The sequence below is a fragment of the Chelonoidis abingdonii genome, chromosome 26 (assembly GCF_003597395.2).
Source record: "Chelonoidis abingdonii isolate Lonesome George chromosome 26, CheloAbing_2.0, whole genome shotgun sequence".
NCBI classification, from domain to species: Eukaryota; Metazoa; Chordata; order Testudines; family Testudinidae; genus Chelonoidis; species Chelonoidis abingdonii.
In genome coordinates this window covers 18,629,332-18,695,739 of record NC_133794.1, presented here as the reverse complement: position 1 = coordinate 18,695,739, position 66,408 = coordinate 18,629,332, and the positions used below count along the sequence as shown (strand labels likewise).

The 66,408-nt window shown below is 59.0% G+C and overlaps 3 protein-coding genes across 4 annotated transcripts; 1 reads left to right on the top strand and 2 right to left on the bottom strand.

Moving 5' to 3' along the window:
• Positions 1-6,479: 6,479 nt before the first annotated feature.
• Positions 6,480-10,575, bottom strand: PET100 (PET100 cytochrome c oxidase chaperone). The gene is made up of 4 exons (XM_032776755.2): positions 10,468-10,575; positions 9,001-9,087; positions 8,528-8,560; positions 6,480-7,596 (listed from the first exon to the last, which is right to left on the bottom strand). The coding sequence occupies exons 1-4, from the start codon at positions 10,492-10,494 to the stop codon at positions 7,519-7,521; spliced, it is 225 nt and encodes a 74-aa protein (XP_032632646.1). The 5' UTR covers positions 10,495-10,575; the 3' UTR covers positions 6,480-7,518.
• Positions 10,576-10,723: 148 nt separating this feature from the next.
• On the top strand, positions 10,724-26,214 carry XAB2 (XPA binding protein 2). 2 transcript variants are annotated; one of them, XM_032776753.2, is made up of 19 exons: positions 10,724-10,934; positions 11,781-11,929; positions 12,394-12,517; positions 13,271-13,468; positions 14,462-14,596; positions 15,038-15,202; positions 17,199-17,343; positions 18,175-18,326; positions 20,411-20,530; positions 20,956-21,087; positions 21,675-21,806; positions 22,045-22,158; positions 22,494-22,656; positions 23,084-23,274; positions 23,756-23,878; positions 24,507-24,678; positions 24,770-24,896; positions 25,323-25,438; positions 25,605-26,214. In XM_032776753.2, the coding sequence occupies exons 1-19, from the start codon at positions 10,875-10,877 to the stop codon at positions 25,664-25,666; spliced, it is 2,580 nt and encodes an 859-aa protein (XP_032632644.1). In that variant the 5' UTR covers positions 10,724-10,874; the 3' UTR covers positions 25,667-26,214. The 2 variants fall into 2 exon arrangements, with proteins under 2 accessions (XP_032632644.1, XP_032632645.1); XM_032776754.2 differs by lacking the exon at positions 13,271-13,468 and having other exon boundaries at positions 10,811-10,934.
• Positions 26,215-26,965: 751 nt separating this feature from the next.
• CAMSAP3 (calmodulin regulated spectrin associated protein family member 3) lies at positions 26,966-53,812 on the bottom strand (the record flags this gene model as incomplete). Its single annotated transcript, XM_075061221.1, is given in 24 exon segments — positions 26,966-28,253; positions 28,417-28,535; positions 29,887-30,005; positions 30,369-30,465; positions 30,687-30,913; positions 31,223-31,359; positions 33,347-35,198; positions 35,618-35,693; positions 37,111-37,187; positions 38,549-38,577; positions 38,579-38,601; positions 39,165-39,224; positions 39,227-39,245; positions 39,976-40,030; positions 40,032-40,068; positions 40,071-40,098; positions 40,100-40,122; positions 40,447-40,585; positions 42,551-42,598; positions 44,062-44,094; positions 44,802-44,900; positions 45,169-45,303; positions 50,197-50,462; positions 53,608-53,812. Coding segments are annotated over 24 exon segments (4,206 nt in total), but the record flags the coding sequence as incomplete, so codon positions are not given.
• Between the last annotated feature and the right edge of the window lie 12,596 nt (positions 53,813-66,408).

The window sequence follows — 66,408 nt, the reverse complement described above, 5'->3', positions numbered from 1 at the left end:
AATAACGTCGATTTCCGTCCACACTAACCTTAATCCGAACTGTTAATATCGAATTTAGCGCTACTCCTCTCGTCGGGGTGGAGTACAGAAATCGATTTAAAGAGCCCTTTATATCGATATAAATGGCAACGTCGTGTGGACGGGTACAGCGTTAAATCGATTTAATGGCGATTAAACCGATTTAAACACGTAGTGTAGACCAGGCCTCCGTGTCACATTACAGGGTTGCTCCCGCCGATGTAAGTCACCCACTGCAGACCTAATAACTCCACCTCCACGAGAGGTGAAGCGCTTATGTCAGTGCAGTTAGGGGGAATGCAATGTCTGTGTAGAAACTGTGTTACTTACATCACCTGTCAGCTCCACACAGAGCACACAGCTGCTCGTTCCCCCTCCCTCCGCACACACACCTATATAAGTCGGTGCACACGCTCCAGGGAAGGACATACGCCACCAGCAGAAGGAAGGTAGCTTGGACATGAAAAACAACATGAAAAACACTGTGGTGGCTGTACATCGATTTAACATAGGTCCACTTAATTGTGTAGTGTGGACATGGCCTCAGCTTCCAAGCCCACAGGTAGCACTTCCCAGATAGGGCCATTAACTAATATTTTGTACTGCCATGATTCTTAATGGCCCATATGATTTTGATGTTTCTTCTGGATGGCAGAGAAAAGTGGTTTCCCTGCCTGAGTTCACAAGTTCCAGGTAAACACTTTTAATGTTATAAAGCAAAACATATTTTCTTACAGCCTGGAATGCCAACAGTGCACGTGAGATTAATGCAGCAGCAACTTCCAAGCATTTCACAGAGTCTGATCCCTAACCACGTTCTTATAAAACTAATCCCTATGTTGAGCAAAGCTAACATATGGGTGACCTGGTCTGGTCTCCACTGAGTTTGTGAGTTCCTAGCTAATGTCTGCAGCCTGGGCAAGGGCTGGCATCTGGCCTGCCAGTGTCACAGGAGATAGGCCTACAGGGCGGAGATTGGGGGGGTGTAGGCCAGCTGGGCAGGTCATCTAGTCCAACCCCCTGCTCAAACCAGGACCAGTCCCCAGACAGATTTTTGCCCCACATCCCTAAACGGACCCCTCAAGGATTGAACTCACAACTCTGGGTGTGGAGATGGGCATAGGCCGGCTAAGTGGGGATGGTGTGTGAGGGGGGTGGATGTAGACCTAAGGGGAGGGGATAGTGTGTGGAGGGGGTGTAGGCCTGCTGGGAGGGATGGGGTGGCAAAGGCCTACAGAGAATAGGCATAGGTCCAGATAGGTGGGGATGATTTGTGAGGGAGTGGGTGTAGGTCCAGATGGGTGGGGATTATGTGGGTGCGGGGAGGATGTAGGCCAGCAGGAATTGGAGGCACCGTTGACATCCCTGTTTGCCCCGGCAGGAGGGCGAGGAGCCGACCCTTCCGGAAGCCACCCCTGTCATGGTGTCCCCAGATGCGTCTATCGTCCCCACTGATGATTACTTCTCCCTGATCAATCACGTCCATGGGTGCCAGTTGGACAGCACCAGCACCAAGCCCAAGAGCCCCCCACCCAGTGCTAGCCAAACCTAGTTGTCAGGACCCCATCTCCCCCAGACCCAGTGCATGGGACCCCTCAATCTCTCCCAGACCCCACCTCCCCAGACCTAGTGTCCAGAACCGCCCCCCCAACCTTCACCGGTCCCAGTATCTGGGACTCCCCAACCTCTCCCAGACCTCACCTCCCCAGACCTAATGTCCAGGACCCCCTGACCTTCACCAGACCCAGTGTCTGGGAACCCCTAACATCTTCCAGACCCCACCTCCCCAGACCTAGTCCCCAGGACCCCCCAGCTCCTCCAGACCCAGCATCTGGGACCCCCCAAAACCATCCAAACCCCACATCCAAGCCACCCTAAACCTAGCCCCCCCTCCCACTAGACAAACACCCTAGACACAGCATTCCCAGCCCCCTGAACTCCTCCAACCCCACCAGATTTAGCACCCACTCCCAACTCTCCCCACACCCAGTGCTCTGACAACCTCCAACCCTACTCACACGAAGTCCCCATGACACCCTCACTAATCTCTGGACCTTGTGCTCAAGACCCTCCTGCCCCCATCCTACCAAGACCCAGCTCCCAGGACCCCTCAAACCAGCACCCCAACCACTCTCCTAAACATACTCAGACCCAGCACCCAGGATACCCTCCAAGGCCCCAACTCCTCACCATATCCAGCATCTCAACCACACCTAGTAAATCTCCTGAATCCAGCACCCCCACGCAACCCTATCCAGGCACCCTGACAGCTGCCTGCCCCCAATCCCACCCAGACTAAGCACCTGGGACACCTCCCCTCACCCTACTCACAATCAGCAGCCCAGGGGGAAGGGAGCACCCCTCCAACCCACCTACATCTAGCACCCTGGGTCACCCCTCCACATGAGAACTGAGCAGATCTAGTGCAGGTCTCCGCTCTCCTCAGGCCAAGTGCCCCAACACCCCCAAACTTTCCCAGATCTACTGTCCCAAAGCCCCTCACTCTGTCCCCAGCCAGGGCACACTTACACCCACAGCCCCTGGGACAGGATCTTCTGTGACCACTGGGTCACTGGAAGGGACAGGCAGCCAGGGCATGAATACAAGAGGCTACAAAGTAGGACTCCCCCCACCCACAATATTTGGAGCAGGGACTGTGGGAATGGGGCAGCTGCCATGGGGGGAGTGGGGCCAGCCTGTTCCATCCCTGCCCCACTGCCAGCAGGGACCAGGAAGGCACTTGGCTTCATCACTTGACCCCGCTCCCCAATCCACATTCCCTGCATCTGGAGGCAGAAGGGGCCCAGTGAGTGCAAGGGGTGCTGTCTTCCCCCCGGGGTCCCCAGCCCTTCTGAGTGCGGCTTGTCCCTCCCAGGCTCATGTGGGACTAGAGAACCCCCCCATTCCCAGCTCCCCTCCCCATTAAGTTGCACGTACGTCCTTCCCCTGCCCCACTCATATAGGGATAGGCCCAGGGGCTGAGTGATTTCAGGGGATCTTCCACACAGGGACCAAGGTTGCAGGTCCCCTGCACCTCCACCCCTTTGCTGTTTGTGCCCCTGTTCTTTGTGTGTGATCCCCCCTCCCAGCATGCAGCTGCAATAAAAGGAGCTTTTGTAAAAGCAGGCGTGTGCCGGGTGCTCACTGGGGGCATCGCAGTGTGTGGATGGGGGTGGCCAGAGCAGAGCTGGGGACTCCCATGAGTGGGAAGTGGGGCAGGGGACAGTGAGTGGGTGGGTTCTGCCCACAGCCCCAGTTCCCGGAGTCCTAGGATTATGGGCAAATCACAGCTGTCACTTTAAGCAAGACACTTTTTAGCTCTTGTGGGGGCACTGGGGGTGTCCCAGGTTCTAGGTCTGGGTAGGGTTGGGGGGAGGTTTGCAGGGGCTAAGCCTGGGTAGGTTTAGGGGGGAGAATGGCGGGTGCTAGGTATGGAGGGGGTTGGGGGGGGTTCCTGGGTGCTTGGTCAGGGTGGGGTTGGGACACCAAAGCTTGAAAAGGTTGTGCAAGCACAGCCTAAGGCAGAAAGCAAGTGAGAACCAACCTGGAGTCACTTATGGGGAAGGGGGTCTCCGGCTTCAGCCGCATGGGGGAGGGGGTCTCAGGGCTCTGGGGGCTCTAGCCACATGGGGGGGACATGCATCCGACGAAGTGGGTATTCACCCACGAAAGCTCATGCTCCAAAACATCTGTTAGTCTATAAGGTGCCACAGGATTCTCTGCTGCTTTTATATGGGCGGGGCGGGGGGGAAGGGGCTCCGGCTGCAGGAGAGAAGGGGCAGAGCGGCTGGCTAGCCTCCCTGAAGTGTGGCTCCACCAACTGCTCATGCTTATCGTGCAGAATTTTTAAGCCATGCTTTGAACTGGCGCCACCTCCAATGTGCAACTGGATGGAGGAAGGGGAGAGACAGCGCAACTGCCCCAATACAAAAGTGCTGCCTCCACAAACTAGACCCCAGCCGCCAATGCAGGCTGGCCATTGGATGCTGGTGGAGCACTGCATTCTGGGACCTGGAGCTTCCACAGGCCATAGCTCTGCAACCTACTCTGTTTCTTACACCACCTGACACCTTCCCCACTGGCCCCTCGTGTGGGGGAGGGATGGCATGGCAGAGTCATGGTTCTACCCTACCTCCACCCATAACCCCCAGGATAACCGGAAGGTTCTGCCAAGGTGATCAGCAGCCACTGAAATAGTTAACATTATTGACAGTTCTGGTGTCACTAGATTTCAGAGTTAACAATGCAGGGGTATGGACAGGGCAGTTCACACCTCTCAGAACTAATTATTATTACATACAAGAAAGCTGCTAACAAACATGATGTAGATTACAACGTCAAGCACACATTCATTAGGAAACAGCAGGGTGCCTGTGCAGCCTTAATTCTGTGCTTTTGCGGGTCCAGCCTGTGCCCTGAATAAGGCAGGGTCCTGTAGAAAATCCACTATATGATCATGAAATTAAAGACTGTACTAACATGCACACACCCAACAGGGCCAAATGACAGGAGCCCAGCAATTGTAAAACTGGCATCTCCTGACTTTCAACTGCTTCACTTTGCACCTTAATAAGGGTTATTCAACATCACGTTTTGGTGTGTAACTTCCTAGGGTTTTTTAAAAGGAAAATCAGGGTAATGGACAAATTATCTTCTGTGCAACCAGAACTGTCCCCCCTAGCCCCCTTCTGAGTCATCAGCAGGGTTTGAGAGCTGAACCTTCAGCACTGCAGCAGACTGCTGCTAGTGGAGTTACAGGTCTAACAGCATTAGCTGGCAGCAGCTGAAGGTTGTTAGCCCACAGGGGTGATAGGAACAGGCACCAGGGATTGGGACTGGGAGCTGAGCCCATCCCAGCTGTCTTCGCAAGGCCAGGGGGGGGGGGGCGGGGGAGGGAAGAAGAGGGTAGCTCTTTCTCCACCAAGTGCCCCAGTTAGGGGGAGGGGAGGTGAGCATCTGGTGCTACATGCTGGGTCATGGCTTTCCTAGCAGAATCCCTACCTCTTTCTGCCCCTACCCAAGAGTTGGGAGAGCTCCTGCTCTCTGTGGTGCCCCCTGAGATGGGATACTAGGGCCATGTGCCAAGTTTGGAAGGGGGTAGCCCCACTGTCCCCCTCACCCAGTGGCGTATTATTGCCTAGGCCAACAAGATCTAGGCCTAGGGTAGCAAATTTGCAGAGGCGACAAACTTGTTCACGCCTGCTCCCCAATTCCACCCCTTCCCCAAATCCCCGGCCTGCTTCCTCCCCCAGGTGTGCCGCACCGTGCTTACCTCCTTCCACCTCCCTCCCAGGCTTGCCGCGCGGAGGGAGAAGCGAGTAGCGGCACGCTTGGAGGAGGCAGAGCAGAGGCGAGCTGGGGCCCACGGGTGCAGTGAGTAACCCGGAGGGACTGGGAACCGCTCCCCACTCCAGCTCACCTCCGCTCCACCGCTGCCATTCCCCAAGTGCATCCCAATTCCCCTTCTCCCCCCTCCCTCCCAGGCTCGCTGTGCAAAAGCGCTGGGAGGGAGGGAGGGAGAAGAGCGTAGCGGCACGATCGGAGGAGGCGGAGCAAAGGTGAGCTGGGGCCGGCGGCATGGGGAGTGACTCGGGGGTAGGGGGGGACGGACAGGGAACCGCTCCCTGCCCCAGCTCACCTCCACTCCACCACTGCCATCTCCCGAGCACATCACAACTCTTCTCCCGCCCTCCCTCCAGGCTTACCACAGGGGAGCAGAGATGAGCGGGGGGGGGGGGGGGGGGCAGCATTTTTTTGAGGGCCTAGGGGCGCCAAATTAGTTAATCCGCCACTGCCCTCACTGCACACTGCTACAGCTGTGCCCAGGTGGTCCCACGGCAGTGCAGCATGACCCCGGCTCTTTGGAACATTCACATTCAGTGACTAATTTGGCAGGCTGCTAGGGAACATGAGCGAGAAAAGGGAAGTGACATTTATAGCATGGCCAGACCAGAATGGGGTTTCCTTGGATAAAGCAAAGACAGTTCCCTAACCTGGGGACCTTCTCCCACCCATGTTTCAAAGGTCTGTCACAAACAATGGAACTATGCAGTGCTGCGTGCAGGCTCAGGCAGATTGCCCTGCCTTGGATCTGCTCTGTTCCCATGGGGAGAGCAGCTGCTGTTCCTGGAGCCCAAAGTCAAGTGACTTGTCCACATCCAAACAGCTGGTCAGTCGCTAATTGCAGTGCAGAGCGGTGAGAGCACACACACAGGAAGGCTCCTGCAAGCCCCACCATTCAGCACATATACAACCACTCAGGCCAAAGCCATGGACCACATCGCATCGGAGATAACCCAGCCCAATGGGACCTTTGAGCATCTAATACTGGAGAAATTCTGCAAGAGTGAGAGGCTTCAGCCCCTAGAAGACAGGAAGGTGAGGGGGAAGATGCTGCACCAGGGGACTTGCCTCCAACCCAGAGAGCAGGCCAAAAGAGAACAGCCCAGAGGCAAAGGGGGTCAGCACATGACCTTATGGTAAAGGATTTTATTAGTCGGTTCAAGCAAGAGCTTGGCTAGGCCAGGACACAGACACGCAGAGGACGTGCCTCCAGGGGAGGGTGGGATACATTTACTGCAAGATTTTTCCACACATTCTGCCCCAACCAGACAAAGTCAAGGGAGCCGGTCAGACTTAGCAGTCTCAGTGGAGCATGGTTTCACCTCCTCACAAATGCTGTGTCTGAGCAGGATGTGTGACAACACACAGCAGAGACCAGAAAAGCCACATAGCCCAGCCTAGTCCTAGTGGAAGGGGACCGTGGAGTCAGACAGCACCGGGGTAATCCCAGGGGCTTGTTCCTGGAGCGGGAATGCACTGTGCTCTCCAGAGGGTCGGCCCATCTCTCTCTCCAGAGGCTCCATAATCCTGCTGGCCCAGGCCCCCACCATCCTCTCCTGGAGTGCTGCCAGGCGGTGCAAGGGCTCCATCTTCCTGCCTCCCTCGCTACCAATTCAAAACACCACAAGGTGAAACCCATCTTCTCGGTACCAAGCTTGTGTGCCTGACACTGGCCCCAAACCCCTGCACTGCTCACGCAACACTGCACCTTTCCCTGGCATCTCCTAGCCGAGCAGCTCAAAGCACTTTACTCTTAACTCAGCCTCATCGCCCTCTCTTACAGGAGGGGAAACTCAGGCATAGCAAAGGGAAGGGACTTGCTCAAGTTAGTTTCCCTTTGAGCCTCTTCCCCTCTCACCCAGAAAGGCTGAGGATTAATTAATGAGCAGTGCAAAGCCCACCACCACCCTGAGAGAGTAGACAGCGGGTTACTCTATTTGCTGTTAACCCCCCTGCATCATATCTGCAGCTCCCTTTGCCCCACATGCCTGGAGTTCTCCAAGGAGGGCAGGTGACTGAAGCCGTGCCAGTGCATCCCCGACAGCCCCTTGGTGGTGACTTGCAGGTCACTTGCATCCTCCCTCCCCTGGAGCTGTGTAAAGGTGTTAGGGGGGTGGGGGAGTGTCCTCAATCCAGCTCGGGGGGCATGAAGTGTTGTCACTGCTGAGCAGCACGCAGGAGCCGCTCTTCATGCTTCTTCCGCATCCTTTCCTTGAAATCTTCCAGCTCCTTCCTCTGAGGCACAGACAGATGAGAAGGGTCAGGGTCAGTAAGCATTACCGTTCACCTGCTTCATGCCCCCATACCACAGCCCCATGGGTACCATCTCCCTATCGGGTCTCCTTAGAGCCAGATGCACAGCTGGTGGAGGCGTGAGAGATCCTGCTACCCTCTAATGGTTAGAGGGTGACTCAGGAAATCAGCCCTGATGCTGCTGCAGCTAACGGAGCCTGTAACTCACCAGGTTAGCGTTTCTCTCTTACTGGTGGGGAAGGAAGGACACACAGACAGCAGCAGCTCCAGGCCCCAGCACACCAAGCGCGTGCTTGGGGCGGCAAGCCGCGGGGGACACTCTGCTGGTGCCACGGGGGTGGCAGGCAGGCTGTCTCCGGCGGTTTGCCTGCGGAGGGTCTGCTGGTCCCGCGGCTTTGGTGGACCTTCGCAGGCAAACCGCCGGAGGCAGCCTGCCTGGCGTGCTTGGGGCGGCAAAATCCCTAGAGCCGCCCCCCTGCACACAGAGCCTCTCATATTCATCCCAAACCTCCAGGGGCTGGACAAGCTGCTTCTTCAAACCCCAGCTGAGTCCTGGGATGGGTGCAGACTGGGACAGCTACAGAGCACCTGAAGACACCAGATAACTTCCTGGTTGCACACCACAGCTGGGGAAGGGCTGAAGCAGCTGGGGCTTTGCCAGATGATGCTCTGAAGGTAATGGGGAGGAGAGCTCTATTCTTCTGCTCTGCCAGAGACAATCTATCCCAGCAAGGCCTTGCAGGTGATGGCACATGGCTGCACATTACCTAGGGGTGTAGACCCCCCAATGGCTGTTAACCCCAATGACCTGCAGCGAGCAGGATAGCTGATGTCACGTGGGGGAGGGACTCAGCAGGGGCCTCCACAGCTGGGATATGTCCTCAGCAAGGTTCATGGGGGGCAGTACACTCACCTGGTGGTCATCATCAGGTGGGTAGATCTCCCTCTGTGGAAACAGAAATGCAGGCACCTGTAAGGATTACCAGCTAGGAGGGGTGCCAGGGCCAGTCTTACCTAGCAGGGGACCTAGTGCCATTACTGGCACAGATGAAAAGGAGAAATGGATTCAACAGACCCTGCTGGGATGTCTGTCATCTCCATCCCACTTAGCAACAGCTCCTAGGCAGGTCTCTCGCCTCTCAGAAGGGAAGGAGCAGGGCATGACAAATGTAGCCAGTGCAGCTGTTTGGTCAGCTCTAGGAAATGCCCTCTACAGACATCACCTCCAACTCCTCCCCATGAGCTCTGACTGTACTCTCCTGTTGTTTTAACTACTAGCCCACACTACCTTCCTAGAGCCGGAAACAACCTGCAAGTCCTCCTCCCACAGTACCTGCATGAATCACTAGCTTGCACTCCCCTCCCAGAGCAGAACACCATGCTCACCTTCCTTTTGATGACATATTCTTCAAAGTACTCTGCTTGGTTGGAGATCCAGAACATGGCAACAGGGAAGGACAAATACAGAACCATCTGCAGAGGAAGAAAGGAAAGGGGGAACATGTGGCCCAAATTAAGGGGAACACTGAATTGAGCTTAAACAAGGAAGGCCTTGCGTGAAATCCCAGGTACTACACAGCCCAATTAAGCAAAGCTCCTGCAAAGCACATGGCAGTGATGAACTCAGTGCAGCTTCACTTCAGCTATGTCCACACTACAGACTCTAGGGCAGCATAGCTCCAAGCGTAGACGGAACATAAAGCAACAGGACTTTTTCTGCTGGTATTGGAACACCAGCTCCCCAGACTACATTAGCTCTGCTGATAGAGGCGCTCTTCCATCAACAAAGCAGCCTCTACATTGGGGAGTTTGTTAGCATAGTTCTGTCACTAGGGGCTGTGGTTTTTTTTTCACATCCCTGACTGACATAGCTATGCCAGTGTAAGTTGTAAGTGCAGACCGCACCTTAGCTTTGATCAAGCCACATTAAAATCTCTTGGTCCAGGAACTGTGTGTGCATGAGTCTTTTCTTTTAAACTCTCTTCTTTTCCTCTGAGTCCATGCAATAACTAATGATAGCTTAGACATCTGCTCAGATGATCCTCAAACATGTCTGGACCAACAGCATTTTGCAAGGCTATTGCCAAAGCATTTTGTCCTTAGGAGGAAGGACCTGGCTATATGTTTTTTTTATGGAGACATTTTATACACTTGATGAACAGTGCCTTAAAATTTTATGAGCTGAAAATGTAGCAAATTGAGAGAGCATGGGGGAGCCCCCGTAAACCTGCTGCCACCAAGCTAACCCACTGCAATGCCACCCAATCCTCAGGGCCATGATGGTGGAGTCCCATTCCTCTCCTACCTCAAAGGTACGCCATCCCTAGGGAAAAGAAGTGGGGTGGGGAAGAATTCCTCCACCCTCCTGTTGAGCTACCCAGTGTCTCAGGCCATGCTGGATCCTGCCACTCTACTAATGGGCTGCCCCATCTTCAAGGCTGCCACTGAGCTGCCAGAGATTGAGGCTGGCAGCCTGGGGTATTTGCTCTGCCCCGCAGGCCTGTCTGCTGCTTCTCTGAGATGCCCCCTAGTGAGGATTTTCCATTTTAATTTTTTAACCTCCTCCGTACCCTGCCGCAGCAACAGGGGCAAGCAGCCAGCCCTAGGCTCGCCTTCCCTCCAGAGGCTCTCAGTGCTGGCCCCTCGGCTCCAGCTAATCAGGTCTTTCCATGACACCCTGGTACCAGGACACCCCAGCCAAGCACCAAAGAGCCCCGCCCCCAACCCTCGACCACCCCCACTCCCACTTGCCCCATCATGTTCCCTACAGGGCTTCTCTGCCTCTACTACCACTGGAGCAGCCCCCCTCCCTCAGCCTCTCCACACCTCCCAGGTTCCGTTTCTGCCACTGACCCGAAACACTTCCAACTTCACCCCCATCCTGTCTTCTACACCCCAGCCACTCTTCCGCCCTCCCTCTCGCAAGGCCTCAGCGGCCGCTAGCTTCCGCTCTCCGACACCGCAACAAACGCGGTGCTCATTGGCCAAGGAGCAGCATCAGCTTCGGTCATTGGTGAAGAGCTCGGTAAGGAGGGACCCGCTCCGAGTGCCGGAGTAAAGATGGCGTCTGCGAGGAACTAGCCCTTGAAGGTGGAGCTTCACCGGAAGTGCGGCCCTCTTAGCCAATAAGCGGTTTTCCCGCGAGATGGCAGCCCCCCCCCCCGACACAGAGAGAGCGCGCCGCGCAGTTTACGTCATCGCCGCGCGCCGCGGCCTGTCGGTGTGTGTGTGTGCGGGGCGCTGGGCCTGGCGTAGCCGCGATGCCGGAGCTGGAGGAGACGCCGGTGGCCGCCGGCGAGGGGAAGCCGGAGCTGTTCTTCGTGAGTGCCCGGCCGTGTCATGTCCTCTCAGGCCACCGTAGCCGACAGCGCCCCCCTCCCTCTCGGCCTGGGCTCGCCCGGCCCTTGGGTTCCCTCTGACTCAGCCCCTCGCTGCCCCCAGGGAGCCCCGCCCGTTTCCTGCCCACGGACCCAGAGCGCCCCTCCTCCCACAGACTCAGACCTGCCCCCTGCCAGCCTGGGGCCGCTTGTCCGCCTCCCGCTGTGCGAGGTGGGTTCGATCCGTCACATCCGGACAGAGCTCTGGGTTTGCAAAGTTGGGCCCTAGAAAACTAAGAGCCCCTCAGGTGTTCGTGCCTGTCATTGGCAGGTGCTGGAGCAACTCTTGTGCCATGGTTCCTCGGCCAGGTCTCAGCCATGGAGCTGTGGTGCAAGGGTCGGCCTTCCACAGCTCAGCTCAGCGTCTGGTATTGATTGTACCCGCTGATCCCAAGCTAGTGTGTGTGCAGTTCTCAGCAACTCTGCAGTAACAACCAGTGTACAGGTACAGCCCTAGCTTTCCTGTGCAACCCTGTAGTGACAAAACAACATTTGCAAAGTCCTGGCCCTTCTAGGCAACCCTACAATAATAAACCGGTATGTTGACATCCCCAGCCCCATGTTAACAAAACAGGCTACCAGCATGGAGGAAGTAAACACCGAATAAGGAAACAGGTTGTAATAAACAGAGGAAAATGAGTTTTAAAAGTTTGGATTCCCTTGATGGTTTCCCTACTAAATGGGCTCTGAGTTTTGGAAGTGGTGCTGCTAGTGCCTAGAGGTTTCTGGCCATAAAGGAGAGGCCTGGGCTCTGCCTCTAACCCCTTTTTCCCCCTACACCCCATGTAGGAGGAGGAGGATCTGCAGTATGAGGAAGAAATCCTGCGCAACCCCTTTTCTGTCAAGTGCTGGATCCGCTACATTGAGTTCAAGCAGAATGCCCCCCGGCATGTGCTGAACCTGATCTACGAGAGAGCCCTCAAGGAGCTGCCAGGCAGGTATGTAGCTGGGAGCGAAGACATAGAGAACTCTTTGGGCATGTCTGTGTTGCAGTAAGAGGTGTGACAGCAGCATGTGTTGACACGCCCGAGATAGCAAGCTCAGTAACAATGGTAATGAAGCTAGTCACTCAAGTACATACCCAGGCTTGCGGGCTCACTTGTACAGCCCGTGCTGCTGTGTCTGTGCTGCTTTTATTCAAGCTCACTAGATTGAAGGTAGCTTCTCTGTTGACGTATTCTACAGTCACACCTCTGATCACAGTTGTAGACATACCCTTTAGGAACGCACAACTGCTGTGATCTCATGTGGGAAGCACTGCAGAGAAGTGCAGATGCGCTGGATATGGGCAGCTCCCGGCTACCACATGCCTAGCCCCTCCCAGCAGGAGGCTATGTGAGGGCCAGGACAGGAGCACAGGCTACAGAAATCTCTGATAGTGACAACTCCATGGTGTTTGCAGTTACAAGTTGTGGTACAACTACCTTAAGCAGCGCCGGAAGCAGGTGAAGAACAGGTGTGTGACTGACCCTGGCTATGAGGAGGTGAACAACTGCCATGAACGTGCCCTCGTCTTCATGCACAAGGTATGGGGAGGCCCAGAATGGATGAGCGGCAAAGCCACTGGGCTTGATGATGGTAGATGAAGGCTTCCTGGTGAGGGCAGGGTTGTTGGATGCTTTCTGCATAGCCCTGACCCCAGTCATGGACAGTCCCTGCCCCAGGCTCTGGCCGCCCTTGTAGATCACCAACCATGGACCCCTTGTGTCCTGGACCTCATCACCAACCATGAACTCCTCCCACACTTTAAACCCCTGCCTGCCTGCTCTGAGTCCCATGTGTCTCCAGAATGGGCATAGCCTGGGCAGCTGCAGGGCCACCTCCCCCATGCCATCACTAGCCAGCGTGCGTCAGCACTGACCAGGTATCATTGGGCTCAGCTTGCTAATGAGCTGGGGGCTGGGGGCTAGCAGGAAGCTGCCTTGGACCCAGCAAGCTTATTTTATGTAACTCCACTGGTGGCTGTCAGTCACTTCTGGCCTCGGGCTGGGTTGGAACCAGCAATTTCAAGGCACAAGGCTCTGTAGGGTTCTCTTGAGGATTCACCCCCAGGGCCTTGTCTGCTCATTGCTCTGGCTAGAATGAAACAAACAGGAGGGGAAATCCAAATACCAGGTGAGATACCTAAGTGTTGGGGACCTGGCTTCTCTCCTTAGGGAGAAGGGGTTTTGTCTTTAGGGACAGCAGTACCATAGCATGGCAGTATAACCCTGATGGGAGGAGTTGGGCCCTCCCCGTGGTCCTGCTCTAGTAAGCAATCCTACCTCTTGAACTGGCAGATGCCTCGGATCTGGCTAGATTACTGCCAGTTCCTCATGGACCAGTGCCGGATCACCCGCACACGCAGGACCTTTGACCGGGCACTCCGGGCGCTGCCCATCACACAGCACCATCGCATCTGGCCCCTCTACCTGAAGTTTGTGCGCTTGTACCCCCTGCCCGAGACAGCTGTGCGAGTCTACCGCAGATACCTGAAGGTAAGGGCACCAGCCTCCCTGATCTTTGCTGAGCTGCTCCCCTTTGAACAGTCTTCTCTGGGTTTGCCTGTCTCTGCACAGTGGATCTGCAACATTGGAACAAAGGCCTTGGAGCTTCTGCTTCTCATAGGGTCAAAATCCAGCCCTAACCCCGCCCACAGCTGCAGGGTGCATTGCAGTGGAGGCAAACGGATTGGAGGGGATGGCTAAGTGACCCTGCCTAGGGTTATGCAGGGAGGCTGAGCCAGAGTAGGGAATTGAACCTGTCTCCTGATCCCAGGTTAGCACCCAAACTTCTGCACTGTTCTTCTGCTTATCCCTGCCCCACCTAGCTGTGGGACCTCAGGCAAATTACTTCACCTCTCTGTGCCTCAGTTTCCCTTCACAGAGAGGGGCTAGTGAACTGCAAAGTGCTTGGAGGTGGGGGGTGTGCAGAGGGGGGCAGTGTTAACCTGCAAAAGCATGGGGGGGAGGGTTCCCATTTAGCTGCCACATGGACATCACTGGAAATGCCGTTCTTATATCTGCGTAATGGTGACATTGGTGTCTGTGCCAGCTCTCCCTGCTCTAGGGCTAGGACCTTGTGAGGGGCAGGGGATGCTGGGTTGCCTTTAGTCATAAGGCTACTAGAGTGGCCAGGCCTAGCTACAACTAACCTAGTATCCCATCTCCGACAGTGGCCTGAGCTAGCGCGCGCTGGGGGAGTGTACAGAACAGGGCAATCATGGAGTGATCTACCATGGTCTACCACTCCCGGCTCCTGGTAGCTCATGGTTTAGGGTCATCACGAGCATGGGGTTGCGTCCCGGACCATCTTGGCTAATAGCCACCAATGAACCTGTCCTCCATGAACTTTTTGGGAACCCAGTTCCCTGACTGGGATGATTTAGTTGTGGATTGGTCCTGCTTTGAGCAGGGGGTTGGACTAGATGACTTCCTGACGTCCCTTGCAACCCTGATATTCTGTGCTCATCCCTATGGTGTGTGCTGCAGCTGAGCCCCGAGAATGCCGAGGAGTACATTGAATACCTGCGCTCTATTGACCGGCTGGATGAGGCTGCCCTCCGCCTTGCCACCGTGGTCAATGACGAGAGGTTCGTCTCAAAGGAGGGGAAATCCAACTACCAGGTGAGGTGCCCATGCTGCCAGGGCGAGGCTTCCTTCCTGAGGGGGCAGCTGTGCCAGTCACCCACCGCATTGCTCATAGCTCCTCTTGCCCCCTCCCTTTAAGGATGGCTTATGCCCCAGCCTCTTTGCTAGTCCACCAAAGCAGGGTCTGTCACATCCTGGAATGTGCCAGGTGGGGCAGCAGGAGTGAATAGGGGCTAGGCGCCAGACCTCAGCCTGGAGCCTGGGCCCAGGGTGTTAGGAAGTGGAGGGGATGGGCTAATTTTGTGCAAACCAAGCCCAGGGCAGGAACTGGAGTAGCCATCATGGTGTGTGCTCCCACATGGATATAGTAGTCCTGGGGGATGGGCTAGATGGGCCCCTGGGCCTGGGAGCCCCTGGTGGGTGCAGAGTGGCCTGTGTAGCCTTGCCCTGCTGCCTGATGTCTTGTCTCCCCTCCAGCTGTGGCATGAGCTATGTGACCTCATCTCCCAGAACCCTGACAAGGTGAAGTCCCTCAATGTTGGGGCCATCATTCGCGGAGGCCTGACCCGCTTCACCGACCAGCTGGGCAAGCTCTGGTGCTCCCTGGCCGACTACTACATCCGCAGCGGGCACTTTGAGAAGGTACCTTTGGGGGGTGGGCGAGGCCAGCACTGGGAGCTTATAGGGACGGGCTCTGTTCCATGCAGACTGCTCTGTGAGTGGTACTAGCTGCTGACAAAGGCTTTCCTATTGCGAGGGGCAGCTGGTGTTTAATCTGGTGGGCACAGGGGGTAAAGGTCTCGGGGAAGTAACAACCCAGGAGGTTGCATGACTGGGTGCAGCATGGGCCCCCAAAGGGTTAGTGAATCATGCAATGAGGGGACAGAGAAACCAGATGTGGTGGAGTGGGAGAGAGAGGAAGGAAGCCTCCACCTGAGGGTTGGATCTAGGAGCTGCATGGGAGAAGGCTGTCTCCCCAGCAGCAGCCATAAGGGCTGCACAGAAGCTGGTGCCGGATGTTTCATGTAGGAGAGGTTAAGGGAGCCAGGGATGGTTGAGCTGAATCTAAGAGGGGTTTTGAAGCAAAGTGGGTGGTGATTGAACTGGATCCTGAAATGGGGGGAGGGGGCATGAGGAACTGGGAGGGAGGTGCTGGGGGAAGGCTGGGAGGTTATTGCAAAGACCAGAGCAGTCTGAGGGAGGAGGAGGGAAAGGGAAGCAGTTTGGGGGAACTCCTCACAGCCCCTCTCTCCCGCCCCCCACGGAGCTTCCCTGGCTGCAGAGGGATGGTGGGGAATTGTCCAGCCAAGCAGGGATGCAGGGTGTCTGAGTTCACCACCCCAATGTGGAAAGCAGCTGGGCTTCCCTGCTCACTCAGGCATTGGGGTAGCTCCTGTTTGTCTAGCCAGTCTCATCCGGCAGGAGCCCAAAGCACATCTTTGGAGGAATCACTGCCCTGGTACTGGAGTGTGCCTGCCTCTGGGGTGGAATATGACGGGCTAAACAGCGCACAGAACACTACGTGGTCACTGATGAGTCTATGATGTGTTTCTCAGCAGTGAGGATATTAACCCCAGTAGTCCAGGTCCAATCCAGCATGGTCCAGCTGACTCTCTGCATTCCCCCAAAGTTAGTTAGTGTCTCCTCTGACTAGGCAGTATTTCTAAGTCTCCTAGCGCCAAAGCACTGAATCATCTCGCTTTGTGTGGTGTTGCCATGGGCCTATTAAACAGGGTGGAAGAGGGGAATGTTACTGCTAAGCTGTTACTCTTGCTCAGTGCTTTTGTTCTTGGAGCTCCAGTGTTACCAGTCCTAGCAGGCAGTGCAGCCTGCTGATTCAAAGGCGCTTGACCAGGTTTGTGCCTTAAGGGCAACAGCTCTAGCATCCCATAGGAGCTACAGGTAGACTAACCCATGAGTGCCCAGGGAAGGAGCAGCTCAGTCAGTAGCGGGAATTTCAGCTGTCCCGTTGGCCGCACCAAGGGTTACGGCGAGGTCCCCTGACATTTATAGACAAACAACTGGGATAAACAACTTCCACAGCACCTGACACATTTTATGACATCTGTTTATTACCACCTGTTGTTCCTGGTATTTTGGACAAAACATTCTTATTGATTGATTTTTGTCAAACCATCTGATTTGTATGCTACATTTCTGTGTATTTGCACTGGCCTTCTAAAATATATTTTGTGTCAATATCTAGGGCCTCCACTAGCAACGGCTTTGCCGACTTCATATACTGAACAGTCACCTTGTGAGCATTTACTTTAATACGTGGCCTGACTTTGGTTCACAGCCTCTGGTTCAGGCCTTACGTTTTGCACCAGGCCCAGTGCTCCATGCTCTTTCTCTGGTACAAACGGTTTCTTCACCCCACCCCAGAAGCAGCCACATCTCAGTACCAGGCAAGGACCAAACAGCCCTCACACCTCACCCCCAGGCGGGGGATCCCTGTATAAACTGCTCCCCATACTCCACCCCATAGATAGCACTGAGATGCAGGCGGGCAAGGGCCCTTTGGAGGGTTATCAGGGTGGAGGGGCCATAGGTCCCCTTTCTCTCCTGGGAGCTGGCTTGGGGGCCCCTTTGTGGGGCAGGGAGCCTGTGGCCCTGCTCACGGTGCCGTGTGTCTCAGGCCCGGGATGTGTACGAGGAGGCCATCCAGACGGTGATGACGGTGCGGGATTTCACCCAGGTGTTTGACAGCTATGCCCAGTTTGAGGAGAGCATGATTGCAGCCAAGATGGAGACCACCTCTGAGCTGGGGCAAGAGGAGGAGGGTGAGTGGGGGGCTGAGCCCTGCCTGTGGGTAACATGCAGTGCTCCCCAGCAGGGATTGGCCAGCCCAAGGAGGCAGAGCCCCAAGTGTGCCCTAGGGGGTAAGAGGGTAATACTGAGTTCTGCAGTTATACCACTTACACCAGGGCTGCATTTGGCCTCCAGACTCTGGCAGCTGATTGCTCTTTATGGGAAACACAAATGACCTCTTAGAGGGGTTGGAGGATAGTAAGACCCTGCTGGGCCCAGTGGGTAGAGCTGGGAGTCAGGACTCCTGGGTTCTAGTCTCAGCTCTGGGAGGGGAGTGGGGAGCGTTAAATGGTGGGGGGCGGAGTGCTGGGACTCAGGACTCGTAGAGTCACATCTCTGTGCTTCTGTTCCTCATGTGTAAGACAGGGATAACTAGTCCTTCACCTTGGCGTTTCCTGTGGTCTGAGGCTGGAGGCGCATGCGCCTTGCTTCCTGCCTGAGCGAGGGGATAGAAACGGGAGCTATTAAACACCTTCCCCTCCCCTCCGCCGTCTGCTCCCCCACCCCTGGCTTGGAGGGCTGCAGGGCCCCTGTACTCCGGGTCCGATCCAGGGCTGGTGGCCCATGGCATGCTGGGTCTGAGGCAGGTCACAGGCAGGGCAGGGTGCTGGGTGGTTGGTTCGTAGCCCACTGTGGGCTGGGAGGACCCTGCTGAGTTGTCCTTGGAGGCCGGGGGTTCTTGGTGAGGGGGAGAGCTGGGGTGTCTAGCATCTGGTGGTGTATCAGCTTGTCGCCCCCCTGCTGCAGGCCCGGCGGGGACACAGGGGCAGTGGCTAATCTGCCTATGCCTCTCCCTACTACAGATGATGTAGACCTGGAGCTGCGCCTGGCTCGCTTCGAGCAGCTGATCACACGGCGCCCCCTGCTGCTCAACAGTGTGCTGCTGCGCCAGAACCCCCACAATGTCCACGAGTGGCACAAGCGTGTGAAGCTCTACGAGGGCAAACCCCGAGAGGTAGGGCGGGCCAGCTCATCCCCCCGGGGAGCATGCAGGGGCCACACACTCATGCCTTGTCTCTGCCTTGTCATCCTGGTGACCTCCCCACCCCGGCTCCCATGGCATCCTGGGGGAATTGGAAGATGGGCAGAGGTGCAGCTGCCTCTAGGGTGTGGGGAACGTGGGGGCTTTTTATACAGGGACCCCTCATCTGGTGCTGAGATGCAGCTGCCTCTGGGGTAGAGGGAAGAGGCTGGCTTTACAGGGATCCTGTGCCTGGAGCTGAGATGTGGCCATCTCTGGGGTGGGACAGATTTCCCCTGCTAATCAGTGCTGCACGAGGCTGATGCACGCTGTAGTGTGATGGGCTTGGGGTGCAGGATTGTACAGCATGGCGTGGTATGAGTTCATGGCTCAGGGAGCGGCTGAGACACCAAGTATGTGGTCTGCTGAGCTCTGAAAAGCCCAGCCTGGTATGGCTGAGCCCTCTGGTGGGATTTGCTTGGGAAATAGCCCTAGGCAGAGGCTGGTAGGTGGTTTGGGTGAGTCAGGACACCCGAGTTCCCTGTACTGCCATGCACTCACTGTTCGCTCTGGCAAGTGGCACCGTTGTTCTGTACCTTGGTTTCCCTGTCTCTAAGGCGGGGGTGGTCGCTGCGTCCTTGGGAAGCCGCGGGGATGAGAGTTGCTGGCTATGCAGTGTGCTGGGCTGGCCTAGAGGGCGCTGTAGTCAGGGGTGCAGGGCTGGTGTGCTACACAGAGGTAGGCTGTGCAACTGGCACTGCCCTCGGCCCTCCTGCACCAAGCAGGGTCAGTGCATTTCCCAGCTGTGCACGTCTCCCTCACTCTGCCTGTTCACCCCAGCCTGAGCCCAGTGGATTCACAGGATCAGTGCTACGGCCCCAGCTTTGGAACAGTCCCTTGGAGGAGCCGTCCCATGTGCCACGCCCCCTCAGGCTGTCATGTTTCCTCCAGGGTGAGCCCCATGGCTTCATCACCTCTGGAGCCTGGGCCTTTGGGTCTTCCGCACCCTGGCATCACCCCGTGAGCTCCATTCAGCGAGTCCCATGGGGACAGACCCCATGGGGGATTCATGACCTCACCCAGCATTGGCTGTGACGCTCATGCAGGATTGTCAGACCAGTCAGGGTTATCAGTCACCCTTGTCCATAGTCAGCCCAGAGCCCTGAGGTTAAAGCACAGACCCTCCTGCTCAGCCCAGCCAAGCTGGAGCGATCCCCTTTGTTCAGGCTTTGTCTGACCCTCCATCAGGCCTCCGTGGTCAACCCCAAGCAAGAGCCCCTGACTCCTTCCAGCAGCCAGCCCTAGTCCCCCACTTCAGACCTTGGCAGCCCTTTGATCTCCAGCTGGGGGGCTGCTGTTCAGCTTCCCTAAGGAGAGGTGGGGAAGTCCCTCTCTGGGTCCTTGGGTGCTAGGTGTCAATGGCCTGGAATTTGGAGTTCCCATTGACTTCTCAGATGTTCCACTGCCATGGGGAATAAGGCCCCAGCAGCTAGGCATCACCTCCAGCCATCTCCTAGCCTGCCCTGAGAGCAACCAGGCTCTTTCCACTCACTGGGAAACTGAGGCAGGAGTAGGACTCACAAATTATTCCCACTTCATCCCATCTGGCAGTGAGTGTAAGTGGCTGCGCAAGGAGTGGGGCAGCAAGGACTTGTCTTTGGGGATGTGTCCAGAGCATTAGAATGGCTGGGGCACAGGGAATAGCTACAGGGGCAGGGGATGAGGGTGAGGGGCTGTGTTGGTGGTTCTGATCCAGGCTCAAGCCCAGGGCATAGGGCCCAGGTTCCAGTCCAGGCTGGGAATGACTGAAAGCTGCTCCCATTGCATGACTGTGCAGTGTGGGCAGATTTCAGTCCATTTCCTCATCACTGGGTTCAATGAGATCACCAGGGAGACTCACTTGCCCCAGTGAGGAGTCAAGGGAAACCGAACTCTGCCCTCACCCCTAGAGAGTGCCCCTCTGGGGCAGGTGGATGGGTTGCGTGGGCCCTGCTGTAGCAGCTCTGTTGGCAAAGGCCTTCAGCAGAGCGTTCCCTTCTCCCACTTGGTCTAACACTGGCACCGACCTGCCCACACAGATCATCAACACCTACACAGAGGCCGTGCAGACCGTGGACCCCTTCAAGGCCACCGGCAAGACACACACACTCTGGGTCTCCTTCGCCAAGTTCTACGAGGATAATGGGCAGATCGAGGATGTGAGTGTTGCTGGGGGCATGGAGTGAGAAAGGCCAAGAGAAGCTGCCCCCTCTCCATGTCCTGGCCTAGGGGACTCATCGCAGGGGGCAGGGTGGTAGGACCCTCATCCTGGGGCGTCGCCCAAGCAGGGCTCATGTTCCCAGCAGTGGCTGCTAGTGAGGATTAAACTGGGCAGGAGCATTGCCCAAGCACCTGGAGAGAGAGTCTGCGCAGAGCCCGCATTAATGCCTACCCTGGGGGGCCAGGACAGAGAGGTCTGTGAGGGAGGGATTCCGCCTGGCTGGGTGCTCTGTCTGGGCCCCTGACGGAGCCTAGGGGAGAGAATGGGCCGAGCTCCTGCCATAGCTCAGGGGAGCGGGCTGGCCTGAGGCTGGGGTGGGGCAGCTTGTGCTGCCTCTGATTCTGCCTTCCTCCCCTTGCCCAGGCCAGGACCATCTTTGAGAAAGCCACCAAGGTGAACTTCAAGCAGGTGGACGACCTGGCCTGCATGTGGTGCGAGTACGGGGAGATGGAGCTGCGCCATGAGAACTATGACCAGGCCCTGCGCATCCTCCGGGTGAGCCCAGCCCTGCTGGGCATGGGGGGGGTTATGGGAGCAGCAATGTGGGATACGAGGGCAAGCACCAGGCAACCATCCCTCTGGCTGCTGGAGAGTCCTAGGTGGGTAGAGGAGCAAGGAACATCTTGAGGTTAAGGCCCGGACTCCACGGTTCCACTCCCAGCTCGGAGAGGGGCAGGAACCAGGACTCCTGGGTTCTGCTCCCAGCTTTGGAAGGGATGTGGAGGTCTAATGGTTAGAATGGGGACGGGGGGAGGGGAGCAAGAACCAGGACTCCTGGGCTCTGCTCCCAGCATTGAGTGGGGTTTGGGGGTCTAATGGTTAGAATGAGGGCTGGTGGGGGCAGGAACCAGGACTCCTGGGTTCCGCTTCCAGCTGTGGAAGGGGCAGGCAGTCTAGTGGTTCGAATGTGGGCCATGCTTCCCTGAGGACACAGGGAGTGATGGCGAGAAGCTGCCTCTGTGGCGCCTGCCAGGAGATGTCATGGGTCCCTGAATCGCCCTGCTGACTCCGTGCTGCTGGCAGTGAAATCCTGGGCACAGGATTCGCTGCCCCACTGAGCACCCTCCTCTCTCGCCCCACAGAAAGCCACGGCCATCCCAGCCAAGAAAGCCGAGTACTTCGATGCCTCGGAGCCCGTCCAGAACCGTGTGTACAAGTCCCTCAAGGTCTGGTCCATGCTGGCTGACCTGGAAGAGAGCCTGGGCACCTTCAAGGTGAGGATAGGCACCCTTCTCAGGGGCCAGGTCCCGAGACGGGGGTCACGGAGTCAGGCCGTAGCTGCTTTCTGGCAGAGGGACTGGGCTTGAGAAGGGGTGGACTCCACTGAGGATGGCACCAGGCTCAACCTGCACCCACCCCTGCCCATCCTGCTGGGTCACCTGGATCCCTGCAGCATGCCAGTCTCTACCATAATCCACCTAATACTGCTGCCCGCCTGGTCTTCTCTCCTAGTCCACCAAGGCGGTGTACGACCGCATCCTGGACCTGCGCATCGCCACGCCCCAGATCATCATCAACTACGCCCTCTTCCTGGAGGAGCACACCTACTTCGAGGAGAGCTTCAAGGTGCAGGGGAGCTCCGTTGTTAAGAGCGAGGGAGGGTGGGACTTAGCTGGGCTCCGAGAAGCACAGTTGGCGTGGGGGGGAGATACTAGTGGGCAGGGCCAGCAGAAAGCCCCTGGTTGGCAGGTGTTTGCCCGGGGGGGAGGGGCTGCAGATCTGGCTGGGTCAGAAGGGCTCAGAGGTGGCACCGTGGGAATTAAAGGATTAATGTGCAGATCTTGGGAGGGATGGGGGGGCACGATTGCTCCCAGGGGTGTCATGGAGTGCCCCCAACTGCTGCCACGCGTGAGCGCTCCAGGGGGACCCGGGCAGCCATGCTCTCACTCCTCCCTTGGCAGGCCTATGAGAGGGGCATCTCTCTGTTCCGCTGGCCCAACGTGTATGACATTTGGAACACCTACCTGACCAAGTTCATCGACCGCTATGGCGGCAAGAAGCTGGAGCGCGCCCGCGACCTCTTCGAGCAGGCGCTGGATGGCTGCCCCCAGAAATATGCCAAGAGTATGTGGGGGGGATGAGAGGGTGTTTCCTGGCTCCCCGATATGAGGGCATCCTGGCATCAGCTGCCATGTGGCGGTGTCTGGCCAGGATTCCACCCAGACTGGTGTCCAGTCCTGTCTCCAAGCCGAGGGGAGCCCTGGCGGATGGGATACTGAAGTGGGGAGCCCAGCCCCACTGGGCACTGTGGCTCCATGTGGACTCGGGCACAGACTGCTGTGTGGCAAAGAGGACCTGAGAACCCTGGGCAGTGGCAGGGCCAGTGCCCCTGTATGCAGCCCCCCCACCACCCGGCTTTGCCTCTGCCCTCCCTGCCAGCCAGCTTTGCCATTGCCCCAGTGGTGCTATGACTTGGAATCAAAATCAGAAACCCACCCTGTGGCCTGGCATCCCTGTGCCAGCCGGCCCCTGACTCACCCTGTCCCCACAGCCATTTACCTGTTGTATGCCAAGCTGGAGGAGGAGTTCGGGCTGGCGCGGCATGCCATGGCGGTGTATGAGCGGGCCACGCGGGCCGTGCAACCCTCAGAGCAGTACGAGATGTACAACATCTACATCAAGCGGGCGGCGGAGATCTACGGAGTCACCCACACCCGCAGCATCTATGAGAAGGCCATTGAGGTGAGATGGGGGGCAGGGCTGGTGGAGCTTTCCCTCTCCCCCCTCACACATGGGCCTAGAACAGTGCCCCCACCCCTGTGTGCCAGTGCACTGGGCTGTCCTAGGCCCCTTCCTGCCATTCAGTAGCAGAAACCCCTCCCAGCCTCCTGCACCCACGTCCCATGGGCCAGTGCTGAGGAACCCTAGACCCATCCAGCAGGCAGAGAGAGGCATGGGCTGGCTGAGGTCCTGGCACTGGAGGGTAGCACTGCCTTCTTGTAGCAGGGGCACTCGGGCAGCAGAGATGGGCACAGACAGCACTGGGCCAAGCCCCAAACACCCCTGGCACTCTGCAGCCCAAGGCTGTCCTGAGCCCCAGCCTGCAGGGAGCACACTGCATGGCATCCTGACTCCCCCCACCCAGGGGCGCATGCTGTCCGTCCATCCCCCACCAGCGTGCGGTGGAGGTGGGGCTGGTTGGATTCAGGGCACTCTCTCCTAGGTGCTGTCAGACGAGCACGCCCGCGAGATGTGCCAGCGCTTTGCCGACATGGAATGCAAGCTGGGCGAGATCGACCGGGCCCGGGCCATCTACTCCTACTGCTCACAGATCTGTGACCCCCGGGTAAGGGCCCCGGGCAAACGTGGGCTGGCAGAGCAAGCCTGGCCCTGGGGGTGGGATTGTGCCCTACAGTCTGGTCCCTGACACTACCATCCCCAGGCTTGGTTTCACTGCTACTCTGCCCAGCCAGTTGGGCTTTGGGCCCTGCTAGAGGGGTGAGTTGCCCAGGAGGAGGCTGGGAGACGGACCAGGGCCACCCTCACTCCTGGAGCAGTGGAGGGCTCAACCCTTGACACCCCCACTCCCCCATTGGCACTACAGTGACCCAGGGAGCCCACCCTGCGCCCCCTCCCCCTGGCTATGGTGGGGATGCAGTGGTGCTGGGCCTCCCACAAGCCCAGAACTCAAGTGGGGCCCCCCCACACTGGGGGAGAGTCTTGCAGACCATGGAGCCAGAGGGATGGTGTTTAGGTGGTTTAGTGCCCCAGGGGTGGCCCATCCTCCTGTCCCCATCTCCAGTAACAGCCTGAGCCCTGGGGGAGATGGTCTCTGAGCTGGGTGGAAGTGGTCTGGTAGCAGATACTGGGGTGAGGGGATTGGTAGGCCAGGCCATGGGGATGGAGAAGAGAGGAGAGGGCAGGCCTTGGGGCACAGCAAGGCTCACTCCTGTTGTCCACCCCTATCCCCCTAGACCACAGGCTCCTTCTGGCAGACGTGGAAGGATTTTGAGATCCGGCACGGGAATGAAGACACGATCCGGGAGATGCTGCGCATCAAACGCAGTGTCCAGGCCACCTACAACACCCAGGTCAACTTCATGGCCTCGCAGATGCTCAAAGTCTCCAGCAATGCCACGGGCACCGGTAAGCAACCCCTGCATATGGTGGGAGCCTTGCGGGCACCTGTATCCCCCCCAGAGGGGTCCCTGGCATTCACTCTGCTGTTTGGTTTCAGTGTCAGACCTGGCGCCGGGGCAAAGTGGCATGGACGACATGAAGCTGCTAGAGCAGCGGGCAGAGCAGCTGGCAGCTGAGGCAGAGCGGGACAAACCCCGGGCCAAGGAGAAGATCCTCTTTGTCAGGTCTGTGTGCATAGGGCAGCTTGTGGTGACTACACATGCCATCACGCATCTGGGCAGCCAGCCCTACTGCATGCTGGGACTCAGCTCCGCTGCCTTATAGCCAGCAATGGCTCTGATGTGCCCCTTGCCCAGGGCCTAGTGTGCCAGTGCAGCCCTGGGCTGAGAGCTTCTCACCAGCTGAGCCCGTAACCCTCAACCCCCCTTGCTGCTTGGCGCTGCCCGGGGCTGGCACCCCCGGCACAGCCAGCCATAGCCCCCCGCACACTGTGGGGGAGCCTGTCCTAGGCCTAAAGTCATGTGGGGAGCTGTGGATGGTTGGGGGTGGGGACAGTGGGGGCCTAAGACTGTTTCTGGAGCAGCTGGTGTAGGGAGGCCTCCCTGGTGCCCAGCCCCTTCCTCACTCCCTCTCCCCCGGTATGTTGGCAGGAGCGATGCGTCACGCAGTGAGCTGGCCGCACTCTCCAGGCAGGCGAACCCTGACGAGATCGACATTGAGGAGGAGGAGGAAGAGGGGGATGAGAGTGAGGAGAATGAGCCTGATGGTAAGGAGGGGTGCACAGCTGTGGCTGGGGGAGGGGCCTAGTGTAGCTGGATACGTCCTGCCCCTCAAGCTGAGGATGGGAGATGGGCAGGGTCTGGCTCCTGGCCATAGGTGGGTGCCCCTGGGTGCTGGCTCACCACTGACCCACCCTTCCCTTCTCCCTGCAGAGGTGCAGCTGGAGCAGCAGTGTGTCCCCTCAGCTGTGTTCGGGGGGCTGAAGACCGACTGAGCTGGAACTGGGGGCAGCCAGTGGGCATCATGGATCCTGCTCCCCTCCTGGAGTGTAGGCAGAGGGGTCTGGACTTGGAGATTCCTGGGCCTGTGCTGGCCTGGAGCTGCTCCCCGTCCCCCACCCCGGGGCACACTGCTGCCCGAGTTCTGGGCTCCCTGGCTCCTAGCAGGGAGGGGGTGGGGTAGGGCAGGGCAGGGCTGCCCTCTGCTGTGCAGGGAGAGGACCCTGCTCAGGGCCATTGGCAGGAGCGTGTGGAGCCAGCCTGCCCACCCCTCCCCCATGAAGCACTTTGGGAGCCAGGTTTGTTAAGTGAGGAGGGAGCAGGCAGAGCCCCTGGGGCTGGACCCTGCTGTAGTAGCTGGGGCTAATCTGCCCCCTCCATCTGGTCTCCACCAGCTCGTGAGTGGGGTAAACGCTGTGCTTGGTGCTCTTCCCCCACTGCTGCCATGGCTGAGGCATAGGCAGCCACCACCGCGCCCCACCCCCCAGGACTGTTGTGTCTGAGGCAGGGTGTCTTACTATAAAGGTTTCTTTTTTTAACCCCAGCTGGGCTCTCAGTGCTCAGGGAGTGGGGCAGGGGCTTGGGAACAGCTCTCGGAAGTCGTTGTCTCTCCTCCTCCTCCCCACCTCCCTGCTGGGCAGGGACATGGTGACAGTTCACCCTGGTCATGGACTCCAGCAACTCAAGCCAGCAGGACCAAAGCCTGGGCTTGCCATGGGGGAGGCCTACCTCTCCCCCCCTTGCACTATGCTATTCTAGGGCAGGGCTGGGGAAGAGGGACCTTGTTCTGGCCAGGCCCTCAATGCCAGAGGGATGATGTGAGGTGGGGGGTTGGAGCTGAGCAGGGGCAGCTTTAGGGTTAAACATGCTGGTCAGACACCAGTTCTGCCCCCCAGCTAATACAGGGGTGGGGTTATGACAGCAGTTCTTGCTGCCAAGTGAGGGGGGGTGTAGAGTCACTGCAGCCCAGGAGAACACCCTCCAACCACCCACACTTTCCATATGCAACCCTTGGCCCAGGCTCTGAGCACCAGCAAGGGCTTGGCCTGCAGCATGTGGGAGTGGTTTGTTTTTCCATCATAAAACCACAAGGAAAATTTTTCTGTGTAGAATCCAACTGAAACCAGAGGCTGCCCCTGGGAGTCCTGATCCCAGAGCCCCTGCTCTGACCACCCTGCCTCACCCTTCCCCAAGCTGGGGCTAGACCCCAGGCTTCTTGACACCCAGCCCTACTGGAGCCCAGTTCTCCTGTGCTGCTGCTGCTCTTCTGTTGAGGAACCAGGCAGAGACAAAAGCTCCTTTAAGTTACTTTATTAAGTGACAGGGTGAGGGCCCTGCCAGCTCACTACAGCATTACTCAGGTCCCCATTCCCCCCCCCCACCGGGAGCCAGCAGGCCCTGCCCCCTTCACCCAGCCCTGGGGGCCAACAGCCAGTAATTGGTGCCAGGGGGCTGTCACCTGACCAGGCCCAGCTGCCCTTCCCTCTGCTCCAGCCAGCCCCCTAGAAAGGAGCAGGCCCCTCCTAGCTGGGCACAGCCACTCAGGAAGTGACAGGGCTGGCAGGACAGCCCCAACCAGGGGCAGGGGCACAGACAGCAGCTACCTGGGCTTGTAAGGGGGGGGGAGGGGGGAGTCATGGGCACTGGGAGTCCTGCTCCCTGGGGCAGCTGCAGGTGGGCTCAGGCCAGGTCCCCTTCCCCCCAGTGCTGAGGCAGTGCCCATGGTGCCCAGTCCTGTGCCCACCACCCTTCCTACAAGGGGGAAAATTCAACACATCATTCAATTGTGGCAGAAGCTCAGAAGATACAAAATAGACAAGACATGAAGACAGACACCCCCCAGCTCATCCCAGTCTGCTTATCAAATGCAACTCACTATATACAAATCATTGCAAAATCATTTAAATAGCTCAATCTCTGTATAGTTATGTATAATATACACAGCCCAGGGGCTGAGCCACACCTCATGGAGGGAGGGGGAGAGAGATGGCCCTGGGATGCAGTCTGACATTCAGATGGCTAGGAGGCCAGAGAGCAGAGGAGCCAGCCTAGAGGCACGTAGCCCCTCCCCTCAGCATAGGGTGGGGGTAGGGCCAGGCCTTACCAAGTCAGTTCTTCCCCCCATGCCCTTTGACCCCATAGTTTTAGTGTATTTGGCAGTTCCCAGGATAAGCCCCTTCCCCTCTCTTGCTGGGCCCTGCCTGGGAGCACAGCCAGGGCCCAGGGGTCCTGCGGCAGCAGCTATGTGAAGGGCTAGCTCAGCTCAGAGGCCAGGTGAGGTTATTTAGGGGTGCCTGGCTTCTTGGGGGTGCCTGGCTTCTTGGTCTGCCAGAGGTGGCCCTGGATGGTGATGGCATCAACGTTCATAGACATGGTCTTGGCAGGGATCTGGGTGAAGCGCTTGCGGTCCGAGTTGTACTTGTAGATGCCCTCGATCATGGCCTGGCTGATGGTGCGGGGACCGTAGCCTGTCAAGCGCGTCAGCTCCTCCGTCTCCCCGGCTGGTGTGTAGAGCGCCCGGAACTGGCAGCTGGAGTCTCGGAACAGGATCAGGAAGTGATGGGCCTTGCTCTTCTCCATCTCCTGGGGGGCAGGGGAGGGATTAGAGACCAGAGAAGCCCTCAGCCCTACAACACAAGGCCCCCCTCCCCATTCACCCCCCAGCTGGGCCACCTCTTGAGCTGAAAGATGTACCCAGTCACCTCCCGCTCCGGGATCGGGGAACAAGGGGTTCCCACCCACTCACCTCCAGGATCTTGTTCTTGTGGGGCTCGTTGACGCGGCCGGCCAGGCAACAGTGGGACAGCGCATTGTGGATGATGTGCTTGTTGGACTTGGCGCTTGGTTCTTTATACAGCTTGGGCCCTGCCAGGGAGAGTTGGTTAGAGCTAGATCCAGTGACCGAGCAACTGCCCCACCAGGCCTTGCCCCCAGGGAAACTCCCACTGGGTCCTAGCCAGCCAACAGACCAGCCCAGGCAGTTCTAAATCAATGTCTGTGAGGATGGAGGTGGCCACTAGGTGTGTCTTCAGCTGTGTACTCAGGGCTAAGGCAGGTGAGAGGTTGGGTGGGGACAGGGGGGTCTCAGACATTGTGACAAAGTGGAAACATTTTTTAATGAATCCTCTGTGCCTCAGTTTCCCCTGTATTTTGCATTGGGGGGAGGACTGTTCACTCTTAGGGCAGGCTAAGAGACAGGTCAGAGTGGCACTGAGCCGCTGAGCACAGACCCCAGCTCAAAAACAAAGGGGTGGGCGGGGGAGCATTGGCTCCCACCTAGGAGCTGAGCAAGGAGGTGAGACAGACAGACAAAGTCTGAATAGTGGGGCTTGGCCAGGCTCAGGGCTTTACCCATCATTGCTCTGGGCTGGCCTAAGGGCTTCCCAGGTGCCTAAATAAACCCAACTGTTCTGACAACACTGGGTGAGTGGCCCTGTCACCCGGGCTGAGGGGCTTCAGGCCCTGCAGAGTGGACGGGCCTCTACCAGGGACTGGCTCAGCTGGACTCGTTGGGCAGGGCTCACGGGGTGAAGCCCAGTGGTTCAGTCTCAGGAGGTGGGGAGGCTGTGTGGCCTGTCCTGGAGGAAGAGAGACCTGTTGGGGGTCTGGCACAGCAAAGGGCTTCCTCCCAGAGATGTCCCCAGCTGGGGCCCTGGCCACTGACGGATGGAAGTAGGAGCAGTGGAGGGAAGGGGTCTCGCCCATTTACTTGGGGATGGAGGCTGGAGAGGAGGCAGTGAGGGGAGTGGGGTGGAGGCAGGGATCTTACTCCTGTACTCTGGATGGAGACAGGGTGGTGGGGAAAGGCAAAGGTGGGGGATGCAGGGTGGGGAGGTGGCAGATCTCACCCATGTACTTGGGGCTGGAGGAGCAGTGGAAATGGGGGGAGGCAAGACAGGGAGGGATAGGTCAGTGGTTTGAGCATTGGCCTGCTAACCCAGGGTTGTGAGTTCAATCCTTGAGGGGGCCACTTAGGGATTGGTCCTGCTTTGAGCAAGGGGTTGGACTAGATGATTTCCTGAGGTCTCTTCCAACCCTGATATTCTATGAATCTGGGTACTCAGGCACAGAGGAGGGAGAGGGCAGGATGGTGGCGGTGGGTCTCACCTGTGTACTCTGGGCTGGAGGAAGGGCAGCAGGGGAAGTAGGGCGGGCAGAGGGGTGTCTCATCCCTGTACTCTAGGACAGAGGGGGAGGCAGGGTAGGAGGGTCTCACCTGTGTACTCAGGCACAGAGGCAGGCGACGAGGCAGTAGATGCATTCTCCCAGTCCCGCTCACGGCTCTGGCTGCCCAGAAAACGGCTAGGGGACATCAGGCCCGAGGGGGAGGCAGCTCTGTGGGGCAGGGGGACAGTTAGAGGTGGGGCAGGAGTTCCAATGCAGGGGCCAGTTAGACTCACCCTCCAGCTCCCTGGGAGTCACCCCCCAAACCTTCCAGCTCTATCACTGCCACTCCACCCTCACACCCCCAAGAAAGGAGGAAGGACTCCAGGGATAGCCCCAGGCCAGCCCCCCCCGCCCCGCATGGGGCCTTCTCTGCTACTGGGAGCCATGCTGCTTTCTCCCCTTGCTTCAGGCCCCTGGGAGGGGCAAGTACACACACACATTCTCTCTCTCTCTAAAGTGGCAGAATCCAGGGTGGGCAGGCAGGTGGGGCGCAAGTAGAAGCACAGGGGGTTACTTGCCCAGCGCTCTCACCTGGAGGGTCTCTTGATAGTCAGCGAGTTCCCAGGCTCGTTGGCCACAGTGGACAGGGACAGGGTTGACTGGGAGTACACTTTGCTGAGTCTGGATCCTAGGGGCAGAGAGCTCAGTCAGACAGCGCCCAAAACATCCCCCAGCCCCCCAAAGAGACACTTCCCTGCCCAAGTCAAGTCAAACTCAACTCCTGGGCTCCCCAGGTCCTGGAGTAGGGGGTTCAGCTGCATGGGACAGCTGGGCAAGGGGTGGCCCCCCCAAGAACCCACCTCCCCCTAGCCCCACTGTCCATGAACCACCCTCTCCCCCCAGCCGTACCAAGGAGCCCCTTGACCGGGCTGCGGGCCAGGGCCGAGTCATCACAGAACACCGTCTTGGGCCGTCCCTTCTTGAGGGCGCGCACCGTGGTTGGCTTCTGCCGCAGCACCTTGTCCAGGTCCTCCATGAGCTTCAGCTGGTGGCGTCGCTGGTACTCCTGGCGTGTGAAGTCACCGCGCCGTGGGCTTGCTTCCTCCTCCAGCCGTGGGCGCTCCTCTGCCTGCAGCCTGGCACAGGGAGTATGGCCATCAGGGGCTGGGCTCTGCCCCAAAGCCCCCTAGCCAGCTGTGCTGCAGGACTCCCTGCACCACCCCAGTGCTGCTCACACCAGCCCCCCACACACACACACACCTGGGTGCCTGCAGACCTGGGCTCCACCCCACTGTGGCCCAGTCTCCCCCCGCCCAGGCACCACCCTGATGCTGCTCAGTCATGCACTTCCCCGGGTGTCACCCTGGCACCTGCCTCCATCCACTTGAGCACCACCTGACATGGACTCCTTCCCTGACACTGCCCCTTGACTCCCCCACAGCCACCTGGCTGCCTCCTCCTTCTGCTCCTTCTCAGCCTCCAGCCACTGCTTCCGCTGCCGCGCCTCCTCGTTGCGCCGCTGCTGGCGCTCCAACAGGCTGGCCCGTTTCTGGGCCATCTCGTCCTCTGGCTTCTCGTCATCCTGGGCAGGAACAGAGCTAGTGAGCAAGGAGGCCGGGGTCTGCAGGTAACAGTGATGGGTGGTATGTGGGCACACAGCAGCCCCTGGGACAGCAGGCACCAGGCACAGAGGGTTACACTGGACAAGGGGGGCTGCCACAGCTCCAGGGAGGGTGGGCACATCTCCATGAAGCCAGAACAAGCCTGTAGCAAATCCTGGGTATCCCAACACCTCCACCCACTCGCCAGCTCCACTGGCCTCAGCATAAGCCCCAGGGGCCCCAGAAAGCCACACAGCTGAGGACAGGGCCTAGCTATCCTAGCCCATGACCCTGCTGCTTCTGAGGGAGGGGCAGGAAGCCACCCTGCTCAGGGGCAAATACTGACCATCCAGGCCTGTAACAGCAATGGTGTTACCCAGACCAATATCTAAAGCTCAGAGCCAGCTAAGTTCCTGCCCTGGACACTATCCTGAGGCAAGGAGTTCCCCAGGGGAATGTGTCATTTCCTAGGCAGCCCTACAGCTAGGCTCATGAGAGCTGGATGGCAGCATGAGGCCCAAGTCCCCTTGCTGCTTTCAGGTCAGTTAACCCCCTGCAGTGCCCCAGCATGTGGGAGTTAAGCAAAAAAGACAATAGCTAGATCCAGCTCCAAAGATTCTGAGGTGCTCAAGTCCCATGGACCCTACACCCCCATCCCTCCACAATGAGTTCCAGGCAATAGTCTAGGGGTTCTCAGCCAGGGGGTCGGGAGCTGTCAAGCCTCCACCTCAAACCCCGCTTTGCCTCCAGTATTTATAATGGCGTTAAATATATTTTTAAAAGTGTTTATACTTGACAAGGGGGTGGGGGGGAGGTCTTACTCAGAGGCTTGCTATGTGAAAGGGGTCACCAGTACAAAAGTTCGAGAACCACTGCAATAGTCTCATTGTGGCAGAATCCAAAGGGTTAACTATACAGCTGAGCTAACATCCCATAGCACTGCCCCCACATGGCCCACTGGGACAGGAGCAACCCTCAGCCCAGCCCAGCCCAGCCCAGCCCAGCTGCAGCCTGCCAAGACACCAGCCAGTCAATGCCACAGCACCAGCGGGGCAGGACTGCATCCCAGCCAGCTCCCTGCTGCAGACCCTGGGGGAGGCAGGCAGCCAAGAACCGTACCCCCAGGATTTCCCTACAGGAAGGAGCTGGCTGTGACTCAAGGGAGCCCAGGGGGAGGGGGAGGGAACCCCACAGGAGCCTGAAGCAGCAAGTCTCCTGGTGCTGGGGACAGCATCCCTAGAGGGGAGAGGCCCCATGGGCCATTCCTGACACAGAGCCAGCCACAGCCCTGCCCTGGGGCCGGATCAGAGCAGTAGGGAGCAGGGCAGACTGACCTGGGAATGGCATCTCGTTTTACTGGGACCGTCTGCATGGGGGATGGGAGAGCAGGGGGTGACTTGACTTGAGGGGCGATACCTGGGCCTGTAACCTGAGTCGGGAGGGGGATGGGGCCAGGTAACACCTTTGCCCAGAAACCTGAACAAAGGCGGGGGGGGGGGGGAGAGAGTGGAAGGAAACAGCTGCAGGGGAGTTTCAGTTTGAAGCTGGCTGGAAAAATTGAGGGAAGCCCCCAGGGTTGGAGTCTAAGATCCCTGCTCCACAGAGGGACCTGGCTGAGGGGTCCTGGTTGTACCTACAAGCCCTACCTGGGACTGTGTTCCTGTCGTCTAATAAACCTTCGGTTCTCCTGGCTGGCTGAGAGGCATGGTGAATGGCAGGAAAAGGGGGGGTGCAGGACCCTAACTCCCCCCCACACTGTGACAGCCCCCTAGAGGGGAAAGGCCCTGTGTCCCATTCCCTGCTCCCCTCTCCCCAGAAAGGAGCACTCCCAACCCAGGGGCTTCTGTGCCAGGATGGCAGGTTGTGGCTGAGACAGGCTCAGTGCTGTCCTGAGTGGCTCCAGCAGGCAGCACAGATGGGCCATGGGAGGGGGATGTGTGGCTCTGTCCCAAGTGGCCTGGCTCTCACCTTGAAGAAGAATCCCAGGCCGGCTCGTGGCTCCATGTCCATCACCTCAGTCAGTGACTCCTCCAGCGAGTCGTCCCCGTCACCCTCCTCAGTCTGGAGGCTGGACAGCGGGATCTCAATGAGACTGCTCCGCCGCTCGCCCGGTGAGGACACATCACTGGTGCCGTCCCCAGACACCCGAGCGCTGCCCACCCCGCCCTGTGGCACCACGGAGGCCACAGGGCGCAGGTTGCCCTGGGTCTCCAGCTCAGGGGACTCAAGTGGCTGCTCCGGCCCAGCTACCTCCTCTGAGAAGTGGATGGAGGAACGGGTCTGCATGGGTACCTGGCTGGGCGAGAACTTGCGCAGGTGGGGCAGGGTGTCCACATTGTGGGGGGGCGTCAGCACCCGCGTCAGGGGAGGCAGCTTCAGCTCCACAGGCCGGGCATGTTTGGGACTCTTGGGGGGTGTGGGTGCAGCCTTCTTGGGGGCTGGCTGGGGTGAGCGGGGCGCGGCAGGGACGGGGGGCTTACGGGAGGGGGAAGGCGAGGGCGAAGAGGACGAGAGCTCCACAGAGCGGGGTGGCACAAATTCCCGGCTGGCCCGTGGGGTGGGACCCTTGGGGGCCGGGATGACCCAGGCCTGGCTGGGCTTCTTCTCCTGGAGCAGGCGCTGCTGCTGCTGGCTCAGGCGGTGCATGTCCAGCTGCAGGGAGCTCAGCGCCGTGTTCAGCTTGGCCACAGCCCGGTTGTAATCGCCCAGGTTCTCATCCAGTGGGGCCCCCTTGATCTCTGGCGAGAATGTCACCTGCTTCTCTGGGCGGCCCTGGCCTGGCCCTTCCTCCTCAGCCTGCACTTGCAGGCTGCCCCCCTCCTCTGCCTCCAGCCGGGCCAGCCTCTCCTCCAGCGACAGCTTGGCCTCCCCCCCCTCCTCCTCCTCCTCCTCCTCTCCCCCATCCCTGCGTTTGAGCTGCAGGAAGGCGCTCTTGCCCAGACGCTGGCGGTGCTTGGCAAAGATGGCCTCAATGCGCTTCTTCTGCGCCTCAATGGCACGCCGCTTCTCCTCCAGCCGGGCACCCAGCTGGCTCATCTCGGAGCTCAGGGCAGGGCTGCGGCCAGGGCTGTCCTCGGGGGGCACGGCGCCTGCCTCCAAGCTCTCACCGGTGCTCTTCTGCAAGGTTTTGCCCTCGGGGGGCACCAGCTTCTTCTTGCGCTCAGCGAAGCTGGTCATGCGCACGCCAGCACCCGAGGATCCTGCGCTGTCGGGCTGGGAGCTCAGCGAGCTCAGGCCCGAGGAGGTGTCATCCTTGGTGCCAGGCAGGTGGGCAGGGTCCTCAGCATCCGAGTCCAAGCTGCCATTACCTGGGGGGGTGGGGGCCTCGGCACGCCCGTTGGGAGACCCACTGTGGAAGCGGTAGACAGCCAGTGCTGGTGTGGGCTCTGGCGCCTGGGTGGGCTTGGTTGGCTCTGGCAAATGCAGGTAGAAGCCATCAGCCGCCCCCTCAGGGTGCAGGCGCTCACTGCTGTGGATGATCTGCAGGGCCTCCTCAATGGTGGGCAGGTCAGGGTACCCGTCCGCCAGCCCATTCTCCACAGGGGGGCCCTCGCGCTCCACAACCCCCTTGGCAGATAGCGCCACCTTGTGCACTGTCCGGTGTGGTGCCACCAGCCCATTGGGGGCCTCGTCCTTGGCCAGCCGCTGGGCAGCATCCTCAGGGAGGGGACCAGGGGAGCGGGCCAAGCGGGTGGGCACAGGTGCCAGGCTGTCTGAGCTGATGGAACGCAGCATGCCCACGGGGTTCCCCATCACGATGTCCACGTCACTGTCCAGCCCAAAAGGGATGCTAAATGACACAGCCTGCGACAGCGGATGGCTGCAGGGAAAGGAGGGGTGAGGGGCTGGCCAGAGACTGGCCCTGCCCCCGAGAAAGGGATGGGACCCACCCCACCCCACCCCACCCCACCCCAGAGTTGGAACAGGCCCCACACAGAGCACAGATGACTGCGAGGACAGCAGGGGGCCAGGGGCTGGCTATGGAGAGACAAGCCATGCCCACAGAAAGGGATACCCCTCCAGGCCCCTGCACAGAGCTGGGGGTGGAATGGGCTGAGCTGTGAGAAGGCCCTGCCTCCCATATCCCCATTCCCACCCCTATCCCTAGCATAGAAAAAAAGTGTGGGCAGGGGAGGAGAAAGGTTGTGGAGAGAGGGTTAGGGCCCAACACCCAGCAGCTCCTGGCCCAGCCCCCATACCTGAGATGCTCACTACCCACTCAGCCCCTTCCTGCCTCACCTCAGCTGTTTCTTGCTCCAGGATTTGCCAAATCCGCCCTCCACATGGGACATTGAGGTAGAGTGGTGCATGGAACCTGGGGCACAGAGCTATGGTCACACACAACCCCCCAGACAGCCTGGAGCCCCCAAGCCCCTCGGACCTCACACCAGCCCCCCTCCTGCAACAGCCCAGAGAACCCCAACCCTTGGAACCCTGCCCTCTCAGATGGCCTACAGCCCCCAACCCAAAACCATCTAGGGACCTCACAGAATGGCTCATCCCAACATCTTGGGACCCCAGCCTGCCAGCTCTCCAGGATTATTCAGATCCATCCACCCCAGAACTATCCACCCCCACCCCAGAAACCCCACAGATCCACCTCATGTCCCCCATTGAATAAGCCAGAGCTGTCCCCAGCCCCCTCCAGGATGGTCTGGGGCAAGGACTGAGTGTATAGGGACCTGGGCTGGGAGCATTACAATGCCCCTCTCTATGCCCCTATGTGCCCGGGGCAGTGCAGAGGCCCAGATGCCAACTCAAGGGGTTCAGGGCCAGATCAAGCTGGGTGGGCCTTGGAGGTCCCCCATTTTTCCCCTATGGGGGCTCTGGAGCTCCTAGCTGGGGACCCTCACAGATGTCAGGCATTGGTCAGGGGAGTGTACCTCCAGCTAAGGTCAGACCAGGCCTGAACCCCACACAGCCCCAGCAATAGCTGGAGCCTTCCCCGACCCCCAGGGCTGGTGCAAGGATATTTTGCACCTTAGGCAAAACTTTTACCTTGCGCCCCCCAGAGCATCACTTATTACAAACTTTCAAAAATGAATACAGTGGAGTCACATCTTATGCAGAGGTTAGGTTCTAAGGTCAGCGCATAAGAGGAAAATCACGTATAGTGAAAGTTACCATAAAGCACAGTACACACAGTATACACTAGAACAGAGGTTCTCAACTTACGGCACATGAGCAGATTTTTTTTTAAATGGCAGGCTGCGGGTTCCAGTGAACGGACCCCCAGGCCAGCGGACAGAACCCTGGATGAACACTCAGAAGCCCAGACCGGTCACCCAAGCCGGCAGGAGGCTGAGCAGAGCTGCCGGCGTCGGGTCCCAGCCGCCGGCCCACTCAGCCCGCTGCTGGCTGAGTGAACGGAATCCCAGGCTGGCAGCGGGCTCAGCAACAGCTGGGACCCGCAGCCTGCCATTAAAAAAACGGGGGGGCGGGGGGGGGGGCTCACGTGCCACCTTTGGCATGCATGCTGTAGGTTGAGGACCCCTGTTCTAGTGTATACTGTACTTTATGGTAATTTTCACTATATCTGATTTTCCTCTTACTCGCTGACCTTAGAAGCTAAACCCCCATGTAAGATCTGACTCCACTGTAGTGTAAAAAAAATTGGGGGGCACTGCTTTTTGGCACCCCCAAATCATGGTGCCCTAGGCAGTCGCCTAGTTCGCCAAGTGGTTACCCTGGCCCTGCTGACCCCATCCCCCATGGAGGGCACGGCATCTCACCTAGCGAGCCTCTGAGCGGGGACTGCGGCTGCCCGCCTGGCAGGAGTGGGTGTAGGAAGCTGAACACCGGGGAACCACTGCAAGAGAGACCGCACATGAGGCTGGAGCACATTAGATCACACCTGAGCCCACAGGTGCCAGCTCAGCACCACCTGGCCCCAGAGGAGACATCTGAGCAGTAACCCATAGGCACCCTATGCCAGCCCACCAGCAGGCTCCTAGCTTTGGGTGTACCCCACTGCTGGGGATGTTGTCACACTCAGGGATCCACCAGGAGCAGCTCTGCCTGGGTCGCAGCATGGCAGGGGTAGTGATTTGGGGCAGAAGCCAGCCAGGCTCAGATTGGATTTTACAAACTAATTTCATTCAAGTTCTGCCCTTCCTTCCTGGCAGGAAGTTAACTAAATGAAGCTCTGGTCAGGATGGCAGGGAGAACCGTGATTCATAAGCCAGGACTCCTGGGTCCTATCCCTAGCTCCTGGAATGGAGTAGGGGCTACTGGTTAGAGCAGCAACAGGGAGCCTGGACTCCTGGGTTCTAGCCCGGCTCCTGGAATGGCGTGAGGGCTAGTGGTTAGCGCAGGAGCGGGGAGTCAGGATTCCTGGGTTCTATCCCCAGCTCTGAGAGGGCTCTGCCAGGAACTCCCACAGCTGTTTTGAGCCAATATCCTGTTCTGCAGAAACCCAGGTTGAGGAAAAAATGAAAACCCACTTAATTTAAAAAATAGATATATATAAAATTGTTGTGGGGGGGAGAAGAGGGTGTTCTCTTTTGGGGGAGGGGCAGCCCAGTTTCACATCCTCACGGAACGTTTCTCTTCCTGAGTGGAGGAGGAAATTGCCCCCCCCCAATCAATCCCTCCCCACTTTCTTCCTCCTCAATCACGATACACGTGCTGCCCCCAGAGAGGGGGACAAACCAATGGCTGCAGGGGTCCACCTAGTGGGTCAGAGTTGATCCTGCCCAGGCACTATTTAAGCTGCCAGGCGAATCATGGCATCAGTACGAGCCCAGCCAGAACCTGGAAAACAGAATCCCAGCAGGTAGGTGCTGCAGAGACTCCAGCCCCCCAGCACAGCCCAGAGGAACCTCCTGAGCTCCAAGAGGATGAAGAGAGGTCAGGCTCCACAATACCCCCCCCCCCCCGAGACCCACCAGCTTTATGGAAGAGTCATCAAGAGCTCAGCAGGAGGGAATGACCCAGTGCTACCAGTCCAGTCAGACTGGAGTGACCTGGCGAGACCACCCCCCGACTGCCGCACTGGGGCCAGCACTGATGCCAGGAGAGAGCACCCCCCTGCAATGCCCCCTTAGTGCTGCACTGAGGGCCAGCACTGACTGCCAGGGAGAGTGCCACCTGGCCCCTCAACTCACCAGCTCCTAGGTACCACAGTAAGACCTACCCACCATGGCAGGCTGCAGGAGTGCCAAGACTCACCTGTTGCTGTTCGCACTGCTGGCGTCTTGGGGAGTCGCTCATTGCAGGAGGATCTGGAAGGCAGGCAGGGAGCAGAGTCTCTGCCCCCCCCCAGCCACTCCTGAGGGATGGGCATGGCCAGCATCCACCAGGCCATGCTGCCAGCCCCACAACCCTGACCTGAACAGTAGCCAAGGTCCTTCAAAGGGCTTTGCCAACACAGGCCCTTTGTTCTGGGGCTGGGCTGAGCCAGCTCCAGCATGCTCCACTCCCACTCCTCCCACTGCCCCGACCTTGGGCACGGGAGCAGCAGCCACAGCCAGGGCAAGGTGGCTAGAAGCGGGGAGTCCCCATGGCTGGGGGATGCAATGAACCCACCACACCTCCAGGAGCAGTCAGTCAGCATGACATCCTATGCTAGACCCCAGGCACGGCCAGATATCTGCCCCTTTCAGACAGGAGCTCCCCAGCCCCGCTGTACCCAACTGTGACCAGGGGGGTCTTAGTGCCAGACCAAAGAGGAGGGATTAGAGGCAGCTTTGCCCCATTCTCTCTCAGGGTGATGTCTGGAGGAGACGAGAAATCATCCCCCAGACTTTAGCCTGGCCCAGCACGGGACTGCCAGGGCCCCTGGTACCTTTGAGTCCCCACAGCTCCTTCGGGCGCACAAAGTCGGCTTGAGCAACCTCGAAGCACGGAAGAGCTCAGCCAGGAAACACTCCAAATGTTGATCTGCAGGGGAGGCAGAACAGCTGCTCATGTGCTCCGAAGAGGCCAAAGCAATGAGACACCTCCGTCCTCCCGCCCAGGCACCTCTAGCCAAGAGAGAGAGGATGGACTCTCCATTCCACACCCCTCCCCGGGGGTGTGCAGACCAAGAGGAGCAGGGGCCCCTCCGCAAGACCAAGGCGCCCGTGAGCACAGCAAGGACTCTAGGGCTGGGACACCAGGCCCAGCCTAGAGCGGGCCCTTTGTGCGCCAGTCTGCACAGCCCCAATTAGAGCAGCTGGAGGCACCAGCCAAGGGCCTCATTAGGACCAAGCCAGGCTATTCCGCCAGGCTGCCTAATCTGCACCCTTCTGCCTCAGTGGAGCAAGGGCGCTGGCTGGGGGGCCTGCAGTCACAGAGAGCTGGGCAGAGCCCCCCCCCTAGAACTCCGGAGCCAAGAACTTTATGGTTATGTTTTAACTTGGCCCCAAAGGAGGGGTGTCCTGCAGGTGAGTCCAGGCCAGCCACCTCACTCCATGCAAGTACCCATGGCTCCCTCAGTGAGCTCTGTCCCCCTGCCCCCGCCAAAAAGGCAGGACTCCCACCCAAGCTCCTCACCAGCTGGGCTGGATGACTCCTTCCCACCACACCACCACCCAGACAAGTCTCCCTTGCACAGGGCACCGCCCACATGCTGGGGGCACCTTGGGCTCAGGCCTCCCCAACCCCAATTCCTTAACCCCACTCACCCTCAGCACTGGGGGCACATACAGCAGGTCCTCCAGTGCCAGGGGCGCAGCCACCCAGGTACTTAGTGCAGAATTCCTGGATCACTGCAGGTTGTAGAGGCTGTCGGCCACGGACCATGGTCTCCTTCAGGCACACGTCTGCAGCACCCGAGTCCCCCCGAGGGAGTGGGGCATGAGTGCTGCCCAGGGACTGCCCCCTGTGTGTGTGTGTGTGTGTGTGTGTGTGTGTGTGTGTGTTGCACCTTCCCTGCCCCAACTGCTGCCCCCTTCCATATTGCATCTTCCCTGCCCCAACTGCTGCCCCTTTCCCAGCCCCAGGGACCTTCCCCCTCCCCCTCCCAGCCTCAGGGATTTCCCCACTCAGCCCCAGGGACTGCTCCACCCAGCCAGCACAGCCCCCAGGCTACCAACCCATCACTGCCTGGCACCCCATCCTTAGTCCCACCCCACATTTGAACTCACCCTCCAGACGCACCACATCAGGGCAGTAATAGTGAATGGTGGCAGCGATGGCACCCCCATTGGCCAAGTCCTTCATGCCCATGATGGGTGTGAAGCAGGGCGTCTGTTTGGGCAGGACCTTGTCCTTCCGGTACCGGATCTGCCCAGAGCAGAGAGAGAGAGGGAGATGAACAGCTGGAGGGTGGCCCCCCCATGGGGGTGGGGACTGCAAAGCCAGTGGCATTGCAGGCTCCTCTGCTCTACCTGCCACCCTCTCAGGTCAGGGGCCCTCAACTGCCTAGTGACCCTGCCCCCTCCCATCACTCCAGCTGTCCCCAGCATGCTGGCTACAGAATCCCTATTCTCCCAGCCCCCACCCCCACCGGTTTCTATGGCTTAGCTGATCACTAGTGCCCCCATTCACACCCAGCCTTGGGTTCCCTCTTCCAGGTGTCTTCTCTCCTGTGCCCCCAGCACCCCACTGAGAAAGGCCCACTCATCCCAACACGGCTCCCCCTCCCATATGGGGCACCAGGAAAAGGCTTTGTGCTAGGAGGGATCAGGCTCCCTCAGGGCAGGCGGGCTGTGGCTGGGGTTCCAAGGGGCAGAGCAGCCAGGATGAGCTGTGACCTGGGGATGCCACACTCCACGCCCCCTGCAGCACACAGGACACAGCACCCCCTGCCCACCATGGGGAGGAAGGAGTTTGGGGGCAGCTCAAAACAATAGCCCTCCCCCTGCCCCTCAGTCTAGGGCTGCCCTACTGCCCCACAGGCCTGGCACGGAGAAAGGAAAGCAGGAAAGACAAGCTGGGGGCCCCCGCTCTGGACCAGGCCCCCCTGCACTGAGAGGCCCCAGCTGGGTGAACAGGACACCCCTTCCCGTCCTGCCCTGAGGTCACGGCAACACACGCCACTCGAGCACAGGAGACGAGACAACAGCCAGCATCCCGGTGCAGGGCCGGGCACACAGAGCCAAGCAGGGCAGCAGCGTGCAACTACAGCAGGGGTGGGGACCAGCCAGACAGACAGACGGCCAGCAGGCCAGACAGACAGCCTCGCAAAGGCATGAAAAAAGGGGGACAAAAAGAAGTTATGGGATGGCCTGTTATTCCTGCTGCAATGAGCCCCTGGCAGGGACTGGGAGGGAGTGCTCCCCCACCCCAAAAAATATTGCTTGGGGAATCCCTGTCCCCTCCAACACACCACAGCCCAGATGCTGCAGGACCCCAACAGAAGGGGTCAGAGACACTATCAGAATGGGGGAGGAGGCAGTCTGGTCCAGGAGCCACCAATTGCTCCATTACAGCCTAGCAGTCCCACAGGCCTGTGAACCAGACTCCCCCACCTCCCTGACATAGGCTGGGGGTGCCAATCCATCCTGTGCTGCTCCCTTGCAATGGCATCCCCGCTGGTGGAAAGCAGAGTCCATGGGGCTTACAGTTCCCTTAGCAGGGGTGGCGACGGACACTTCAGCTAAACACAGGGCTGCCTGTCCCCAGCTTGGGGCAGCTCCTCCGGGGGTGTCAATCACCTGGGCCACCCCATAGCTAACCCAAGGAGTGGGGGGAAGGGGGCACAGTGGTGTGTATGCCGGCACAGTGAATCAAACCTGGGACCTTCGGAACTAGGAGGGACTCCCCTGGCAAGACGCACCCTCCTGGCCACTGGGTGGGCTGCGGCCACTAGATGGCACCATGACGCTAGGCCTGGGCAAACACTCTATCGCTCCCCAGGGGCAGCCTTTCGGGGGCAAACCTGCCTTGTCACATGTAATAGTCTATGCTTCTATTGTACCCTCCAAAATCAGGGGGGAGTGACACAGTGGAGCACAGACCTATGAAAAGCCTGGGGGAAGCAAACCAAGGTCTGGGGGAGCTTCCCCCATTGCCCCATAGCAAGTGATGCCCCAGTCATTCATGCCAACCCATCAGGCCCAGAGGCCACTGCACTTTGAAACCTTTCAGCATGGGCAGGGCCTGCTGCTGCGGGGAGATGGGCTGGGGGCAGGGGCATTGCAGGAGGAATAACCAGCCCCCCGGGCAGGGGATGGAACAGAACAAAAATAAGCTCAGTGGTTGCAGCAGGCACGCAGCAGCGGGCACAGGCACTGAGTGATACATTACCACAGGAGGTTTACTCCCCGACTCCTTCAAACAAAAAGCGATGGCATGCTGGATGCAACAGCAAAGGAAAGAGAAAGCCTTGTCAATGCGGGGGCCCAGCAGCTGCCAGAGAGAGCGCCACAGGGAGGGAGCTGCTGCCTAACCAGGCCTGTGGGGGGCGCCACTCTACAGCCCTTCCCTCTGGGACACTGCCTTCTGAGCCTGCCCCAGGGTGGCCCTCTCTTAATATGCAGCAGGGGTCCCTGCAAAGATGCTTCCCTACAGCCCAACTAGACTATGGGGCACCCCTCAAACCCAATTCTAACCTGCCCTGGGGGTGGGCACCCTCCTGCTTGCAGCCTGGACCCCAGAGCACTAGGGGCCCTAACCCCTGGAGGGGGATAAGAGCAAGAAAAGGGGGGGGGGGAGGGAATGTGTCATGTGACCAGCATGCTGCTTTCGATTGGCTGTCTGACTCCCCTACTCCTGGGTCTCTTAGCTCATTACTGAACTCAACTGTCCCCAGTGCAGCCACAGGGTCCGTTTTGGGGGGTCACAGGCTGGACAGTCCTATGTACCCTTACCTGACCCGCCCCCCACATGGATCCTGAACCTGGCAAGACCCAGACAATGCCCCTCCCTTCCCAGCCACCAGAAGGGGATTCACCCCCAGCCCTGGTCAGCAGGGCAGATGCCACAGACCTGTGTGTAAAAAGCTAAGAGACTGAAGAAGGGGGTACACGGGGGGTGGAAGTTGTGAGCAAAGGATGCTGGGATGCATTGATCACCATCTGCTGGCCTCTAGTGATGGGCACCTCCCATCACTTCCCAGCAGAAATCCCCCACAATGGGGTCTGAGAGGGCATCTTCTGGTCTGAGCCCAGCAGACTCACCACCCAAGAGAGCCCCACCAAGATCACTGAGGATGCTGCCTTCCACCCCCAAGGGACAGGATGGCATCCAGGGGACCCAGCCTCCCCTCCCTGCCATGAGCCAAGCCCAGGGGTGGAGAAGGAATGGCTTCCCCACAGCAGGCACCCTCCCACAATGCCCTAGTCCACCCCCCATTCCAGAGTAGGAACTTCCCTCAGTGCTGAGGCCCCTCCTCGTCACTCCTCACAGGGGCTCTCCCCCACACAGTGCCCTGGGGCCTGCCCCTCTCCACCACCACCCACACAGGGGCCACCCTTCCCACAGTGCCCTGGGGCTACACACACCCCACAGTACGCTAGTGCCTCTCCCTACCTCTCCTCCCACCCCCCACAGGGGCCATCCTTCCCAGTGTCCTGGGGCCTGCCACCTCCCTCTCCTCTCCCCTCCCTGGGGCCATCCTTCCCACAGTGCTCTGGGGTCTCTCCTCACACTCCCATGGGGGCCATCCTTCCCACAGTGCTCTGGGGCCCCAGCATCCTTTGCTTGGGGCGGGGGGGTCTCTTGGCATGCAGACCTACAGCCAGCAGCACTGGCAGGACATGGCCCTGGCCACCAGAGTTGGCACAGGGGAGGGGAGAGTAAATAAGCCACCCACTTACAGGAACCAGTTTCCAGTACCACCTGGTGGGACACTGATGCGGAGGAAGGAGAAAGGCCACAGGAAGGAGGAGAGAGAGACGCAGAAGAGAAGAGTCACACAGCGAACCTCCATGGGCAGCCACGCAGGGGTCACGCCAGCTGCCCCAGGGCAGCCCTGCAGCAGGGGAGGGCAGACTGCATGCCCAGCGCAGGGGTAGGGGAGCTCCCGTCCCTGAGTGCAGGAGGGGTGCATAGAAATGCCCCCACACCTCTGCTCACCCCCAGGCATGGAGCCACCCCTTGCTTACCCACCAGCCACCAGGGCAGCACTGGGAGCCAGGGAGCACTGCCCAGAGGGGGAAGCATGGGGTGGGAGGGAAGCATATGGGGGCAGCAGCTAGCCTGGGATCCATCACCCCCAGGAGGTCAGAACACACAATCCCTCCCACCCCTCAAACACACACAGAGCACAGTCAAGGAGACATCCAGCAGCAGACTCGAGGATGGACAGTGCCCGCCCCTCCCACAACAGGGCAGGAGAGGGCAGGTGTCCCTTGGTCCATGGCTTCTGGGGACCAGCCACAGCCCCTCCCTGAAGGAGTTAATGCCACCAAGCCCCAGGAATACCCCATGGCCCCACCACACCACCCGCCATGGTGCAGTGGCCCTGCTCACTCACCCTGCTTTGAGCTAGAGGGCCCCACACAAACCCCCTCATTCCCCCATAGGAAGACCTCAGCACAGTGCTAGACTGACCCACCTTGGGGCCGCTTGCTGGGGACTGGCCCTGACCCTCTGTGCCAGGCACTGGCTGCTGTGAGCCCTCACGCTCTGTGCTCTCCTGCAGCTTGCGGTTCACCTGTGGGGGATAGAGACAGGTTAGTCTATGCTGAGGCAGGGAGAGCCCCTGCCTGGAGAGAGCCCCTCCCCCGATGATGCAGGAAGAGGGCAGCTCAACAGGGGCTTGAGGGCCAGAGGCCAGAGTCTCTAGGGTGGCAGGAGACCACCCCCTGTGTCAGATGGGGGCTCCCACTCACAGCAGTGTCCAGGGAACAAGCATCTCAAAGCTAGAGGGCACCAGGGGCCATGGCTCCCCCCACAGTTCCCCTAGCATCCCACCATCATACCGTGTCCACCCAGCAGAGCAGCTTCTGCTCCCAGGAGCCAGCGCCAAGGTCGGTGCCAGGGGGGGCACTCAGTGAGTGGGTGGATTCCACAGCAAAGGCTATCATCAGGGAGTCAATCACTGCCAGGTGTGCACCCTGCAGGGAGAATGGACTATCAGACACTGCCTCATCACCAGCCCGCCCATGCTACCCTGGGCCAGAGACCCTGCCCCAGCTCCCCATGGAGAGACAGGACTGTCAGACACATCCTCGCCTGCCATGGATCCCAACCCCATCACCCAGTCCCGAGAGCGCCCTCTCTGCCAATCCCACACCTGGGCCCAACCCAGAGATTCTCACACACACACACACAAGCCCCAACCCAGAGCCCCCTCTCCCATCATCAACCCTATACCCCAGACACCCCTCACCCTCCACTGAAGACATCCTGCAGGGAGAAAAAACCATCAGACACAACACTCACCGGATACTCCTCCCAACACACACCCCTGCCAACCCTGTGCCTTGGCACAACCTAGAGACCCCCACAGGCCCTGGACTTTAGCAGCCTCACCCCCCTCAACTCCATGGCCTTGCCCAGCCCAGAGACCCCACCCCCTCAAAGAGCCACTGCCAATCCCACACCAGCCAAGACACCCTCATCCCCGTGACCCCAAACAACCTGATGCTCACCTCTCCCATGGGCACAAGACCCCCTGATTTACACGTGCCTGGGGCACCTTGGGCAGGGGCAAAGAGGGTTTTGGATGAGCACAAGAGGTACACTCCCCCCAACCATCACAGAAGCAGCCCTTGGCCCCAACACTGGTACACCGCAGGCTCAGCTTGGCCAGCAAGTCGTTAGCACAGACCCTTGGTATTTGAACAGGCCCTACACCAGGCCCATTGCTAGCCACAAGGCCTCCACTCTCACAGCTAGGGCAGCCCCCAAAGTTCACCCCATAGGCACTGCCCACAGTCAGAGGGCAGGACATATACCCCAGCTCAAAGAGGGAAGCAAACAGAAATACTCTAAGAGCCAGAGGGACGGAGCCCCATATTCTCTTCCCCCCTCCACTGGGGCCAAGACCAGGGCTTGGAGCAGCCAAGGATGCCCACAACCACAGGCCTCAAGGTGCCTGCAGAGGGGCTGGGGGCCTCTGACAAGTCAGCACCAAGAGTCAGGCAGGCTTAAGAGAGGAGAGCGAGAGGTTTAATGGCCCCAAGCCAGCTGGGTCCACACAGATACTAGAGCTCCAGGGCATTGCTGCTGGGCCCAGTCCAGACATGGACCTCACTGCCGGGGCAGGGCCTGCGGGTAACCCATGCCATGGTGGTACCAGGCCCGTTGACCTTAGGATGCAGGGCCTGGCACGACAACAAGCTTACATACCTTGGGGAAGGCAATGGCAGCTCTGAGGGAGCAAGGTCCAATGGTTACAGCAAGAGACTGGCACCAGGATGCCTGGGTTCCATTCCCAGCTCTTAGAGGAGTAGGGTACAGTGGTTTGAGCAAGGGAGTCAAGACTGGGTTCTGCCCCTGACTGGCTGTGTCCCTTCAGGCAAACCCCTTCAGCCTCTGTGCCTCAGTTTCCCCCTCAACTAGTGACTCTTCCCCCTCCCCAGGAGGGCAACACTCCCAGCCCCCGACTAGGCGAGACTCCCACTGGGCCCCCTCAGAGTGGAGGCAGCTTCCTCATAACCTGGCAGGGACTGACCAAGACATGCATCCACCCTACCCCTCATTGGAGCACAGGGAGCCTGGGGGTATATTCTCAGGAGCTGATGGTGAAAGCAGAGCCTGAGAGGGGAAGGGCAGGGCTGAGGGCAACAGGGCTCCCCAGCACCATGGCAGCTGTTGGATGAGCCAGCTGGAGCCATTAATATGAACCTGTAAGAGTGAGGGGAGGGAGGGCAGGACTGGGCTGACAGGGTCCCAGGGTTCATGCCAGTGCCACAGACCTCAGGTAGAGGAAACCATGTGTCCCAGGAGCAGGGTCCCAGCCCCCTCTCCTCTGCAGACAAGGGTAATAGGATCCTCCCACAAGCCAATTATCCCTGCACAGATCCCCTGGCATCCCATCGTGGCTAATGTTTAACCCGATTAGCGCAGCTCCGACCCTGGTACCAGAGCTCCCAGCTCCCCCACGGCCACAGCCTGTGAGGGATCCGGCTGGCTGTTGCCTAACACAGCAGCTCGTCAATCATTAACACAAGCCCATCCCCCATAGGCCAGGGCACGGGCACCAGCCTGGGTGTGACAGAGCCCACATCATGCCTAGCGACTCCAGTGTGCACTGGGCTCCCCTATTTCTACCTGGACAGATAGTATGGCCCTCATCCCCCACCCAGGGGGGTGTGGATCCCAGACACAAGGGGCAGCTCAGGTCAGGCTCCCTGGAGAACTGTGCCAGATGGAGCCTGCCCAGAAACCCCTTGTTGGGGGAAGAATCCCATTAGCCAGGCCTGGGCTGGGCAGGGGCAAATTGGGGGTGTTATGCCAGTATCGCCTAAGGAGCTGCTGAGGGCAGAACTACGGAGCGTGGAAAAGGCAGTGGAGGACACAAGGAGCACTCGCCTTCCTGAAGAAGGCAGCCCAAGAAGGGTTTCTTGTGTGTAGGCTGGGGGGTTAGGCTCTCAGTCTTCCCTGGCCTAGATGGACCTAGACAGACCAGGGGAGTGGGAAGAAGGGACTTTTGTGACAGGGATTTGGGTAGACTGACTGGAGGAAACACCAGCTGGATATTAGAGATCAGCCCCAGTTAGCCTGCAGAACTGCCTGCCACTGGATCTCAAGGGGTGTCAGAGAAAGAGCCAGATGTTTTCTATGAGTAGTGGGACAGTGGCAGCTCCATTAGCTGGGGCAGATGCTCACAAAGGTCAAACCATTACACCCACTTGAGGCAGCTCCAGCCCCAACCTCCAGCTGAGTCCCCAACAGGGAGAGAATTTCCTCCCATGCAAGATGAAAGAGCCCCCTGCCAGTAAGAGGTCTGTAACTGGCCAGCATCAGCCACCAGGGACCAGGCCAGATGCATGATTGCTGTGGCAGAGGTGGAAAGTCTGTGCTAGAAGGACACTCTGATCAGCCCTCACAGCCAGGGCCACCGGGCCGATGCCCTCTCTAACCTAGGCTATGCAGTGCATGGGGAACGACAGACCACTGCAGTCTCGCTGGGCAGACTGGCCCCCCCAGCCCTGTGGGATTTAGGGATGGAGATTACAGCGCCATGGCAGCAGGGGCCTGGCAAGGCTCCTGTGAGGATGGGGATCAGGTACTGCTCTGACAGCGATGGGGAACCAGACCAGGGTGCAGGGCCCTGGGGCAGCCTGGCCAGCTGGCACAGCAGCTGGGATTGGAGGGAGTCATTCTCCCTTCCCACAGCCACAGAGCCTAAGCCAGGCAGGACTTGGACACTCATGGCAGGTTCATGCCCTGATAGTACCCCTAGATGCTGGGCTAGACAGCTGGGACCCTTAATCCCCATTGTCTGCTCCCCTTCAGCACAGAGGAGAAGCCAAAAAGGGCCCAGTGTCCCCCCAGCTCATACTCCAGGTCTCCCAGGCTGTCCATCCCCATCTGCAGGGCTGCAGGTCCCAGAGCCAGCTCCCTGGGGCATCAGGCCTCGAGACAGGCACAGGGAGCCCAGGACTCGGTGCCACCACTGAGTGCTACCCACACCCTCCAGGGCAGCACAGCTACCAAGGCACCCTGCTGGGGGCACACAAGAGAGCCCACCAAATGGCTGTGATTCCCTCCCCCGCCTCCACCCAGAGCTGTTTGTGGTCCAGAGAACTGGGTTGTGCCCTCGCTGTGCCCTGCATGGATGCACTCCCAGGACTCTGAACCAGCCATGGCTCTCAATATATAGCACACGCACCCCACTCCCAGCCTGAGCCAGAGGCTTACAGCCCAATCACCAGGGCAGCATTAATAGCAATCCAAGCACAGCTCAGCCACACCAACAGCTGGGCCCTTACCCACCCCACACAGGCAGGTTTATAATCTCCAGGCTACAGGAGCAGACCCCCTGCCACCAAGATCACCCCTGGATTTAAGCAGGCTGGTGAGACCCTCGCCCCCTCCCCCGCAGCCTGTGGGACTTATCCAGCCCAGACAACAGCTGCTCCCAGCAGAGCTGACCTGACTTCCCAGAGCCCCCGGCTAGTGTCACCTTGGGGCCCCCAGTCAGGAGCCCTGTGCTCATAGGCCCACCCCCACACACCAGAGATCACCCACGAATAGCAAGCCCCCCTTCCAGACAGCATTAACCTCACACTGGACACCAGCCCCCTCTGCCTTTTACACCTGGACACCCAGCAACCTGGCCCAGCCTGAGGAGGGAAGGGGGCCCCTCTGGGTTTGAAAGTCCTGCCCAGCGCACACAGCTGGCAGGCCCCCAGCTCAGCACCTAGCCTGCAGATTGCCCCCCTTCCCTCCCCCAATGGTGGTTCAGGTGCCAGCCAGGATCCCAGCTCATAAAGGCCCCACCCTGACACCAATGTACTTCCCAGGCCTGTGCCAAGTGCCTGCAGGGAGAGGCGGCAGACAAGATGGGCGGGGGGGCAGACCTGCCCAATCCAGGGTGCCTGCTTCCTCCCCACAAAAAATGCATCAACCTCCCCCAGTACTAGGCTCCATAAGAAGCCTACTCTAGGGGGCACCACAGCTCCCACTCCCTGCCCTGGCAGCATCTGCCCCGTCCACCTTCCAACGCTGAGCCTGGGCCCCAAGCACCCTCCTACCCTCGGCCAGCCAAGGCCCCACTGGGTACCTCCCACAACCATGCACTGTCCTGGTTATCCAAGCACGTGGCACCACAAGACATCCTGCAGCAGAGGCTCCCTCTCCACAATACAAAGAAAGATCCCTGGACAGGACATACCCGCACACAGGCAGACACCCCAGAGGCAAGGGGCAGTCTGGAAGCTCTTCCCCCACCCCACCCCAAGCTGTTTGGAGGACCCTAGGCAGACACCTCCCCTAATCAATGCACTGGAACATGCACCCTGAAGCAGTCACCAGACGGTTGCTCCACCTGGCCTTACCATCTTGATGGGTTTCTGGCGCAGGTCGGCCTCCTTGACGGCCTTGTCCTGGTAGATGGGGGCCAGGCCACGGCGCCCCAGCAGCACCAGCAGGGCAGCATTGTCCTTGGGCGCGGGCACGGTCACATCGTCAGGGGGCAGCACCTGGCGGCAGGCCCGGCAGTAAATGTCTGAGGAGAGCAGCAGGCGCGTCACGGGGGGCTTGATGTGCTCCTGCTCGTACTGGTCTGTGTAGAAGGGGTCACGCAGCTCCTCTGGCACATTCTCTGCAAGAAGAACGGGGTAAGGAGCTGCTGAGGGGGCCCTCACTCACCCAGAATTCCCCACAGATCTCCCATGGCTCCCCATTCGCCCAGAACACCTCACTAACTATCCCACAACAGCCCCTAACAGCTCCCCATGTCCTAAACAGTCCACCCCATTCATAGACTCTTGAATCCCCATGACCACCTCCCCGCTGCCTCCCAATTCCCTGGCCCCCTTTCCCTTCACAGCCCCACTCTGAGCCCCCCACTCACCAAGCCCCAAAACTCCCCCTGTGATACATTCCCCCTATAGGGACTCTGGAGAAGGAACAGATTTTCCCAGTCAGTCAGTGCTGGAGAAGGGGACCCCCAGCCCCTGTGGGGCCCCAGAGCAGCAAGCCTGGCCCCCACCCTGATTCCCAGTTCCCAGACAGGAGCTGGCCCCCCTTCCACGTGGCGCCTGTACAGACATGTCCTGGAGTATGAGAAGCAGGGGCCGCCACGTCTTCCCAGGGGCCATGGCCCTGCTGCCTCCCTCGCCCAGAGCTGCCAGGGCATCATGCGGAGGCGGAGGGAACCCTGTCGGCTCCAAGGCATGGGGAGGGGTGGGCAGGTGCATCAGGATGAGGGGGGTCACTCTCAGGGGCAGGAGGGGCATAGCAGCCAGCATGAGACAGAGCACAGGGGGATGATCCCCACTCTCGCCACCCCCTCCAGAGCGCACCCACACCCCAGCCAGCCTCTCCAGCAGCAGGGAACCCCAGGACAACCACGGTCTTTGGCTTCCCCTCAAAAAGCAGCCAGGAGAGGCTGCAGACAGACAGCCCAGCTTCCCCCTACCGCCCCCCATGTCCATGGCCTGGCAAGGGCCCTGTCCCTGGCCAGCCCCCACCCCCTACCACTGCCCATGGACTGGTGAGGATAGCCAGGCACTCAGTGGCTCTGGGGTAGCTGGCTAGCCCATGGCCCAGCTTGGGTTTGTGCTGGGACCTCACAAACATGGCCTCTTGGGCTTGGAGCTGGAACAGGGAGGGTCCCAGCTATGACCCATGCAGGTTCCTTCACTCCCTGGCCCTAGGGGATCCCTGCACTTGCACCTGGGAGCCCAGAACCTTACCAGCCCTCTCTGCCCCCTCATCCCAATCCCTCAGAGAGCAGTGCTGACAGGACCAGCCAGAGCTCAGAGCCTCTCACCCAGCCGCTTCCCCTCCATAACTCTCCTCCCCACCCCTCACAGCTCCAGACTCTCCATATCTCATCCCCTGTGCAATAGTCATTGACCTCTTCCCCTCCATTAACCCCTGCAGTGCCAGCCCACCCCCACCCCCATGTAGTTGACTCCTGTGCTGTGGCAGGGAAGAAGGGTGGTTCACTAACCAGAGACCTCATAGCTACACAAGACCTCCCTAGCATCACCTGCCTCCCCAACACGGCCTCCAACCTCTCTCAGTGCACTGCATCCGAGCACAGAGATGACGCGATGCGGCAGGCTGGCTGAGATGGAACCCACTCCGCACCCTGCCAGACTGGATCCCTGCCACCCAACTACAGGAGAATCCCCACTAGCACTGCAGGGGCACTGACACCACTGGGCTGCTCCAGCCCTCCCACTGCCAGCCCAGTCACTGCCCCAGTCACCACGAGGGGGGCTCCACCAAAACAGACAGGCTCGCCTGGGATCCAGTGACAGGCAGCGAGCTCTCCGAGGAGGGGCTGCGACCCACTTCCCCGCACTGGCCCAGCCTCCCACTCTGCTCCTGGGTGGGAGCGGGCGGGGGGCAGAGGGGGAGCAGGCAGTGTTCTGTACTGCTACCCCCCAGACATGAGTTCAACTCGAACACTTCCATGTGCTACCATCTTGGATCTCAGTATGGTGGGCCACGAGGGAGCTAAGAGCTCCCAGCCATTGCTGGGGGGTGGCTGGAGGCACCAATTCCAGAGTCTAGTGCCACCCCATCCCCAACAGCAGGACCGAGCCAGTACCCCTAGCCCAGAGGGCAGGAAGAAGCAGCAGCCAGTCACCTTCCTAGGAGGCCCCACAGCTGCTAGGAACAATCCCTTTGCACCAGCCTGATCTGGGGCACTTTGGGGTGCCCCCCCTTGCTGGCCATGGAGCTGGTACAACGCCCCCCTCCCATGCAGCACTCAGGGATTAATCTTTGCCATGACGACACATGCTTCTGCCTGGAACCCCTATCCATCCTGCCATGGGCATCCCCAGTGAAGGCACCACCTGGCTCTCCCACACCATGAGTTCCCCCCTCAAAGAGATGGGGTGCCAGGATGCTCACACACCTCCTGCAACATAATCCCCAGGCAGGAGCCATTAAGGTGGAAGGGAAACCGGCCAGGCCAGCTGCTCCTGGCCCAGCCCCAGCAGACTTGTTTGTGACATCCTACAGCCCCACACTGGGAACTTGCAGGACAGATCCTGGAGCCAGGAGAACTTACCTGGGGGTACAGTTTCCAGGGAGGCAGCACTACAAGCCCCATCCCCTTCTGGGAGGGCTGCTGGCTGGAGAGCAGCAGGGAGGGGGCTCACTCACCCCAGGCTCACCAAGGTGCGGAGGGAATTCATCCAGAACAGATCCATTGGGATTAATGGAACCTGGTGCAGAGGTCACTGTGCCAGCCCGCCGCCACAGACGGATACTGGGGCAGGGGGATCACGGCTGGGCACAGAAACACCAGGCCCATATTAGGGGGAATGGGATTGATCAATAACCCAGATAGCGCCACAGCTCCCACCAGCTTCAGCAATAGGGCAGCCTGGGAGCCAGGACTCCTGGGTTCCACTGCCAGCTCTGGGAGGGGAGTGGGATCTAATGGGTTAGAGCAGGGGAGCTGAGTGTGAGGACTCCTGGGTTCTCTCCCTGGCTCTGCCCCACTTACTGCTAATGACCCCGACATTTATGTCCAAGGTAACATAAGGGGGGCAGGGGGCACACACCCCTTACAGTCCCTTCTCCTGCCCACACAAAGGGGCAGGAAGAGATGGGCCCTCTTGATGCTGTTTTCTATGCAGAAAACATGAGATTTGCGCACCAGCTCCCACACCACCACGTGCATGCACACACACGGGGGAGACGGACATTCCTGAGCAGGGATAGTGCCCCCCACCCCCAGGGAACAGGTGGAGCAGCCCACAAAGCTGAGTCAGAATCACCTGACGACAGAGTCCCTGCTGCACACAGGACTTGCAGCTCCAGCACGGAGACACCACACCCCCTGTGGCACCATGCCCATGACACCCGCCTGCCCCTCCAGCACCCGACGCTGGGAACAGCCAGATCCCAGGACGGGGTGGGGGTGAGTGTGGGTGCAGTCACCCCAGCCCCCCAGGCATTGTTACGTGGCCCCAGTTTAGCACATCACACGCCCCACAGCAGTATCTCTGCTCTGGAGCAAAAAGGAACTGTGTACAGGACTGACAGGAGGAAGGAGCAGACTGGATTAAGGGGCCCTGGCTTGGATAGTGGGGGGTTGCAGGGCTCAGACACTGGTTCCCAAGCAGCTCCTGATGTTTGAGATTGGCAGAGCCCAGCTCAGGGGGGCAGAGTGGTGAAGGGCAGCCTCTGGGGAAGAACAGGCCTGGAACAACCACAGCAACATGCCCTGACACACGGCCCCCGGGACCCCGCTGAGGCTGGGTGCAAAGGGAGGATGAGTGGCAGGAATCAACACAAAGGGCCTCTGACAGAGCTGGGGGGCTGGAGTGCGCAGCCCTGCTCCTGCCCCTTGGGGTGACTGGCCAGTAGTTCCCTATACTGACCTTCACGGGAATCCACTAGCTGCAGAGCTCCAGTAACAGCCCCCAAGAGATTAGTGTGGAGCTGCCAACAGCAGGAAAGACACAAGGGTCCAATCCTGGGGAGTCAGGACTCCTGAGTTCTCTGGGAGCCCTGCCCCCTGCCACAGGGAGTGGAGGAAGGTCCCAAACAGCTGGGCAGCTGCCACATCCCACCCCAGAGGCAGCTGCCTCCCTTTACCAGGAGCCCCATGCTGGTGCTACCAGCCCTGGCGATGCAAGTCAGTGGGCTAATCCCACCCCGCTGCCTGAGCCGCTTATCTGGGAAAGGCTGTGAGGAGAACGCGGCAGTGCTGGGTGGGCGCCAGGCCTCCCTTGCCCCCAGGGAGCCTGCCCGGCTTTATCTTGGATAAGCACAGCTGGGAGGCAGCCCCTCCCCCAGCCTGCCAGGCGTACAGAGGGGAGCCACGCACATTCAGCTGCCCAGAGGTGGGAGCCAGGGAACTAGGCTGGGTACTGCCTTCACCCCACACAGAGCACTCCCAGCACCCCAAACACCCGCTCTCTGCTGCGGGACCAGGGGGTGTGGGCAGAACTGCTCTGAGCAGCAGGAGGGAATCTTGGTGTGGATGTGGGTGTAACAGTCTCCAAGGCCCCAACTCCTCTCAGACACCAACCCAGGGCACACTAGCCTCATCTGCAGAGTCCCCAGGCTGGGCTAGCCTGCAGTGGAAGCTGGGACCAGGGCACAGTGCCACCCGGCATCCTGGAGACCATGAGGCAGGGACACAGTCCCCAGTGTGTGCCCAAAGCTGGACCCAGCCCCTGGGGCCTGCTGTCAGGGATCCTTGCAGAGCGTCCACCAGGCTCCCACAGCTGGAGGAGGCTGATAGGCTCCAAGGCCAGAAAGGACCACTGTGACCATCCAGTCCCACCTCCCGGATAGCCCGCCTGGCTCATTCCCCCACAGGCTAGAGCAGGATGGAAAGAGAAAGTGCCAGTCTTGCTGTAGCAGCCGGGCAGCGACAGAGAATCCCCCACACCCTGGGGAGCTGGTCCCTCCCTGGTAAAAAACATGCACCTTATTCCCAGGCTGAACTTGTCCCACTTCAGCCTGGCTCAGGGCAGGCCTTTGTTTGCTAGAAGGATGAGCCCCTCAGCCAACAGCTGTTCCCCGCATAAGAACTCAGACTGGGATCAAGTCACCCACCTTAACCTTCTCATTGTTTAACTAGATTGAACTCCTAGAGTCTATCACCACTGGGCACCCCCCTGAGGGTCCCCGCACATGGGGCAGGAGGCACTGGCACAAGCAGACACACACAGACTTGTCTTCCCCGCCCTCCCTCTGGCTCACCCTAGCTGCCAAAGCACTGGGACCTGCAGCCACTGCCGCACCATATCTACATCACCAAATACGAGCCCACGCTGTGCACGCCACCAGGCAGAGGTGCACAGGACATGAAGGCCCCTGCACGCACCTTCCCAGCAACTCAGGGCCAGCCCCTGGCCATGTCCTGGAGATGGCAGCCCATGTTCCTACTCCAGAGGTGCCAATGCCTCATGTGCAGCCAGGCCCACAGAAAGGCCCCAATCCTGGGGCCTATGAGCATTGCTGCCAAGGGGGATTCTTGACCTACATGTTGCCAGGGAAGGGCACAGACCGTACTGCATCCCATGCCCAGCTGCTGGCCTAGTCACTCATAGGGCACGCCAGTGGCAGGGAGACTCACACAGCACCTGCACCCAGGACCTGCCACCAGCTTCATGGTGGGAACACTTGCACACTCATCCAATCAGGCAATGGGAATGCTATTGTGTGACTTTCCCAACCAATCAGCCAACACCGTTTCAGCAGCGTGCACAGCCAGGGGCCCCAAACGCAAGCACAGACAGGACTGGCTGGTAACGTGGGACCAAGCAGGATGGGCACAGCACAGCCTCCATGCCCCAGCCAGGAAAGCAGCAGCCTCCCACAGGACACCAGCAGCCCCTTTCATTCCCCCTAGCACCCAAGAGGCCCCTATCCCACCACACCCACCATCATCAGGCCAGTCCTTGGGTGCTGAAATGGGGATAATGGTAACTGACTGGGAGACCAGCAAAGAGGGGGTGTTTAGATACATGCCTAACTCCCAGCCCCCCACTCTAACCCACTAGACAAAGCCGGAACACCTCCCAGCACAGCTTCCCCATTAGATGTCAGCTTCTCTGCCCCACAGGAGGCATGTGCAGGTGCCTGAGGAACCCGGCATGAGACTGGGGGCCTGCACAGGTGCACATGATGTGAGACATGCAGCCACTTGGCAGGAGCCAGGCTTGAAACTCAGCTCCAAGGGAGGGGCCTGGCCCCTGGAGACAACGGGTCCCAACACGCCATGCCACCTGATGGCTGAGGGCCAGGTGCAGCAGGGCCTGCTGGGCCCTGTAGTCCATGCAGCACATGAGTGTCTGGAACGATGTTAGATGAGGTAAGAAAGGGGCACATCCCTCCTGACTCCAGTGTATCAGGGCATCAGCTGAGCCTCAGTGACAGGGGAGGGGATCAGGAAGGAAATCTCCCAAGCTGGGGTGGGCTGGCACAGTCCAGACATGGGCCTGGGAAAGGAGAAGGCACTCCCTACCCCCACCTCCCAGCAGGGCCTGCTCAGAGCTGGGAGCTCAGGCTGCAGGAACCAGCAGGCTGTGCTAGGAGTGGGGGCAGCAGCTGGGAACCAAGAACTGGAGGTGGCCCCAGCAAACAGGAGGTGTGGGCAACCAGAGGCAGAGGGCACAGTGGCTGTGGAGGCCCAGGGGTTAAAGCAGCACCAGGACTAGCTGAGAGCTGTTGCACATGGCTGACCAGCCAGGATTAGAGAAAAATATAGGCAGAGTGGCTCTCCATTCCTCCACCCGCCCACAACGAGGTCATTGCCAAGAAGCCGGCACCCTGCACCCCTCGAGACCCCGACTCCCAAGAGCCAGCAGCCTGGGACAGGGAATTGCTGGGAGACGAGGCTGACAGAGCCTGTCTACACTAGGCAAGGAGAAGCTGCAACAAGCCACTCCACAGCCTGCACAGCTGCCCCCAGTGGGGTCCCAGACCAGCTCCAAATAAGGGGACTGCCCATCCCTAATGGGGCAAGACAGTCTTGTTCATTTCAAGTTTTGGCCTTCGGCTAAATGACTCTTGGACAGCATTTGTCCCAGATTCCCTGTGGAGCCACTCTGCACCTGCCTGATGCTCAGGGGCAACGCCAGCCTCTTCCTGATGGGGTGAAGGACCTGAGGTGGGTTTTTGTCCCCCATTGCCATGAGGCCCTACCCCCTGTTCTTCCTCTTCCCACCAGAGGCCCCGTTCTTGGCTTCTGGCCTGGCCAGAGTTGGGCAGTAGTAAGAGCCACTTAGGAAGTCTGGGCCACTCTGGGGAGCCCCAGACCCTGCATCTGGGGAAGGTGGGGAGGGACATGGGCCCACCGTGGGTCCAGAGCCTCCCTGGTAGAGAAGGGCAGCACTTCCCATTGGGGAGGTACCCTGAAGCCCTGCTCTCCATTGGAGATCTAGGATCCCAGAATGAACTGCTGCAGCCATTGCCAGGGCCCTGGGACATCACAAGTGAATGAAGGACCATCAGGATTTCCTGTACAGCACAGGCCAGAGGCCCCAAGCTAATTCCTAGAGCAGAGCTTTTAGAAAAAACTCCAATCTTCACCTAAAAACTAGTCAGTGATGGAGAATCCACCACAACCCTCTGTAAACTGTGCCAACAGCTAGTTACTCACACCATTAAAAACGTACACCTTACCTCCACCCTCAATGCGTCTAGCTTTAACTTCCACTTATTGGATTGGGTTAGACCTTTGTCTGCAAGGCTGAAGAGCCCAGTATTAAATCGTTTTGCCCATGTAGATTCTCATAGACTAATCAAATCACCCCTTAACCTTCTCTTTGTTAAGCTGAATGGAGTGACAGACTCAAAGAGCTCAGTCTAACGCAGCTTTCTAATCATTCTCGTGGCTCTTCTCTGACCCCTCTCCAATTTACCAACATCCGTTTTCAATTGTGGACACCAGAGCTGGACACAGGATTCCAGCAGCTGTCACACCAGTGCCAAACGAAGGTAAAATAACCTCTCAGCTCCTACTCAAGATTCCCGTTTATGTATCGCAGGATCACATTAGCCTTTCGGGCCACAGCATCACACTGGGGGCTCCTGTTCAGCAGATAATTCACCACGACCCCCAGACACTGCTTCCCAGAGCCCCTATCCTGTAAGTCTGGCCTACGCAATCTGTCCCTAGGTGCCTACGTTTACATTTCACCAAATTAAAAGGCAGATTTTCTGTGCGCGCCCAGTTTACAAAGCAATCCAGATCACTGTCTTTATTGATGAGTAGCAGCCCCAGGGTGAGGGAGTCAGGGGCTACCTCTCCCTCACCACAGCCCTTCTCCAGGTTGGGCAAGGCAGAGACAGCAAAGGGTCAGCAGACCCCAGCCATAGACACCATGCTGCAGTAGCCATAGGGGTGGTGGGAGCTTTCCCCCACTGGCCTCTGTCCCTTTGCACTGAGAAGGTACTCAGAAGCCCCTGTTCCCACCCCCAAAGGAGGCAGACAAGGTAGGGAAGGGGGATGTGGGTTACAGAGATACTCACCTCCATTGTCAGTGCCCCAAATGGACTGGCCCATGCCACAGTCTCCCTGCACCCCACCCCCATCACCCCCCTCCCTCTAGCATGTGCTAGACTCTCCCTCAGCACAGCTCTCTAGAGCGGCTCAGCAGGAACTCCCCCACCACGGACAGTGTGGGGGGGGGCAGAGGGGGTACAACAGGTATCAAGGGATGCAGCTGGATTAGGCAGTCCAAGGGTCAGTGTGATCGGGGGCAGACTGGCTCTGGGGTGGGACATGCGCACATACCCAGGCTCCCCACCATGGCAATCCCAGCCTGCCCAGATCGTAGCTGAAACTGGCTTGCTTCCCTTCCCAGCCTTCCCACCACAGGAATTCAGCAGCCAGGAGTCCCCGCCCCTGCCCAAATCACCAGGTTTGAACATGGCGTTGGAGCAGCTGGGCCAGGATCCTGTCAGGACTCGTCAACACAGGCAGCAACACCAGCACCAGACATCAACATGTCAACGAACTTGTGTTCCAGGCCTGGTACCTGCAGGCCCCGCTGTCCCCACCCCAACAAGGGACTTCTGGGATGCAGACAGGGTCTTGCAATGCCCATGACATCTCTGAACAGCCACCTCGGTGCAGCCAGGGAATCTGCAGGTGCTGATGGGAATCTCCGTAGTTCCAACAGGCAGAAACCCTTGTAGGGGCTACCACTGGAGCCTGGGCCCATTGAGCCATGCTTAATTGAAAGAGTGGTGAGAACAGTTTCGGCCTTTGGGGCACAGTGGTGTCTAGTGGCTCCAGTTTCACACTGGGAGTCAGGATTGCAGGGTTCAATTCCCAGCTCTGCTACTGACCTGCTGAGTAGCTGCCCTCTGTGCCTCAGTTTCCCCTCCACATTTTACTTACTGGGAGCTCTTTGGTGCACAGACTCTCTCTTATTAGGGATCCATGCAGGGCAGCTGGGGGAGGCCATGCAGTAGCTAGCACAACAGCTCTCCCCACACCCCCAGGCAGAACCTGCAGGCACTCCCGTCATACACACCAACAGTGGCTACGAGGGCCTTGCGTACCCACCACCCAGCTCTACTGGTTACACCCAGTCCTGATCTGTAGCACTGATGGGACCTGACTCACTCCACAGCCAGCCCAAAACCCATCCAGGCCTCAGTGCTGGACTGCAGACAGCACTGGGGCACACAGAGCGGGCGCCGTGCGTGTGTTCCCAGCTCAGGTCGGCAGGGCTGCCGGCAGGTGTCAGCATTGCCAGCACTGAAGATAAGCTGCTTTCCCAGCAGGGCCCTGGACTCTGAACCTGGTGCAGCCCCACCAAGGCCACCCTGGCCTGGGTCCAAAGCAGATGACGCAGCCTCCCTGCTTGGGCTGTTTGTGTGTGACACAGAAGGGCAGGGACAGGGGGAACCTGTTCTCAGCTGGGCCCCCTCCCTCGCTTCACGTACAGCACCAGGCTGGCAAACACTGCACCCTGCCCTGACCCTACTGTCATCACCCCTATCCTGCCCCACACCCCGTAACACCCAGCTGGGGCAGAACCTGCCTTCACTTCCTCTGAACTGCTGAGCCTCACCCCAGAGCCAGCTGCATTCTAGGAGCCAGCGAGTAACTCCCGCACAGAGCAGGCCACAGGCCACTAGCTCTTCGTTGTCTCATGGCCTTGGCAGCGCTCACTCCTGGCAGGGAAGGGCCCACACAGGGCACCAGCCCCTAGTCCACAAGCATTCGCCTTGGCTGCAGCTCTGCCTTCAAGCCCTCCCACATTACTTCCAGGTCAGCAGTCTCAGACAAATGTCTCCCCTCCCCCTAGGCTGGCTGCTAATAAGTGGGACTTCCCTCCCTCATCACCAGCTGTGCCTATGACACAGAGCTCTTAGCACCCACCCCAAGGGGGTGACACTGTCCCACTACCAGCCTCTTCTGCCACCCCTCCCATTCCCAGTCACACAGCACTAGGAAGGGAAAGGAATTCCCCCACCAGCCAGCGTGTGGAGGGTGTTTGGGTGGCCCCCACCCCATCCTGTGTGAAACAGAGCTGCTCCCAACCAGACATCTGGGGAGGATCAGAGGCCAGGCAAAGGAAGGATAGCCACAGCTAGCTGAGAGCCGGGGATGTCAGGAGCTCAGGGAAATCGGGCATGGGGAGCAAGGTAGAAGACACTGTTCTGGGGGGCTGAAGGAACAGAGAGCCCCGAATGGGAAGGTTCACTCACCCCTTGCTACCACCACCTAAAACTGATCCCCAGGCCTCCTGGAACATCAGGTCAGACTCAGCTTGGTGCGGGACCCTACAGACAGAGAGGGAGGGAGACTATTGGGTGACTGATCCCAGTCCCATGGTTAGGTCTAGGGCCTCCTCATAGGCCTGGGAGCAGCATGCTGCCCTGCCAAAGGGGCACAGAGGGAGGCAGTGGTGCTGGGTGAGGGCAGGGGAAGCCCAAACACCCTGGATCTAGGAGCCCCCCACACACACATCCAGCACATGAGGCCTAACCCCACTCATGAGATGGGACAATTTGGGTTCTCCATGAAGCTCCCACCCAGAGGGGACCCCTCCACATCTCAGATTCAGTCTCTGGGCCCCACAAGCAATGTCTGGAGTCACTCCTCACTCAGAAGATCTGGCCAGCCCACACTTTGTTGAGCTGCACATCGCAAGGCAGGTGCCAGCACTAGCCAGGTGCCCTGGGCACAGGGACACATCCTGGAAGGCTGCTAAGCCAACTGCCTCCCCATGGGTCCACATCAGCAGCTAGAGCAGGCTACAGAAGCCCCATTGCTGGAGGCAGCGGCCCAGAGCAGTGAGGACAATTCCCTCCCCCTTTGGGCTTTTCCAGCTCCAGCGTCATCACACAGAGATAAAGGTCTGACAGCGACACCTGCCAAGGCCACCAGGCACAGCCGGTATCGCAGCCTGACAGGGCAGGGCGCGGCACCAGCCAGCCGTCCACAGCCCTGGGCGCACAGCAGCAGCAAGCAGAGGGTTAAAGCAGTGTGATCTCACCTAGCCACGCACACACGTCACCACACAGCTCCCATCACCCAGGCCCTGCCACTGCAACAAAAGGGCCTCTGCAGGAGACAATACAGAGCCCAGAGGATGGAAACTAAGGCCCTGGGAGTGTCGGGCACAGCAGTCCCCTCTGCCCGTCCCAGATCAGACACAAATAGAGGAACAAACACGGCCCTCAATCAAAACCCTTCGCCCGCCAGGTCGTTTCCACCCTGCGCCACTGGGAGAGAGACACCGGCCCACCCAGGCCCTCAGGGAGAGAAAAATACATGGAGATTAAATCCCAGGCCTTCTGCATCTCCACTCTCCAATCACAGAGCAGTCCTGGGAACAGATTGCAGACGGGGGGGGGGGGGACAGAAAGAGACCAGCACACAACCCACTCCCCATCTTCCTGAATATTCAGGCAGCTCTTTCATATGCCACAGCTGCTGAGAGGGAGGGTCTGCACTACAGGTGAGAGACCCACACTTGCCACCATCCCCACATACAGATACAGGCACACACATCGCAGCCCTATCTCTGGTGCAGCACACCCCACTAGGGCCAGAAAAAGCCTCTCTGGGCACTGAGATGGAGGGCAAAAACCCCAGCCTATTGTTCGGACTGAGAGTCTACAGAGCCAGTCAGATGCCAAGCCAGACAGCAGGCGCTCCCGGAAACAAGGGCCCTGCTAGGAAGAGGCATGGCGGGGTTATGGCCGGGGGGAGGGACCCCTCTTTGCCCCCAGCTCAGAGCAGGCAGGTGAGTGGAGCTGGGGGAGTTCCTCTGTTCCCTTCCCCACTCCCTCCAGCAACAAGAGACCCCATCACCCCCACCGCAGCAGCTAAGTGCTCTCCCACCGCAACAGGGTGGAGAATGGAGGTATTGGACATCTCCCCGACCCCACAAGGGACCCTTCCCCAGGGAGCAGCATGGAGGCCTTTGTCAACAGCAGGGGGTGTGACCAGCAGAGCCCAAATCCCCCCAAAGCCAAACCCAGGCAAAGGGGTGGTCACCACCACCCCACTCCTGCCAGGCAGAAAGTCAGGCCCCTCCCCTCAGGGACCCCCAAGCCAGCCACCTACATTTGACAGAGAACAGGCAAGGGGACAAGGAAGAGGAAATTCCCCACAAAACAAGTCTCCTCCCCCATGTATTCTGGATTCTCGTCCCTTCCCCCCCCCCCCCCCCGTCAGACTACAGCTCATCTCTTGCCCCCATAATCCGGACTGTCCAGCTGCCCTCTTCCTCCTTCCACCCTGTGATGGGGGCTGGAAGGTAGGTGACCCATACCTACCTCCACTGCATATAATCCAACCCCCTCTTCTCTGCCTACCCCCTATATTCTGGGCTTCCCCCTCCCGGCCCCCGGAGCTTTCCGAACCTTTCTCGGTACCTACCGCCCAGCCCCATATAATCCAAAACCGCTCCCCCCAGCAGCCCCATATAATCCAAAACCGCTCCCCCCCGCAGCCCCATATAATCCAGATCCCTCTCTTCTTCCCAGGTGCACCGCCACGCCCACCCTGCATCTGGGGAAGGTGGGGAGGGACATGGGCCCACCGTGGGTCCAGAGCCTCCCTGGTAGAGAAGGGCAGCACTTCCCATTGGGGAGGTACCCTGAAGCCCTGCTCTCCATTGGAGATCTAGGATCCCAGAATGAACTGCTGCAGCCATTGCCAGGGCCCTGGGACATCACAAGTGAATGAAGGACCATCAGGATTTCCTGTACAGCACAGGCCAGAGGCCCCAAGCTAATTCCTAGAGCAGAGCTTTTAGAAAAAACTCCAATCTTCACCTAAAAACTAGTCAGTGATGGAGAATCCACCACAACCCTCTGTAAACTGTGCCAACAGCTAGTTACTCACACCATTAAAAACGTACACCTTACCTCCACCCTCAATGCGTCTAGCTTTAACTTCCACTTATTGGATTGGGTTAGACCTTTGTCTGCAAGGCTGAAGAGCCCAGTATTAAATCGTTTTGCCCATGTAGATTCTCATAGACTAATCAAATCACCCCTTAACCTTCTCTTTGTTAAGCTGAATGGAGTGACAGACTCAAAGAGCTCAGTCTAACGCAGCTTTCTAATCATTCTCGTGGCTCTTCTCTGACCCCTCTCCAATTTACCAACATCCGTTTTCAATTGTGGACACCAGAGCTGGACACAGGATTCCAGCAGCTGTCACACCAGTGCCAAACGAAGGTAAAATAACCTCTCAGCTCCTACTCAAGATTCCCGTTTATGTATCGCAGGATCACATTAGCCTTTCGGGCCACAGCATCACACTGGGGGCTCCTGTTCAGCAGATAATTCACCACGACCCCCAGACACTGCTTCCCAGAGCCCCTATCCTGTAAGTCTGGCCTACGCAATCTGTCCCTAGGTGCCTACGTTTACATTTCACCAAATTAAAAGGCAGATTTTCTGTGCGCGCCCAGTTTACAAAGCAATCCAGATCACTGTCTTTATTGATGAGTAGCAGCCCCAGGGTGAGGGAGTCAGGGGCTACCTCTCCCTCACCACAGCCCTTCTCCAGGTTGGGCAAGGCAGAGACAGCAAAGGGTCAGCAGACCCCAGCCATAGACACCATGCTGCAGTAGCCATAGGGGTGGTGGGAGCTTTCCCCCACTGGCCTCTGTCCCTTTGCACTGAGAAGGTACTCAGAAGCCCCTGTTCCCACCCCCAAAGGAGGCAGACAAGGTAGGGNAGCCATGGGGCTCTGCAGATCCATTCCCCCAGCAATGAGGGGCTCTTGCAGAACCATCCACTCAACTCCCCCACACATACAGGGAGATGGACGCACCCGACCCCCACTGCTGCTGTCTGGCCCGCACATGTTGGGAGGAAAAAAGCCACTTCATTCTGCTGGGAAGAGACACAAAGGGGCTGAGGGCGGGGAACAGCTCCAAGGCGCTGTGGCCTCGGGCTGGGCTAGGCTGGCCCCTTGCCTCGGGATGTGTGTGAGAGAGAGAGATCCCCTACGTGTCCGCCCCCTCCCCCAGTGTGTGTGAGAGAGAGAGAGAGAGAGATCCCCCTATGGTTCCCCCCTGTGTGTGTGTGAGAGAGATCCCCCTACAGTCCTCCCGTGTGTGAGAGAGAGATCCCTCTACGCTTCCCCGCTCCGTGAGAGAGAGATCCCCTTATGCTTCCCCCCCACATGTGAGAGAGAGAGCCCCCTATGCTCTCTCCCCCTTGTGTGAGAGAGAGAGAGATCCCCCTAGGATCCCCCCGTGTATGAGTGTGAGAGAGAGATCCCCCTATGCTCCCCCATGTATGAGAGGGATCCCCCTATGCTCCCCCATGTATGAGAAGGATCCCCCTATGCTTCCCCCTGTGTGTGTGAGAGAGATCCCCCGATGCTTCCCCCCATGCGTGTGTGAGAGATCCCCCTACGTTCCCCCCCCCGTGTGTGTGTGAGAGATAGAGATCCCCATACGGTCCCCCCATGTGTGTGTGAGAGATCCCCCTACGCTTCCCCCATGTGTGTGAGAGAGATCCCCCTATGTTTCCCCCCTTGTGTGTGTGAGAGAGATCCCCCTATGCTTCCCCCCATGTGTGTGAGAGATCCCCCTACGCTTCCCCCCATGTGTGTGTGAGAGATCCCCCTATGCTCTCCCCACCATGTGTGAGAGATCCCCCTACACTCCCTCCTGTGTGAAAGAGATCCCCCTATGCTTCCCCCCATGTGTGTGAGAGAGATCCCCTACGCTTCCCGTCATGTGTTTGTGAGTGTGTGAGAGAGAAAGAGAGATCCCTCTATGGTTCCCCCCCACTGTGTGTGAGAGAGATCCCCCTTCGCTTCCTCCCCATGTGTGTGTGTGAGAGATCCCCTACGCTTCCCCCACGTGTGTGTGACAGATCCCTCTACATTCCCCCCTGTGTGTGTGTGAGAGATCCTCCTATGCTTCCCCCCCATGGGTGTGTGAGAGAGATCCCCCTACGTTCCCCTCCCCCGTGTGTGTGTGTGAGAGAGATCCTCCTATGTTCCCCCCCCCCGTGTGTGTGAGAGAGATCCCCCTACGTTCCCCTCCCCCGTGTGGGGCAGGGCTATAGAACACAGCACCCCGTGAGGCAGGGCTGTAGTAACCAGCACCCTGTGGGGCAGGGCCACAGTCACCAGCACCCCGTGAGGCAGGGCTGTAGAACCAAGCACCCCATGGGGCAGGGCTATAGTAACTCAGCACGGCAGGGCTATAGAACCCAACACCCCATGGGGCAGGGCTATAGAACCCAGTACCCGTGGGGCAGGGCTATACTAACACAGCACCCCATCGGGCAGGGCTATAGAACCCAGTACCCGTGGGGCAGGGCTATAGAACCCAACACCCCTTGGGGCAGGGCTATAGAACCCAACACCCCATGGGGCAGGGCTATAGAACCCAGTACCCGTGCGGCAGGGCTATACTAACACAGCACCCTGTGGGGCAGAGCTATTTTCCCCATTGCTCAGAGGAGTAAGCTACATAGGAAGGTGCTGCACAGGGGGCTGAGCCTGGCTCTCCAGTATTCAGGGCCAGGCCTTTGCCACATCTCCTCTGCACCGGTGGGGCTTGGTGGAAGCATTTATTTGCCTGAAATTGGGTATCAGGCTCGGCTCCCCACCTGCC

Excerpts from the sequence above, each read along its gene's own strand:
- PET100 (XM_032776755.2), bottom strand. The coding sequence starts at position 10,494 with ATGGGGGTGAAGTTGGAAGTGTTTCGG. Across the intron at positions 8,561-9,000 it reads AATATGTCATCAAAAGGAAG|AGGGAGATCTACCCACCTGA; the intron begins GTGAGCATGGTG and ends CTGTTTCCACAG. Across the intron at positions 7,597-8,527 it reads CACCTGATGATGACCACCAG|AGGAAGGAGCTGGAAGATTT; the intron begins GTGAGTGTACTG and ends TCTGTGCCTCAG.
- XAB2 (XM_032776753.2), top strand. The coding sequence starts at position 10,875 with ATGCCGGAGCTGGAGGAGACGCCGGTGGCCGCCGGCGAGGGGAAGCCG. Across the intron at positions 15,203-17,198 it reads GCAGCGGGCACTTTGAGAAG|GCCCGGGATGTGTACGAGGA; the intron begins GTACCTTTGGGG and ends CGTGTGTCTCAG. Across the intron at positions 22,159-22,493 it reads ACTTCGAGGAGAGCTTCAAG|GCCTATGAGAGGGGCATCTC; the intron begins GTGCAGGGGAGC and ends CTCCCTTGGCAG.